General features: G+C 46.7%; 3 protein-coding genes across 4 annotated transcripts; all 3 read left to right on the forward strand.

The window, feature by feature from the left end:
* The first annotated feature begins 12,453 nt into the window (after positions 1–12,453).
* On the forward strand, positions 12,454–18,527 carry LOC136638800 (retinol dehydrogenase 7-like). Its single transcript, XM_066612829.1, has 4 exons — positions 12,454–12,766; positions 14,320–14,578; positions 17,921–18,078; positions 18,310–18,527. Exons 1-4 carry the CDS (start codon positions 12,454–12,456, stop codon positions 18,525–18,527), a joined length of 948 nt encoding a protein of 315 aa, XP_066468926.1.
* Positions 18,528–28,924: 10,397 nt separating this feature from the next.
* Positions 28,925–37,003, forward strand: LOC136639793 (17-beta-hydroxysteroid dehydrogenase type 6-like). 2 transcript variants are annotated; one of them, XM_066614307.1, is made up of 4 exons: positions 28,925–29,237; positions 30,843–31,101; positions 33,410–33,598; positions 36,823–37,003. In XM_066614307.1, the coding sequence occupies exons 1-4, from the start codon at positions 28,925–28,927 to the stop codon at positions 37,001–37,003; spliced, it is 942 nt and encodes a 313-aa protein (XP_066470404.1). The 2 variants fall into 2 exon arrangements, with proteins under 2 accessions (XP_066470404.1, XP_066470403.1); XM_066614306.1 differs by having other exon boundaries at positions 33,410–33,567; positions 36,786–37,003.
* A 16,375-nt stretch (positions 37,004–53,378) lies between these two features.
* LOC136639814 (retinol dehydrogenase 7-like) lies at positions 53,379–57,391 on the forward strand. The gene is made up of 4 exons (XM_066614364.1): positions 53,379–53,691; positions 54,613–54,871; positions 56,191–56,348; positions 57,174–57,391. The coding sequence occupies exons 1-4, from the start codon at positions 53,379–53,381 to the stop codon at positions 57,389–57,391; spliced, it is 948 nt and encodes a 315-aa protein (XP_066470461.1).
* Positions 57,392–60,948: the final 3,557 nt, after the last annotated feature.

Raw genomic sequence — 60,948 nt, forward strand, 5'->3', positions numbered from 1 at the left:
ACACACAATGGCTTGTACCCCGTAATGGATTTTTTCTCCAGAAACTTGTCCAATCCCCTTTTAAAGGCATCCAGGCCAGATGCCATCGCCACATCCTGCGGCAAGGAGTTCCACAGACCGACCACATGCTGAGTAAAGAAATATTTTCTTTTGTCTGTCCTAACCCACCCAACACTCAATTTTAGTGGATGTCCCCTGGTTCTGGTATTATGTGAGAGTGTAAAGAGCATCTCCCTATCCACTCTGTCCATCCTCTGCATAATTTTGTATGTCTGAATCATGTCCCCCCTCAGGCGCCTCTTTTCTAGGCTGAAGAGGCCCAAACGCCGTAGCCTTTCCTCATAAGGTGCCCCAGCCCAGTAATCATCTTAGTCGCTCTCTTTTGCACCTTTTCCATTTCCACTATGTCTTTTTTGAGATGCGGTGACCAGAACTGAACACAATATTCCAGGTGTGGCCTTACCATAGATTTGTACAACGGCATTATAATACTAGCCGTTTTGTTCTCAGTACCTTTTCTCATGATCCCAAGCATAGAATTGGCCTTCTTCACTGCCGCCGCACATTGGGTTGATACTTTCATCGACCTGTTACCACCACCCCAAAATCTCTCTCCTGATCTGTCACAGACAGCTCAGAACCCATCAGCCTATATCTAAAGTTTTGATTTTTTGCCCCAATGTGCATGACTTTACACTTACTGACATTGAAGTGCATCTGCCATTTTGCTGCCCATTCTGCCAGTCTGGAGAGATCCTTTTGGAGCTCCTCACAATCACTTCTGGTCTTCACCACTCGGAAAAGTTTGGTGTCGTCTGCAAACTTTGCAACCTCACTGCTCACCCCTGTCTCCAGGTCATTTATGAAGAGGTTGAAGAGCACTGGTCCCAGGACAGATCCCTGGGGCACTCCACTTTCCACCTCTCTCCATTGTGAAAATTGCCCATTGACATCCACTCTCTGCTTCCTGGCCTCCAACCAGTTCTCAATCCATGAGAGGACCTGTCCTCTAATTCCCTGACTGTGGGGTTTTTTCAGTAGCCTTTGGTGAGGGACCGTGTCAAACGCCTTCTGAAAGTCTAGATATATAATGTCCACGGGTTGTCCCACATCCACATGCCTGTTGACCTTCTCAAAAAATTCTATAAGTTTCGTGAGGCAAGACTTACCCTTACAGAAGCCATGCTGACTCTTCCTCAGCATGCTGACAGAAGGGGCTCACATCCCCCAGTGGCCCTTTTAACAAATGATCCTCCCCCAAACTCCTGTGGCACATCAGAAGACCATCTGCGGCACATCAGTGTGCCATGGCACAGTGGTTGAAAATGGCTGCTGCAGTGGAAGGAACAGTCGCCCCCCCCCCCCCCACTTTTCCCCAATGAGCCCGGAAGTCTGATTCCTCTGCTGCCCCAAGCAGCCAAATCCAGTGCCTAAGGATTGGGCAGGCTCTGGCTAGAGAAGGGAGGAGCTGAGAACTGCCTGAGCCGGGACTCCAGAGTTCAGCAGCGATCCCTCCACGCGCACACCGCAGGAGGCAGAGGAGTGGCCCGGAGGAGGGAAGGAAGCCTTGGCTCTGCCTGCAGCCCGCTGAAGCCCCAGAGCAGGTGAGTGCCCGCCAGCCAGGACAGCCTGTTCTGATCAGTGCAGTCACAACGTCCCCTACCTCTGCACGTCTCTCCGAGCGACTGGGTGCGTGCAGGCAGGGTGGGGACTGGGAGGATTTGAATCGTGAGCTCAACGTGCAGGAGGGAGGGAGGCACCTTCTACTCCCGCGCTGTTTCAGAGCCCAATCCTAGGCATGTCTACTCAGAAGTAAGTCCCATTACAGTCAATAGGGCTTACTCCCAGGAAAGTGCGGCTAGGGCTGTCACTGAGTTAAAAGCTATTTCTGCCCAGCGTTGCACGTATGCAACAGGGATCCCATGTGTGCATTAAATTCTTTTCCCAGGATTTTCCTGGGCTTGCATATATTTTTATCCCCTCCAAAGAAAACACACGCGGCCAGCTATTGCAAAGCAGCAAAGGGTCAGCAGCTGCTCGCACCAGCCACTCTTATGATGGGAAAGCAAAACGGAGCCTGCCTGGTTTTGAGGATGGCCAGCTTCTGAGATCGCCCCTGCAGCTGCGCCTTTCTCGGCAACTAGAGCTGCAGGAACGAGCAGAAGACGCTTTTCCGGGTGCGAATGGCGGGAGGGAGGCAGGCAGCATTTAAAGGCACAGCTGCAGGTGGAAGACAGAGTTGGCATCTTTTCTCATGCCTTTCAGGTAGAGCAGGGGTGGGCAAACCTTCCACTGTAGGGATCCTGGACTTTTAATAGAGGGAATTTCAGCAGGTGCCGCTTCTCATCTCACAGGTGACAAGCTGCCCCTGCTGAAATTCCCTCCTCCACACAATAGTTAAAGGTCCAGGCTCCCTAAAGTGGAAAGTTTGCCCACCCCTGAGATATGGAGAGTTACCACGGGGAATCACTCAGTCCTGTTTAGCAACAGAAAGAGATGTAGGAGGTCACACACTTCCATCTGTTCTAGTCAGGGTGCAAGACCTGAAAATCAGCTCGCAGCCACTTTGACACCAGTCCGTGAGGAAGACTAGGGATCTGCTGGACAGCAGTCTGTGTCCTTGTGAGTCAGATGTGGGAAAGAATTATTTAAGAACATAAGAACAGCCCCACTGGATCAGGCCATAGGCCCATCTAGTCCAGCTTCCTGTATCTCACAGTGGCCCACAAATGCCCCAGGGAGCACACCAGATAACAAGAGACCTCATCCTGGTGCCCTCCCTTGCATCTGGCATTCTGACATTGCCCATTTTTAAAATCAGGAGGTTGCACATACACATCATGGCTTGTAACCCATAATGGTTTTTTCCTCCAGAAACTTGTCCAATCCCCTTTTAAAGGCATCCAGGCCAGATGCCATCACCTCATCCTGCGGCAAGGAGTTCCACAGACCAACCACATGCTGAGTAAAGAAATATTTTCTTTTGTCTGTCCTAACCCTCCCAACATTCAATTTTAGTGGATGTCCCCTGATTCTGGTGTTATGTGAGAGTGTACAGAGCATCTCTCTATCCACTTTATCCTTCCCACGCATAATTTTGTATGTCTGAATCATGTCCCCCCTCAGGCATCTCTTTTCTAGGCTGAAGAGGCCCGAATGCCATAACTTTTGGCGACTTAGAGATTACTGGGCTGGGGTACCTTCCTTATGAGGAACATAAGGAAGGTGCCCCAGCCCAGTAATCATCTTAGTCGCTCTCTTTTGCACATTTTCCATTTCCACCATGTCCTTTTTGAGATGTGGCAACCAGAACTGGACGCAATACTCCAGGTGTGGCCTTACCATAGATTTGTACAACGGCTTTATTTGTTTTTTTCTTGCCGAATTATTTGTTTCTTACTGTATTTATATGCCACCTCTTATAAGTACATAAGAAGAGCCCTGCTGGATCAGGTCCAGGACCCATCTGTGTTTCTCACAGCCACCCAACAGATGCCTCAGGGAGCTCACAAGATACTTGCATCACGCTGCCACTCCCCTGCATCAGTTATTCTGTTCATCCTCACACGCACACCGCCCCCCCCCCCATGAAGACAACAACCTGGGACTTGGGTTTAACTTGAGTCACTTTAATAAACACAAGTGACCAATTTTCAAAATATGAAACCTACTGAACACACCATCCCTTCCTCACCAGTCTGGGGTTCTCATAGACTCCAGGTGGTTTACATAGGCTGGGAGACCACAAACCCCATTTTTTAAATGGGATTAAAAAAAAAAAAAGTATAATTCCTCTGTTTCCCCTTTCTGCCAATGCAAAGCATGGCTTTCATGGTGGTGTAACACAGTTCTTCCCTGGGGTATTTAGAAATAACAGGGCATGCTGCCACAGTAACTGAACAGAAATAACGAAGGAATGTGTGTGCACGTTTATGCGTGACTCCCTTTGCTCAAGAACATGGTAAGTTGCCAATGCAAATATATCACAGCTCCCAGCAGAGGCTGGAAATTCCACCTGGAAAAATTACTCTTTGAGAATTGTGTGTATTCCAATCCACTAATTCTAAGAAAAGGAGTACCCTTCTTTACCTTCCCCAGATGCCAGGTAAGGTAGAAGCAAGTGGTGTGCATGGTCATCTTTCTGCTTCATCAGGATACAAAGAGATAAGCATCCAGGTGGGGCATCTGGGGAAGCCCAATTACAGTCTGGGAAAACAGGAGATGCAGAAGACCGTGTACTGAGTGTCATTCATTTGAGTAACTTGCTCTGCTGCTACTGCTGCTTGTCAGCTAACAGAGGGCTTTAGATGTCCCCTCCTGGGCCCCTGGGGGGTGGTTGAGGGTCCTCAGCCAGCACCCAACCTGATGGCACCCATGAGAGCCCAGGTGGTATAGTGGTTGTGGTGTTAGACTTTGACCTGGAAGATTGAGGTTTCAAATCTCTGCTCAGCCATGAAGCTTCCTGGGTAACCTTGAGCCATTCACTATCTCTCAGTCTCACCTACCTCACAGAGTTGTTGCAAGGAGGGAACAACCAAGAGGGAAGGAACCAGGTACACCACCCTGAGCTCCTTGGAGGAAGGGTGGTATAAAAATAAAATTTTTTTTTAAAAACTTGGTTATCAGCTCTAGCCAGCAAAATGCCCTGGATTGTATCAGTAGAGTTCTTCATGTGGTATGAAACGCTCCGCTGCTGAATTTTGGATTGTCAAACACCTCTTGAAGGCACAGAACATTTCCCCAAAAAGATGGCAACCTTTGCAGGGGGAAACAAATCAGATAAGATCTCACATGTGCTAATACTGAACTGATACTATTTGTGAACTCCTTTCAGATCAAGACATATTGTCTGCATTATAGGGGGGATTTCTCAGCCAAAGTCACATGGAAGAGATAAGAAATAGGAATACAAGGCAGACATTAGAGAGATGGACTAGAAATATGCAGCTGAGGTAGCTAACCTACCAGAAAAAATTGGACTGGCTGTCTTCTGTGTCTTTAAGCAAAAGTTGGTTGAACATTCCCAGGCATGCTTTTAAGACACATGTAACACATGCACATGGGGGAGATCTAGTGCCCATACAAGGATTGAGTGTGGTTACCAATGCCATTCAGTGGCATGAAAAGATGGCATGAAAAGCAGAGTTACAGTGTAACAATAGATCACTTTTACTGTGAAGATGAGAATACAGAGGCTCCCCAAGTTATGAACGTCATGAGTTACAGATGGTTGCATCGGCATTTTCGCACAAGTGCAGCATGTCCTTCAGTGGTGGTTTTGTGCAGGCGCAGTAGCGCTGGGGCATCAAGAACCGGATTTTTTGACTTAAGTATGTTTCTACTTATGTACAGATCTTGGAATCTAACCTTCATGTAAGAGGGGAACTAGTGGCCCAGTCCTACTTGGGCCAGGCAGTGGTAGCATGTCTCTTCTGCTGGCACTGACTGCTGTAGATCAGTCAGCTCCAGTCATGAAAGGTGTTCTGGCATCCTGCTCAGTAGCACACTGGTGGGAAGTTCAGCACCTTCCTGCTGGTACCAGCTGATCCAGAGCCAACCACTGCTGAAGGTAAGGTGGTGGGGGAGGTAGAAGGGGTAGGAGAGAGCAGAACAGGGCAGGAAGGGGGCGGTTCGGTGGCAACTAGCTACCTTCCCAGACCTAAGCCTGGGGTGCAGGTCCACATAGACCCATAGCAGCTATTTATTCCCTTAGCCAGAGGAGACCTGTCTGCCCCCCCCCACCCCAGATGAACAACACAAATTAATAGGTGAAGCATTTCACAGTATGGAGAGAAATGCTGGCCCCTCTCCAGGTGGATGTTATTGCAATTAAGAGTACTAGTGGGTGGACTGAAATGTTCAAATCATAGCATAGGTAGGGAAGGCTTTAACCTTTACTCCTGGGCGGTTTTCCTTTGAAAAAAATGTCCTTACACACACACCCCCCATGGCTATTTGTCCCTGAAGGTGCAAAGGGAGCAAGTAGCCAGTATGGGAAGGGATTAGTTATCAAGGAAAAATGGCAGAAATGCAAAGGATTAAAGAGCCATCTCCCCATAAATAAATCTGCCTGTTCAGTTAATTAAACATCAGAGGCCCTTTGCATATTCCCCCCTTTTTTGAAAATCATTTGTGGGGCTACACAAGTAGGGCCTTTTTAGTCACAGCTCCTACTTTATGGAATTCCTTCAGCCCTCATTGTCAGTTTTTCATTGCCTGTTTTAAACTTTTTTGTACAGGATGGTACAGTGGGCCGTCCTTACACATGGGTTCAGCATGCCCCAATTTCAATATCTGCAGATGACCAAAATGATTACTGGGCTGGGGCACCTCCCTTATGAGGAAAGGCTACAATGTTTGAGGCTCTTCAGACTAGAAAAAAGACACTTGATGGAGGATTGATTGAGACATTCATTTCCCCTGGGGGCTGGGGCTAAGAATAGGCCCTCAGTTTGGCTGTACTTGTCGTAAGAGGCGACTAAACAGCCACCGGGTAGATGGGACTCGTCAGCCTAGGAAGGCAGCTCATCTAAGAGAAGGAAACTCTGACCTCAAACCTCCACTGCCTTGTGGCTACATCCAGTTCTGGAAAAGGCTTCAGGAGTCAACCTCGAGGCAAAATCAGGAGCCGGAGTCCCTTAGGCAGTTCATGGCTGAACACAGTCACGTTCTGGCAACTCCTGCGACGCCGCTGGAACCAACCGTATTGGCTTCTGCCTTTCCATTGGACCATTCCAGCGACGTGGAGAGGGGGGATTTGCTGCATGGGTAACAGCCTATCCTCCATACCTTCTTTACCCAGGCTTCGCGCACTGGAGAGGACACTCCAACTTCGCCATACGGCGTCGGCACAACACGGGAAGCAGCAGTTTACCGGTTATAAGTCTTTGCTCGATTGGCGTAGAGCATGACGCCAGGGGCTGCTTCCGACGGTGGGAGAGATCATTGCATCTCATTGGGCAGCTACCGCCCGCCTTAAGCTGGGCAGTCCCCAGCCAGTAAGGTGTTGCCTCGCCACGGTCCGTTAACCTCATGGGGTGCGTGGGGTTTAGGGTGAAAACCGACAAGCGGATCGACAACTCTGCACCATGCAACAGAAAACAGAAAACTACTGCCCTAAAGCTGGGCACCTGGAACGTTAGGACAATGACACCTGGCTTCTCTGATGACCTGCAAGAAATAGACGACGCACGCAAAACAGCTGTCATCGACATGGAGCTGAGCAGACTGCAGATGGACATCGTCGCCCTTCAAGAGACGAGGCTGCCAGATTCCGGATCTGTCAAGGAGAGAAATTTCTCATTTTTCTGGCAGGGAAAACCACCAAACGAAACCAGGGAACATGGCGTTGGCTTTGCGGTCAGAAATACCCTGCTGAAATCCATCATCCCACCTACTGTGGGAAGTGAAAGAATTTTGTCCCTGCAGCTCCAGTCATCAGCAGGACCTATCACTCTCATCAGTGCTTATGCACCGACTCTGTCGTCTCCAGCGGAAGCCAAAGACAAATTCTATGATGACCTGGCCACCACTGTCAAGAAAATCCCTGTAAAAGAGCCATTGTTCATCCTCGGCGATTTCAATGCTAGAGTTGGTGCTGATAACAGTTCATGGCCCACTTGCTTAGGTCAGTTTGGCACTGGGAGGATGAACGAAAATGGCCAACGCCTGCTAGAGTTTTGCTGTCATCACGGTCTCTGTGTCAGCAACACGTTCTTCAACACAAAGCCCCAACATAGAGTCTCTTGGAGACATCCAAGATCAAAGCACTGGCACCAGCTCGACCTGATCCTCACCAGACGCTCCAGCCTTCCCAGCATCAAGATCACACGCAGTTATCATGGTGCTGCCTGCGACACTGACCACTCCCTGGTGTGCAGCAGAGTGAAACTGCAAACAAAGCGACTGTATCACACGAAAAAGGAAGGAAGACCTCGCATTGATACCAGCAAGACCCGGGATCAGAGAAAAGTGGAGGAATTTGCACAAGCGCTTGAGGAATCTCTTCCAGGCCCGGCCGACGCAAACGCATCCAACAGATGGGAACATTTCAAGAATACCGTTTACAACACCACCTTGTCCATATTCGGCAAGAAGACCAACAAGGCGGCAGACTGGTTTGAAGCCCACTCTGAGGAGTTGACACCAGTCATTGAGGAAAAGAGGAGAGCTCAAGCAGCATACAAGGTCTGTCCCAGTGAGCGCAACCTGCAGGTCCTCCGAATTGCTCGCAGCAAAGTCCAACAGACTGCCAGGAGATGTGCTAACGACTACTGGCTCCAGCTCTGTTCCGAGATACAGATAGCAGCTGACACGGGCAACATCAAGGGGATGTATGATGGTATCAAGCAGGCCCTAGGTCCAACACAGAAGAAAATTGCCCCTCTGAAGTCTGCCACAGGCGAGGTCATCCAGGATCGGGCGCAGCAGATGGAACGCTGGGTGCAGCACTACTCTGAGCTATATTCCAGAGAAAATGTAGTCACTGAAGAAGCACTGAACAACATTGAGTGCCTGCCTGTGCTGGAAGAGCTTGACAGTGAACCAACCCTAGAAGAACTTCACGTGGCCCTGGACTCCCTTGCCTTTGGCAAGGCACCTGGAAAAGACAGCATCCCTGCTGAAGTCCTAAAATGCTGCAAAGAGATCATCGTCACTGAGCTGCATGAAATCCTCTGTCTCTGCTGGAGAGAAGGTGGAGTACCTCAAGACATGAGGGATGCAAACATCATCACGCTGTACAAGAACAAAGGTGACAGGGGTGACTGCAACAACTACCGCGGCATCTCTCTCCTTAGCGTTGTAGGAAAGCTGTTTGCCCGAGTTGTACTAAAGAGGCTCCAGGTACTTGCAGAGAGCGTCTATCCAGAATCGCAGTGTGGATTCCGAGCCAACAGGTCCACCACTGATATGGTATTCTCCCTTAGACAACTGCAGGAGAAATGCAGGGAACAACGACAGCCACTCTTTATAGCCTTCATAGATCTCACAAAGGCTTTCGACCTGGTCAGCAGAGACGGCCTCTTCAAGATTCTCCCCAAGATTGGATGTCCACCCAGGCTCCTCAGCATCATCAGATCCTTCCACAAGGACATGAAGGGCACTGTTGTCTTCGATGGCTCCACATCAGACCCTTTTGACATCCGAAGCGGAGTGAAGCAGGGCTGTGTTCTTGCACCAACCCTGTTTGGGATTTTCTTCGCTGTCCTGCTGAAGCAGGCCTTTGGAACTGCAACAGAAGGCATCTATCTCCGGACCAGATCAGACGGAAAGCTCTTCAACTTCTCCAGACTGAGAGCAAAATCCAAAGTCCAGCTGAAATGTCTGCGTGACTTCCTCTTTGCCGACGATGCAGCTGTCACTACCCACTCTGCCAAAGATCTCCAGCAGCTCATGGATCGTTTTAGCAAGGCCTGCCAAGATTTTGGACTGACAATCAGCCTGAAGAAAACACAGGTCATGGTTCAGGATGTGGACTCACCTCCCTGCATTACAATCTCTGAGCATGAACTGGAGGTTGTCCATGACTTTGTGTACCTTGGCTCAACGATCTCCGACACTCATTCTCTCGATGCCGAGCTAAACAGGCGCATCGGTAAAGCAGCTACCACGTTTTCCAGACTCACAAAGAGAGTCTGGTCCAACAAGAAGCTGACGGAACATACCAAGATCCAGGTCTACAGAGCTTGTGTCCTGAGTACACTTCTGTACTGCAGCGAGTCATGGACTCTTCGCCCACAACAGGAGAGGAAACTGAGTGCTTTCCACATGCGCTGCCTCCGACGCATCCTCGGCATCACCTGGCAGGACAAAGTTCCAAACAACACAGTCCTGGAACGTGCTGGAATCCCTAGCATGTATTCACTGCTGAAGCAGAGACGCCTGCGTTGGCTTGGTCATGTCGTGAGAATGGATGATGGCCGGATCCCAAAGGATCTCCTCTATGGAGAACTCGTGCAAGGAAAGCGCCCTACAGGTAGACCACAGCTGCGATACAAGGACATCTGCAAGAGGGATCTGAAGGCCTTAGGGATGGACCTCAACAAGTGGGAAACCCTGGCCTCTGAGCGGCCCGCTTGGAGGCAGGCTGTGCAGCATGGCCTTTCCCAGTTTGAAGAGACACTTTGCCAACAGTCTGAGGATAAGAGGCAAAGAAGGAAGGCCCATAGCCAGGGAGACAGACCAGGGACAGACTGCACTTGCTCCCGGTGTGGAAGGGATTGTCACTCCCGGATTGGCCTTTTCAGCCACACTAGACGCTGTGCCAGAACCACCTTTCAGAGCGCGATACCATAGTCTTTCGAGACTGAAGGTTGCCAATACATGATTGAGACATACAGAATTAGGCAGGGGATGGATAGAGAGATGCTCTTTTCCCTCTCACATAACACAAAAACGAGGGAACATCCCCTAAAATTGAGTGTTGGGAGAGTTAAGACAGACAAAAGAAAATATTTATTTACTCAGTGTGTAGTTAGTCTGTGAAACTCCTTTCCACAGGTTGTGGTGATGGCATCTGGCCTAGATGCCTTTAAGAGGGGATTGGACAAATTTCTGGAGGAAAAGTTCATCGCAGGTTACAAGCCATGATGGGTAGTGCAACCTCCTGATTTTAGAGGTGGACTACCTCAGAATGCCAGATATGGGGGGGGGGGCACCAGGATGCAGGTTGTATCTTGCTGTCTTGTGTGCTCCCTGAAGCATTTGGTGGGCCACTGTGAGATACAGGAAGCTGGACTAGATGGCCTATGGCTTGACCCAACGAGGCTCTTCTTATGTTCTCATCTGTCTAATTTTATTTGGTTCTCACTCAAGTCAACATCTGCTTCTCTATATAGGGAAGACTAAGAGAACCCTTTTCTAGTCATTAGCTTCTGCTCCAATCAATGTTCTAGAACAGGGGTGTCCAAAGTTTTTGGCAGGAGGGCCACATCATCTCTCTGACACTGTGTCGGGGGCCGGAGGAAAAAAAGAATTAATTTACATATAAAATTTGAATAAATTTACATAAGTTTACATAAATGAATATATTAAAGATGGACTTACGTATATGAATGAATGAAGGTCTTGTAATAGCTCAAGGCCTATAAAAGGCCTTGCACAAAGCAAGGCTGGCCTTTCCTTTGCTGCCGCTACTGCATCACAGATGTGAAACAGCAAGCAGTGGAGGAAGTCCTCATCCCACAGCTCACGTGAGAGGTCAAACAGTTGCCCTCACGCTGAGAGCAGTTGCGTCGGGCCAGTGAGTGCCCCAACAAAACTCTGGAGGGCCAGAGGCTCATTGGAGACTGGGGGCTCCCTGAGGGCCGCATTGAGAGGCCTCAAGGGCTGCAAGTGGCCCCAGGGCCAGGGTTTGGGCACCCCTGTTCTAGAATACAGGTCCAACCTTGTTATACACGGTTTTTTTATACATGAATTTGACTCAACACAAATGGCCCCTGCAAATGAGAAGGAATGTGCTGATCCCTGGAGAAGGGGAAAATGCATCTCTTTAAAATCACAGCTTAAAAAACTGCTTTTCTTACTGTTGTAGAGAGACAGTCACGCAAGTGATCATTCCGTTCTTCAACTGAGCCAGGCAAAGGCAGGGGGTCCTTTGCATTTCTAATTGCTGACTGACTCTCTACAACAGTAAGAAAAGCTGTTTTTAAACCACAATTGTAAAGGGATGCACTTTTTAATTTTTAAAAAATTGCTTTTATTTAACACATTTTAAGGTATAAGCAGGGAGTTCCAGAATCAAATCCCTGTGAATGTCGAGACACTTTCTTATTAGGAGCAATGGAGTGGCAAGAAACCTGGAAGTGGGCCTTTAAATCTATATTTCCACTGTTTTTTTATCCACAGATTTTTTTTTATCCTCTAGGGCAGTGGTATTCAAACTGGGACATGATGATGCCCCAGCCTGAGGGCCCTGGCCTCTGTCCCCTTAAGGGCAGAAGGGGGGAAGGCAAAAGTGAAAGTGGAGCAATTGTGCTCCACTTCCGCAAAACTGGAAGTAGAGTGTGATTGTTCCACTTTCATTTTCTGCATGCTGGGGAGCCCTGCAGACGGGAAGACTGCTGCAGGGACTGGCGAGTACATCCCAATCCCTGCAGCCCCGTTAGCGACGCAATTCTGGGGATCGCGTTGCTGCCTCCCTCCCCTCCCCCTGCAAGGACTTACTGCAGCTTTCAAACTCCCAGAGAGTTTCAAAACCGCAGCACTAGGGGTTCAGGAACAGAACCCTAGAGAATAGCGAGACATAACCTGTATTTGTTATCAATTAAAATGTTTGCCTTTCCTCCAGGGACCAAAGGGCAGTATACAAGGTCTCTTGGAGAAGCAGTGTAAGCCATCCAGTGAGTTTCATAGATGCATGGAGATTTAACATTTTCCCCTGTTCCACTGGACTTATAACTGCCCTAGCTGTTTCACTGTGCTGGTTCATTTTCTTCCCTGCAGCATTTAGCCATGTGGCTCTACCTGGCCACCCTGCTGGGGCTTTACTTCCTTCGCCGATGGTACCGGGAGAGGCAGATTGTGGAGAACCTGACCGAGAAATACGTCTTCATCACTGGCTGCGACTCTGGCTTTGGGAACCTGCTGGCCAGGCAACTAGATGCCCAGGGTCTGAGGGTCCTAGCAGCTTGCCTGACCCAGAAAGGGGCAGAGCAGCTGGAGAAGGCCACGTCGGAGCAGCTGAGAACCACCATCCTGGATATCACCAGCACAGAGAGTGTTGAGGCAGCGACCGAGTGGGTGAAAGGATGTGTGGGGAGCAAAGGTGACTGATTCTCTCTGCTTCTTTCATACTGCATCTAGGACCAGCCCCAAGACTGTTATACTTAAAATATTTCCTGGAGCATTTGGTGTTTTCAGCTGGCCACAATAAAACACTGTGGCCTGTTACTCTGCCTTTAATCTGAGAAATCAGGTTTTTTACAGCCTATTGCCTATTAATGCCTGCCAATAAAGCCACTTTGAAAGGCACACTCAGGGCCAAAGTATATATTTCATGATAGCCAATCTTCAAGCACTTTGTACCCGCAGCATTACTAACCTTGTGCTGGGGACAGTGGAGCACTCTTGCCAAGAAGCTTAGATGGGGAATTGGAAGGACAAGAAAGACAAAGGGTGATTAGTCCTGCTTCCGCCTTAAGAGAGACCCATCTAAGGTAAAACAACTGGGTTGGTAAAAGATCAGAGGGAATCAGCATTCAGCAGAAAACGGTTCTCTTAATAGAAGAGACAGAGAGCCTCCTTCAAAAGAACACAGTTTTATTCCAAGAGGGAGACATTAAACAATTTATAAAGAATACAGTTCGCATGATCCTGGCAGGTTGCGTTCACCAGAGGGATTAGTAATGGGCAGCCCAATCCTGAATTGCCCGGCACGCGGGGCTGCTGTGACACAAAATGGCTGCCACGGCATCCTGAGCATGCTGGGCAGCCGGCAGCGGCTCCTTGGGAGAAGGGGACATTTGTCCCCTTCCCCTGGGTAAGAGAAGCAGCCCTGCAATAGGGCTTCTTGCCTCTGCATCAGCTGTTTAGCCAGCACAGAGTCAAGACACCTCATGTGAGGCCTGAAATAGGGCTCTGGATCGTCCCACCTCTGCCACCCTGCTCCCTTCCCTGCCACACCTTCTCCCCACCGTCCCCCCACCCCAGAACACCTCCCCCCCACACCCCGAATCACCTCTCTGCTGCCCAGCACTAAGGGTGAGCACTGGGTGGTAAATTGCTGACTTCCTAAATCCTCTCCCCAGAATTGACATTGGAAGAGAGGCTATCATTAACAACCCAGCATAACCAAAAGGAAGCAATAGAAAGTAGGATCTGCAAACATGAAATGTAATTGCGGTTGACAGAGCTGAGACGTGACTGATTATCATAGATAGGTCTTGGTCATGAAAAAGGGCATTGGTGCCTAATACAGCACTACACTAAGTGCTATGTGGCACCCCTGCTTTTATTCTGCTTTCAATTAGTTAAAGAAAAGCAATACCTCAGTAGTGCTAAAGGTGTCTTGTGTGGAAACGACCCATACATCAGCCAGTCAGTGTTCAGCCTGGCACCTAGTCCCCCTTGATTTCCTCATCTTCAGTACTCCCCCCCCCCATGTCTGCAGAAGAAGGTGATTAGGGCTGAAAAATTATGTCAAAGTATGATAGATTAAGTCCTAAGTAAGCTCTGTAGGTGAAATGGTATGACTTCATTGTTTCACTGGTGTGAAAATTAAGGTGGACATGTGGATAAGAAGAATATGTGGACCACCACAAATTGAAAGCAGCCAGTTCTTATGAAAGTCCTAAACATGTGCATTCTCTCCATCCACAGGGCTCTGGGGCTTGGTGAACAATGCGGGCATAGGTGTTCCAATGGCTCCCAATGAATGGCTGGCCAAAGATGACTTTGCAAAGGTGATCAATGTCAACCTGCTTGGGCTGATTGATGTCACGCTACACATGCTGCCCCTGGTGAAAAAAGCCAGAGGGAGGGTGGTCAACGTGACCAGTGCATTGGGAAGACTGGCATGCATGGGAGGAGGTTACTGCCCATCCAAGTTTGGCGCAGAAGCCTTTTCTGATAGTATAAGGTAAAATATCGGCTCTTTAGCTTTGTCTTTTGCTAGCTAAATGGCATGGCTGGGTTCTTTTCTTGGTTATGTTATTTCTTCAGTTAAATTTGAAATAACCAAATACAGAGAAATAGATATCCAAGCCTGCACTGAAGAAAAAAAAAAATGCTGGGAAAGATTGCTGATGCTGGAGATGGCACCAAAAACTTCCAATGCTAAAGCAAGTGTTTGCACAGCTTGAGATCAAGTGTCTGACCCAGGCTTCACTCACAGCTGTGCTCACATCTGCATCAGGAGATTGGGGAACAAATGGTATAACTAAGCTCTTCAGAATACAGGGCTTCCTATTTTGTCTGGGAAGCTTCATCCTTCTTAGACAAACAGTTTTTATAAAAATATATTTAAAAGCATGTTTGTATTAAATAGTTTAGGTAATGACATAATCCTTTATACCAGTGTTTCTCAGATGGTGGGTTGGGACTCACTAGTGGGTCGCAAGCCAGTTTCATTCTTTGGCTCGCAACCATTCATTCCCCATTCATTTCAATGTTTATTTTATTTTTACTATATTAGACTTGTTGCTACCATGTTGTATGACTGCATTTGGGGAAATGTTACAGATCTTTACATTTAACAGGCTACTGTGCATATGCTTTTAACAATGATAGGCTTATTCCCGGGTAAATATGGGCAGGATTGCAGACTTTGGGGTGTTTGGGGAATTTTTTTTCCAAACAGATCAGCAACTGCTTATGGGAGAGGGTTAGGAGGGTTTAGTTCTAAATAACTAAAGTTCAGCAGTTCGGTATTTATTTTAAACAAATTAAAAGTTTACAATAAGTATAAGTTAAAAAATTAATTGATTGATTTGATTTGATATGGGGGTTTTTTAAAAAAAGTTTCCTACTTGATGATGTTACTTTTGGCCACAACATCACTTCTGGTGCATTCCAACAGATCGTCATTCTTAAAAGTGGGTCCCAATGCTAAAACGTTTGAGAATCACTGCTTTATACAATACAATATGCTGTGACTGTACGCATTAACATTACACTTTTTCAAAAAAACTGCCTCAGAAACTTTTCAAAAATACCTACAGAATAATGTGAAAGAGTAAAACCAAAGAAACAAACCAAAACATCAAGCCCAAGGCACGAAGACTAGGAACTTAATTCTGAAATAGGTTGATGTTCCTTCTGCATCCTTAATTAATAAGTGATGCATGGTAACTTCTAATTAAATCAAACACTTTTCACATTTTCATGAGGCAATTCCAATATACCAGACAGGAATTCCCTTATCCCTGACAGTCACTCTGTCCTTTTCCAAGCATTTTTAGTAGGTAATGTAATCTTATACATAAACCATACTTCTTTTCTCCACTCAGTTTTGTTCCCAGCTTTTCTGCTGCCTGGACCATGGCATCAAATGCCACCACCACCACCCCCCCACCTGACCTGGAAATAATTGCAAGATGTGATGACATTGTCGCAATTACATCTGGTATGCTCTGAGTGGTTGCACAGCTCTTGGAGCAGCCATGCACTTTTTTCCAAAAGCAAAACAAGTGGGTGGCCACACAATCCAACCCATCCTCTCCGGTCATCAGACGGGGCCTTTCTAACTGTGCCGCCACTAGCGGAGGTGAGGGGGATGGCGGCAAGAAAGAGGGCCTTCTCTGTGGTGGCTCCCCATCTGTGGAACTCCCTCCCCCTGGAATTGAGAACAGCTCCCTCTTTAGAGTCCTTTCGGCCGGGGCTTAAGACCTTTTTATTTAGGGAGGCCTTTTACACTGACACCAGGGGGCATGGCGCTTTTTGAATGTATTTTAATTTGGGATTCAGGTTTTTATTGTGTTTTATTGTTTTGAATATCATAGATAGATAGACAGATAGATAGATAGATAGATATAATGTATATATATAATGTGTATATATATATATATATGATATATATAAAATGTTTTTGATATGTTTTTAATTGTGAGCCACCTTGAATGTCCTTCATTGGATAGAAAGGCGGAATATAAATTTCTAAAATAAAAACAAATAAGTAAATAATAGAGCAGCAGCAACGGCTCCAAGTTCTTCTGCTTTTTCCCCTCTCTTTTTCACTGTGGTTGCAGGGGAGGGGGGCGGATCCAAAGCGGCTTGCGTTAGGAGAAGACACAGGCGGGCAGCAGGCGCCTGATCAAATGAATTTCAGAACATTGCAACACCTCTTTCTTGGCAGGGATGGTGGTGCCTCATCAGGCAAGCACAGGAGGTCAAAGGCAAGCGGCCACATCCCTTTCAGATGTTGGAGGAAAGTTTCTGCTCCCAATGGAAGGCAATGCAACAATGGCTCATGTCCCTTCCTGGAGCCTCAACATTCCATTGGCTGCCTGGCTAACTTCTGCTGAGCAAGGGCAATCACTGCATGGGCAGTGGATGGTGGAGGCATTCCCCCCCCCAGTGTGCCGCCCGGGGGCACTGCTCCCCCACTCCCAGGTACACTAGTGTCTCTGCTCTTCCACTGTTGGCGTAGATGGCTGTTTCCAGCTTTGAGCCAAGAGCAGTCTAGCAGCAATTAAAATATTACTTATTGTAATTTGTTTTACATTGCATGTGGAAGAGTATTAACTCAGCAGCAACAGATTGAACCTAATTTTCAGTGCACATTTGTTGACTCTTTGATACAAGCAGTATTTTGTTTCTAATACTTGGCTATTTCTGGATATTACCACCATATGCTTCTAAGGCTGCAATCCTAAATGCGCCCTGGGCAGGCACAAGTCCCTTGCACCGGCCCAGAAGGGTCGTAAACATGCCATAAAACACTTTTGCGCCTCCTTGTGTATTGGCTGGGCTGGCGCAGGGATGCGCGCTGGCCCATGGAGGCTGCATTCAGCCTCCACTCCAGTGCAGAGAGGTAAGATTGCATTGGCCGAGCTTAGCTGACACAGGGGTCTGGGGAGGAGGTGGGAGGGAGGTGTTCTGGGGCAGCTCCAAGCTGTTCCGTTCTCCTCGGACCTGCGTCACCTCCTGAGGTGGCACAGGTCTGAGGAGACCCATTGGGGCTGTGGTGGCTTATCCAGGGGTAAGGTGAAGAGTTTCCCTTTTTTGATATTTGAGTGTTAATAAATGAAGACATCCAATATAAACTGAATTTTTAAAACCACTTGAAACTTCTTTTTTTCTGCAAAGTATCACCCAAGTTATGTATGCTCACTGGTTTGTAGCATTAGGAATGAGATCAGGAGGGTCTTTCCATTCATAGGGGAAGACAATCTCTGCATTAGAACTTTCTGACACATGATGTAAATCATTATTATTGATCAGTAGAAGGTGATGTTCCTTGATCTCTTTGGTTCCAATTCAGGCGAGATCTTCGTCCCTTTGGGGTCCAAGTCAGCATTATTGAGCCTGGTGGTTTCTCGACTCCGATTCTAAAAAAGGTAGAAGAGGATTTCCAGAATCTGTGGAGCAGAGTGCCTTCTGATACCAAAGAATCCTATGGGCAGCAATACTTAAAGAACAGTGAGTTTCTGAGAGAGAGAGAATGATGGATGGGCAAAGTCCAAAAATGACCAGCCCTTCCATAGAAGTTTGGGTTCTAAAGCATTGTGATAGTTCCAAATACCTCCCCTTTGATTAGGACTTATGGGGGAGGTGTACAGAGTTTGTTGTGTCCCTTCCACTACCCCAAAATGTCACTTGTCTCCCATACTGTTGCGTATGTAACTTTTTCTTCATATTTTTTGCACACAGATTCCACGATAGTCGAAGGTCTTCTTCAAAGCGGAAGCAGCAACCTCTGCCTGGTCACTGACTGCATGGAACATGCCCTGAAGTCCCGATACCCTCGCACTCGCTACTCTCCAGGCTGGGATGCAAAGATGTTCTACATTCCTCTGTCTTATATGCCAGCTTCAGTGGCAGACTATGTGTTGACCCGCTCATACCCCTTACCAGCTCATGCAGAGTAGATTATTTTGTAAAACCAGCAACTTGGCTGCAATCCAAGACACACTTATCTGACAGTGAGTCCCACTGAACTCAGTGAAACTTACTTTTGAGTAGACGTGGATAGGATTGCTCTGTCAGTCATCCATACAAGCCCCAAAACAGTGGATACCTTATCATTGGTCCTGTTCTCTACTCTTATTGTTTGTTTTGTTCCAGGTTTTGGCTTATATGGTTGTTGTGTTGCTGTTATTGTAACAATGTTTAATTTTTCTCTTCAACATTTTTAAAGATGTTATATAAATTTTGTTTTTGCTACTTTTGGACACATTTTAAATCCTCTGGATGGAAAGGCAGAATTAAAATTCTTCTAAATAAAATAATAATCTTAGTTTCTGCTCTACTCATTCTATATTACAATTTAACATATCATACAATTTTAAAAAACACATTCTGGCCCATATAAACAACTTTCATACATGCACAAATTGTGCAAAATAGGTCCTGAGGCATCCTGTGTGGAACCCCTTTAAGGATCACTCAGAAGGTGATACGGGAGGCCAAGAGAGACTATGAGGAATGCGTGGCCAGCAACATTCAGGGGAATAATAAAAGCTTCTTCAAATATGTTAGAAGCAGGAAACCTGCCAGAGAAGCGGTTGGCCCTCTGGATGGTGAGGGAGGGAAAGGGGAGATAAAAGGAGACTTAGAGATGGCAGAGAAATTAAATCAGTTCTTTGCATCTGTCTTCACGGCAGAAGACCTCGGGCAGATACCGCTGACTGAACGGCCCCTCCTGACTAAGGAATTAAGGGCGCAATCCTAACCAGCATTTATGCCGGCATAGGAGCCCTGGGAGAGTCGCAAAAGTCCCGTAAAGCACGTTTGCGCCTCTGGGAGGAAGCTGCGTCGGCGCATCTGGATGCACGATGCATGGAGACCGGCAGAGGCCTCCGCAGTGGCTTCCTTCCTGCTGCTTGTGCCAGTGCACAAGCAGCAAAGTAGGCATGGGGGGGCGGGGAGGAGGTAGGAGGGGAACCCGGCAGTTTTGCCAGATTCCAACCCCCATCCCTGGGGACAACAGAGCGGCTTCAAGCTGCTCCGCTCTCTTCAGACTTGCGTCACCTCCACAGGTGGCACAGATCCAAGGAGACCCATTGGGGCGCACAGCCCTTACCCAGGGGTAAGGGGAAGAGCTTCCCCTTTCCTCTGGCTGAGCCACTGCAGCCAACAAACCTGCGTTGGATGCAGCTCAAGTCTCCTGGTTGCAGCCCTTAGCTGGATAGAGGTTAAAAGAGAAGACGTTTCAGACCTCATTGACAAAGATCAATAAGTCACCGGGCCCTGATGGCATCCACCCAAGAGTCATTAAGGAACTGAAGAATGAAGTTGACTCAAATATGGCACTTGTCCCTTAAAACAGCCACGGTGCTAGAGGATTGGAGGATAGCAAATGTCACACCAATCTTTAAAAGGGGAAGGAGAGGGGACCCAGGTAATTATAGGCCAGTCAGCCTAATGTCTGTTCCAGGTAAGATGGTGGAATGCCTCATCAAAGATAAAATCTTAAAACACACAGGCAGTTATGCCAGTATAGGTGGCCCTGGAGGGTCGCAAACGTGCTGTAAAGCATGTTTGCACCTCCTTAGGTGGGAGCTGCATCGGCGCATTCAGATGCGCCAACGTGCGGACGGAGCAGGAAGCCTTTGCTGTGGCTCCCAGACCCCCGCTTGTGTTGGCATGAGTGCACCGACATAAGCAGCAAAGGTAGGTGGGGGGCATGGGGAAGGGACGGGAGGGGGCGTTACTGGGCGGGGGGAGGGCGGGAGAGGGTGGGCCCAGGCCGGGTGTGTGGGGAGCCGGGGGTAGGGCTGGGACCCGGCAGTTATGCCAGATCCCAACCCCCGTCCCTGGGGCAAGTAGAGTGGCTTCAAGCCGCTCCGCTCTCCTCGCACTTGCGCCACCTCTGGAAGTGGCGCAGGTCCGAGGAGACCCATAGGGGTGCACAGCCCTTACCCACAAGTAAGGGGAAGAGCTTCCCCTTGCCCGTGGTTGAGCCGCTGCTCACTGCAATCCCACATTGGATGCAGCGCAAGCCCTCTGGCTTGCCTGCTCCAGTGCAGGTTAGGATTGCGCCCATAGACAAACAAGCCTTGCTGAGGGAGAATCAGCATGGATTCTGTAAGGCAGTAGTATTCAGACTGGGGGGTCGTGATGCCCCTGTCTGAGGGCCCTGGCCTCTGCCTCTTTAAGGGGCGGGGGCAGGGGGGAAGGCAGCGAAGTGATTCCCAGGATTGCATTGCTAAAGGGACTGCAGGGACTGGCATGTACTCATCAGTCCCTACAGCAGCCTTCCCAGGATATAGGGAGCCCTGCGCTAATACAGGGTATGCAAAGCTAGGATTATGGTGCAAAAGTGTTTAAAAGTTTTACATTATTAATTAAAACCTCATGTACAAATGCTTGGCAGTTTATCAGATGAAATCCACATTAGTGGAAATCCACAATGTTTTCTTTGGCCTCAGTCAAAAGTTCAAGCCAGCAAGCTGTAAAGTTTATGAGGGTGTAAAATAATTTCTGACTTATACCAATGAGTCAGATAAGGAAGCACCAGTATCAAAGTCTGCATGTCGAAAGTTCTTTCAAGTCCCTAAAAATAATAAGTTCTAGCAATTATAAAATACAAAAAAATAATTGTTTTCCAGCTATGTAGGAGTCTGATAAAACAACCCACAGATGAAGACTGCCTTGAGGCTCCAGTCTGTAGGGAGGAAACCAAGTATAAATTAGGTAGAGCCGTAGCAGATAATGGTACCAAGTGAAACCATATACAAGATAACAGGGTTTGATTTATACACCGAAGCTCAGGCGTAATGCCAGATGCTAATTAAAGTTTATTCTTGAAGAAAGAAAGAAAGTTCAAAATTAAATAATTAGTACTTGTTTTAAGAAGTTAAGGTTTGTTTTAAATCATATAACCAGTATAAGTAGGATAGGAAATTATATGTAGTAATTAACCAAAAGTGTTAAATTTTAAAGAAGTAAGGCAAAGTTAACAAAGGTGCAGGACACAATGAAACACGTTACCCAGCTTTGATGACATTAGTCCCTGGGTCAAATTGTACAATTTTTCATAATAAAAACCTTCAAACTTTTCACTCTGTGTGTTGCTGTAAGAGAGGGGCCTCTTTGCCTCGCAACAGCGCGAGCGTCTGCATAGCTCCCCAGCCGCTTTGAAGTGAAAGCAGAGTGATCGCTCTCCACTTCCAGTTTTGCAGGAAGGCTGCTGCAGGGACTGGTGAGTACAACCCAATCCCTGCAGCCCCCCTGAGTGGTGCGATCCTGGGGATTGTGTCACTGCCTCCCTCCCTCCTCTGCAAAAACTTAGTGGCTCTCAAATTCTCCCAGAGTTTGAGAATCACTGCTGTAAGGGTAAGTCTTGCCTCACGAACCTTATAGAATTCTTTGAAAAGGTCAACAGGCATGTGGATGCAGGAGAACCCGTGGCCATTATATATCTGGACTTTCAGAAGGCATTTGACACGGTCCCTCACCAAAGGCTGCTGAGAAAACTCCACAGTCAGGGAATTAGAGGGCAGGTCCTCTCATGGATTGAGAACTGGTTGGAGGCCAGGAAGCAGAGAGTGGGTGTCAATGGGCAATTTTCACAATGGAGAGAGGTGGAAAGTGGAGTCCCCCAGGGATCTGTCCTGGGACCAGTGCTCTTCAACCTCTTCATAAATGACCTGGAGACAGGGGTGAGCAGCGAGGTGGCCAAGTTTGCAGATGACACCAAACTTTTCCAAGTGGTGAAGACCAGAAGAGACTGTGAAGAGCTCCAGAAGGATCTCTCCAAACTGGGAGACTGGGCAGCAAAATGGCATATGTGTTTCAATGTAAGTAAGTGTAAAGTCATACACATTGGGGCAAAGAATCAAAACTTCACATATAGGCTGATGGGTTCTGAGCTGTCTGAGACAGACCAGGAGAGATCTTAGGGTGGTGGTGGACAGGTCGATGAAAGTGTCGACCCAATGTGTGGCAGCAGTGAAGAGGGCTAATTCCATGCTTGGGATCATTAGGAAAGGCATTGAGAATAAGACAGCTAATATTGTAATGCCATTATACAAATCAATGGTAAGTCCACACCTGGAGTATTGTGTCCAGTTCTGGTCACCGCATCTCTAAAAGGATATAGTGGAGATGAAAAAGGCGCAAAAGAGAGCAACCAAAATGATTACTGCGCTGGGGCACCTTCCCTATGAGGAAAGGCTATAATGTTTGGGCTTCTTCAGTCTAGAAAAGAGGCGCCTGAGGGGGGACATGATTGAGACATACAAAATCATGCAGGGGATGGACAGAGTAGATACACAGAGATGCTCTTTTCCCTCTCATTTGGTTCCAACATAAAGACTGCTGTGTCTTGCACGTGATTAGTTGTGCCAGTCATAGTAGCAGCCCCCTGCAATTCACATGCACAGGTTGCAAATACCTGTTGCAGCTGCTCCTCTGGATGAACAGAATCAGTAGCGTGACTGCTATAACCTTTGCTACGTAAAAGCAACAACAGCTGTGCACAACCAACCTATCTTTTTCGGAAGAACCTCCTCTTTAATGTATTTCCTGTTCATTGCTACTCTCACTGCCCAGATCCAGGTCTGGATGTGCTCAGAATGAAATAAGTAGGTATATGTACATGTAGATTTCCTCTGGAATTTGATCACTGAATTATGGTGGAATCATGTACTTTTGAAACATGAGTTTGAGTGGTGTAGAATAAGGTATACACTTGTAGATGCTAGCACAACCACAGGTAAGCTAGCCCAATGACAGTCCTTCCATTGTGGCCCTAGTTCTACCAGTGGACACATCACAGATGTCGGTGCAATGCTGCTCCAAAGCACCTCTGATGCTGGTGCAGCTACTGCCAGTGCAAACCCCCAGAGGGACATGTCCCCAGAGGAGACATGTGGGGAACATAGGTAAGATGAGGAGGAGTCTAGGCACACCATATCGTTAAACCCCTTCCAGACAATGCATGTCCAAGCATCTGCAAAACGTGATGACATCAGAGCTGATGCAGGAACTTTAAAAGCCATAGGAAAGAATGGGAATGGAAAAACACTAGAAAAAAACTCAACTCCTGCCCCTCTCCCTTTTCTACAGCAAAGTACAGGATACAAAGGGCACTTCACAGCCAATCAGAGCACATCAACCTCAGCACTAAAACCCCTGCCAGGGAGACCAGAATTCAGATGACAGAGCATATGGTATAGATCTATATCTCTCTGACCTCATGCTGTGCATGCTTGGCAATCACATATATGGGAACTATGGAGAAAGGACACTTGGCATCCAAAGGGAGCACTTTGCACAAGCAGCAGACCGCCCCTCACAGCATGTATGGCAAAAGACTTGGCAAACACTAATTTTAGAACTGTTCTTGCAGGCGTTCTGCCCCAGGAGGTCTCACAAACAGCCAAGTGGATCCTCCACCATCCAGCCAGGGGCAGCAAGGGCAGGCACCCCACACAGGTAAGCAGTGGAGGAGAGGGCATCCCATGCTGCAGTGCACTCACCTTGCATCTCTAACTCATTTCTCTACCCTCCCCAATGCCAGCCAACCTTTCTATATTGTTAGATGTGGCTTTGCTGTTGTCACAAGCAGAGGTTAAAAACTGCTTCCTTTTCTCTTTGTCTTAGGTCAGAATTTAAACAACAGGTTTCCCTCCAAAACCATTTAAGTTGGGGGTGAGGAATGCAAGAAGGCCAGTTTGGTTTGACATTCCTTCCCCAATGGCCAACTGAACTGGGGAGGGGGGGAGCTAAGCAGCCCCCAAACAGTATAGAAGGGCCAGCTCCTAGCCATTCTGGTGGGACTTGGAGTTGAAACTCAGGGCTAAATCACGGAACTGCGTAAGTATTGAACTGTGTTGCTGAAGTATTTGACAGGAAGGTTGCTACTGAAGTGTGCTCCAGAAAAAAAAAACACACACACGCTTTTTTGGGTCTGAAGAGCTGCATTGTCTGTACTTCAATCCTGCCCTAAGTTCTGGCAGAGTGCCAGCTTAGCAGAGGTGAACCAGATTCAGGAGTTGAGAATCCGGAAGGGAATATCCCTGATGGCTCTAGGCTTGTGTGTTTCACCCTTCCCTTCAATTTGGATCTTACAGGAAGGACACTTCCATTTAAGCCCCTCTGGATGTGGCCAAAGGCCCATCTAGTCCAGCTTCCTGTATCTCACAGTGGCCCACCAAATGCCCCAAGGAGCACAAAAGACACAAAAGACGCAGGCACAACCTGTGTCCTGGTGCCCTCCCCTGCATTTGGCAATCAGAGGCAGCTTGCCTCTAAAACCAAGAGCTTGCACATTTCAGTACAACTCAGATCTTACAGAAAAGGCATCTCACTTCAAAGCACAGCCTCCCCAGCACTCTTCTTCCCACATTTCCCACTCACCCCTCAGAGAGGATGTAACAGGGGTGGTGGTGGTGGACCACCTCCATGACATCCAGCATCCTGAAGGGGCTGCTCAGTCATTCAGTCAGCTGCCATGTATGTCCCACTATCTTGCTTTCTATTGACTCAGCATCTTCTTTTGGACTTGGCTTTGAGCCATTTCATTGGATTGTGAAGCCCACCTGATTTCCTAGAGTGGGAGATTCAGGAACTTCAGTGACCCTCCCAGTGGTCAGTTCTAGAAGGGAAACTAGTTAATGCCCACAGGTGATTTCAGTCATATCAGCCAGGAGAAGACTGAGGGAGAACTTGATAGCACTCTTCAAGGTCTGAGAAGCTGTCACATAGAAGAGGGCAAAACTTGTCCTCTGCTGCATCCAACAGGCCAGACTGGATCTAACAGATCTCAAGTAACAGGAGCATGGATTTTGGTTGAACCTTGAGAAAATCCTTATGATATGAGCAGTTTGAGAATGAAACAAGGAGTAGCAGCTCCTGCTTTGGGGGGGCCTGGGGCCACAGCCTGGAAGGACACCCAAGGATGCATTCCTCCATGTTGGGGAAAGTTTTTTGTTGCCCCAGCTATGGAATGGTGGTCTTATTGGGTGATGGTGGGAAGCAGAAACAGGCAAAAAGTATCTCTGCAGACCAGTAAAGATAAAGCAGAGAGCAAAAAGGGGTGTGCATGTACTCCCCACGAGGCCAGGGGTGTCAAGGCCCAGGTGCCGAATGGGGCCTGTGGAAGTTTTATCCGGCCCTCAAGCACTCAGCTGCTGAGCAGTGCTGAGGTGTCACAGCTGAAAGGGCAGCCTACATAATGATTGGGTTCTCCCATATCTTGAAAATATTTGCATATTTTCTCTTCTGTCATTTGCAGCTAATGAGTTTCTAAGTGAGAAAAAAATACTTATTTCTGTTTATGACCTGTTTAATGACACGACTTCCTGCCTAATGACATCATTTCCAGCCCTCAGGAGGCATCATGAATGCTATTCGGTCCACTGTACAGGATCAGTCTTGTTATTCACAAGGGTTCCATTCCCTGAACTCACGTGGATGGCAAAAATCGCATTAAAGCAAATCCATTTAAAAAAACAAGGTCCTTTTGCTAGGCAATTTAAAAACAGCCTTGCTGACCTTTGTGACAGAGTCATTAAGCAGACAAACCATCAATCAGTCTCTCTCCAGGAGCTTAGAAAGGCTTCACTCCAAACCAGCAACCCCTCCCTTCACCCAGACCGCAGCCAGTGCTGGGAAGGAATGCAAAGTGTTACCTTTCTTTCACGTGCTCAGGGAAGGGAGGGGTCACTTGTCTTGGAGTGAAGTTGTTCTAAGTGCCTGGAGAGAGAACGATTGATGGATTGTCAGCTGGCTTCCCTCTCTGGCATTGAGGTGATTGTTAAATGACTTTTGCCTTTAATTTAAAGGGCCCTTCTCATCACGTTGAGATAAAACTGCAGGTAAAAAAAAAATCAGTGGATAATTAGGTTGCACTTGTATTAAATGAGTTTGACACCCCTGCATGAGGTGCTACAGCCCTCAGTCAGCCTGCCTTCTACCTGGTGCCCCTTTCTCTGACAAGATGAGACACAAAGATCAGTAGTGCCACAATGATCCATGCCCATGCTTTTCTATAAACCTTTTTCATGCCACAACCCCAAAAAATAAATAATGAGATTGGGGACCCACTGCCAATTCAGCCATAAGAACATAAGAACAGCCCCACTGGATCAGGCCATAGGCCCATCTAGTCCAGCTTCCTGAATCTCACAGTAGCCCACCAAATGCCCCAGGGAGCACACCAGATAACAAGAGACCTCATTCTGGTGCCCTCCCTTGCATCTGGCACTCTGACATAGCCCATTTCTAAAATCAGGAGCCCTCTCCCAGGACTCGATCCACTCACCATGTCTCATTTCCCCTACCTCTAGAAAAGAGACGCCTGAGGGGGGACATGATTGAGACATACAAAATTATGCATGGGAAGGATAAGGTGGATAGAGAGATGCTCTTTACACTCTCACATAACACCAGAACCAGGGGACATCCACTAAAACTGAGTGTTGGGAGAGTTAGGACAGACAAAAGAAAATATTTCTTTACTCAGCATGTGGTTGGTCTATGGAACTCCTTGCCACAGGATGTGGTGATAGTGTCTGGCCTGGATGCCTTTAAAAGGGGATTGGACAAGTTTCTGGAGGGAAAATCCATTACGGGTTACAAGCCATGATGTGTATGTGCAACCTCCTGATTTTAGAAATGGGCCCTCTGTTGCACAGGCTTTGGAAGGTTGCTGTGACACGCACCTACCCCCCCCCCCAAATGAGGCATTGCAACCCTTTTGGGGTCGTGACCCAAGAGTTGAAGAACACTAAAAACCTATTTCCTTAAATAAAACTCTGACTTTTGAATACAAGCTTCACATGAAGCTTCTTATCTGGTCTTCCCTGCGCAATGCACCTTTTGCTGTTTCATAGGAGAGGAATTGCAGCCTTCCCACCCTCAGGAACTTCTGATTCTGCATGTAGGCACCTCACTGCCCTGATTGCTCAATGATTCTGGTCCTGGGCGGAAAGGAGGAGCTCTTGTACACCTGACAGTGGAGCAACAACCCTCCCGTTTGCAGGCTGCAGCAGGCAGGGAAGAGCAACCCAGAAAAGGGAAGGAAGCCTGTCTTCTCTCCACAAACAACAGTGCCTGGGAGAAGGTCGCAGAACCAATTGCAGGTGAGTCGCTGGCACTCTGCTCCTGCTATACTCCCTCTAGGCACATCCAGGGTATAGGCCTGTGGGGGAAATCCCAGATCTCTCATATCTGCTTTGCTTTCGCCTTCTTGAGTCATTCTCAGTTCTGTCTTTCATAGTCGGTAGCCATGTTTGCTGTAAAGAGTGAGGCAAGGGAAATTACCTACAGAAGTTACATCAGGGTTTTTGTTTGACAATTTCCTTTTAGACTCCTTGCCACCTTCCCCCACTATCCACAGATCCTGGCCTACTGGGCATGGGTGGAAGGCCGTGCAAGCAATGGAATCTCGCTGCATCTGGGGTTGGCCAGGCATGGGTGTGGACATGTGATGTGCACATTGGTCTGCACATCAGCCTGCAACATATGACCCACCAGGCCCCACCTGTGAAGTGGCCCTGCCACAACTGCCTAGAGCAGACCTCTCCACACCTCAACCCAAGGGCCAGATTTGGCATTTGGAGATAACCCTCCCCCATGTGAGCAGCACTAACAGTTCTGCTGCACTGCTGATACTCCTGGCACTCGATCTCATCACAAGAACGCTCTGGGCAATCACATCCGCCTGGAAATCCTGTTGCAAGGCTGGCTAGGGTTATTGGCAAAAGACACAACTGCCTAAGTGCCCTTGTGATGAGATTGGGTGCCAGGAGTAGCAGCAGTGTGGCGGAAATAACCCTGGCTGGTATGGGGATGGCTTTTCAGATACATAACGGTCTCCAGTTTTGGGACCGCTGGCCTAGAGGATAGTAGGAGCACTTCAAGCACAGCCTGTGTAACCATCTGTCTCTTGGGGATGCTCTATCTCAGGATTTCCTGCACTGAGCACTAGGCTGGCTTAGGAGGTCTATAAGATCTCCTTGACCCTCTCCTACTCACTGATTCTATGGTCACACTTAAAATGCTTGTAATGCTGAATGAATACATTTACCTTCACCGGCTAAGACTTACCATGCTTGTATAATCTTCCCTCAACATGTATGTCAATCAGTTCATATGATTTACTATCTTTATGCACTTCCAGAGTGGCATTCTGTCTAGCCTGTGCCAGCAAAGTTCAACAAATATGCTACAAGACCCTACATGCAGAGGATTGGGGGAGCCTGTCCTAGGTCATTGGCTTATCCTGATCAGCTTTATAGCAACTTGGGAGCCAAACGGACTTATAACTGCCCCAGTTCTGACACTCTTGCTTGTTCTTATTGTGCAGCATTTAGCCATGTGGCTCTACCTGGCTGCCCTGCTGGGGCTTTACTTCCTTCGCCAATGGTACCTGGCGAGGCAGACGGTGGAGAACCTGACTGAGAAATACGTCTTCATCACTGGCTGCGACTCTGGCTTTGGGAACCTGCTGGCCAGGCAATTGGATGCCCGGGGCCTGAGGGTTCTGGCGGCTTGCCTCACCCAGAAGGGGGCAAAGCAGCTGGGGAAGGCCACGTCAGAGCGGCTGAGAACCACCATCCTGGATGTCACCAGCACAGAGAACATTGAGGCAGCAACTGAGTGGGTGAATGGATGTGTGGGGGGCAAAGGTGACTGGCTCTTCCCCCTTCTGTCATTGTGTGTCTGTGCTATATGTGGACAGAGTCAGAACTACAGCTTTATGTGTGCTGGAAGCACTTGAGGTTGCCGGCTGACCAGTCAAATGCACTCAGAACTACTCTTGCAGTCTTAACAGCTGCCTGATTTGAGAAATCACCAGGATTTCATGTAAGGATAAATATTATTATCTGCTGATGCAGCTATTGTTGGATGCACAGCTGTAGTCATGGAGGGAAGAGTTCGCACACGAGAGAGTAGCCATACTGCAGCAGCTCCCACACCTCCGCTTGTCATGTATGTATGCCACACATAGCATAGACCAATGTTTCTCAAACTGTGGGTCGGAACCCACTAGGTGGGTCTCAAGCCAATTTCAGGTGGGTCCCCATTCATTTAAATATTTTATTTTTAATATGTTGGACTTGATGCTACCATGGTATGTGACTGCATCTGGGGAAATGTTACAGATCTGTTCTTTTAAAATGCTATTGTGTACATGATAGTAAATGGGACTTACTCCTGGGTAAATGTGGGTAGGATTGCAGACTAGGATTGCAAAAAATTTTCCTGCTTGATGATGTCACTTCCGGTCATGACATCACTTCTGGTGGGTCCTGACAGATTTTTATTCTAAACAGTGGGTCCTGGTGTGAAAAGTGTGAGTACCACTGGCATAGACTGCTGGGTTTTCATCCTTCTGGGCTGAAATTTGTGCATCACAAAATCAAGGCAATTGATCCCATTAATCTGAAATTTGGCACAGTGAAACTGGACTCTATCCAGTTCATCTGCCCAAGTCCACAAAAGGCATATGAACTGCTGAATTGTAGTTCTTTGGTTCATTTGCCTGGTGCACACAGAGTCCTGGTTTTCCCTATATGCTTTCTTTTGAATGAATGAAACTGAATTTGTTAGTAGTGAGAGACTGGAGGTGGGATTGCATTACTAGAAAGAGGACTTAGAGAAGGACACAAGCCTGGAGGCAGAAGGGTATTGAAGAAGGGTCTCTGTGATCAGGACATCACACACAAATCAGATGGAGAAAAGAGGAACTTGCATGCATGACCAAACATGCCTAGGATCAGGTTCTCAACAGGAGGGCTGTGTTTCAAGGAGATTAATTACATCCAGTTTACTGGCAAAGTAAGAAAAGTAATCAGTTCTTATAGACAGACAATGACTGAATACTTCCACTTTCACCAGTGGTTCACCATTTGCAAGTGATGCATGTTCCGAAGAATTAAAAACTTATAATTTAAAAAGATATTGCTTATTAACAGATTCTACTGATTTCTGTCTCAGTGCCATGTTCACTGTGCAGAGGAAAGGACTGAGACAGAAAGGGGGAGAGCTGTAAGCAAGCTTCAGATGTGAGACTGAAGAATGTGTACAGTTTCCTACTCAGATTGTGGAAGTTAAGGCGAGTGCTTGAACTTAGAATGTCTGCTTTTTGGTGACTTCGTAAGCCCTTAAGCCTTCTCCCAGAGACCAGTGGCATGTGGCTTCATACAACCTACTGAAAATGGAACTTCAGATAACTGAAAAGTTGGAATATTATGGACAACCATTGATATGTATCCGCTCTCCTCCCACAGGGCTCTGGGGCTTGGTCAACAATGCAGGCATAGCTACTCCAGTGGTTCCCAATGAATGGCTGACCAAAGATGACTTTGCAAAGGTGATCAATGTCAACCTACTTGGGCTAATTGACGTCACGCTACACATGCTGCCTCTGGTGAAAAAGGCCAGAGGAAGGGTGGTCAATGTGTCTAGCGTATTTGGAAGAGCAGCAGTTTTTGGAGGAGGGTACGGCCCATCGAAGTTTGGCGTGGAGGCCTTCTCTGACAGCCTGAGGTAAAATACCAGCTCTGTAGCTCTCCCATGTACTTGGTGAAGTGGCATGGCTGCTGCTTCAGCTGAAATTGGCGAAGCCAGACTGAATACGAACAAATGCTGTGAAGGATGACTGTTGTCAGCCATAGATTTAGAGGTTTAGAAAGCTGTTCTGTCTCATCCATATTTCACTGTATTTTAAAATATTTCTACTACTGCTTTCCCCTTGTTGCCAACAGCTTTAAAGAAACAATGATTTCATTATCTCCTCTGCTTTTCTTTTTGTGAGGTTGGATCCCAAAGCTTTTAGCACCAGGACTCTTTTTAGAATTGCATTATTTTGGGACCAACATACCTTATGAGGCTAAAAAATTCCACAGAAGCCTGAAGCTTCTGTTTTCTTTTTGCTATGGTGGTGGGGGCCTTTTGGAGCCTTTGTTCCACATTCATCAGATCGGGCTCATTCTGGTAGCCTACATTCCCCTTCGCCTGGCCTTGAATAGGAACTGAGGCACATTTGCCTACTTGTGAGTAAACGTGCATATGTGGCACAGTTGTCCTTTCCATAGGACTTGATATATTTTTCCTGTCAGCTTAGAGTGGGGACTTCCATCCTGAGTGTTTTTGGAGCCTGATTCATCAGATTGGGACCATTCTGGTGGCATTGCATTCTTCCCAGTAGTGTCTGGAAGGCCTTCTGATGCATTGGAGGTATCACGTGGCTTATCCGTGCCTTGGAAGTTCATGACTGGAAGGCACTTCCAGTCACATCCAGGAGGTCCTCTGAGGCTCTCCAATCATGGACTAACCATCCACAGTTATTTAAATCCTAGAATGCCAAGCTCGTCAATAAGGAGGGCCCACTGTATCTAGCAACCTTTCAAGAATAATGCAAGCTCTTCATCAATTTCAACTCACAGTTCCCTTTCCCCCAAATTCCCATCTGTAATCTGGCCAATGACAGGTGTGCGCGTCTGTTCAGGGTTCACAGTCTTTAATAACTTAAAAGTTTGTTTTTGTTTTAAACTCAGTGTAATGTAGTTGTGAGAGGGTCAGAACAGGACCTTGGTTCAACTTCCACTGTGCCACGAAGCTTCCTGAGAGACTTGGACCAGCTAGCTCTTAATAACAGCTTTCTGCTACAAATAGAGCTGTGTGGTTATGATCGCAGGTGTGGCAGGTCTTAGTTTGAGAAGCAGTTTCTAACATAAAGAAAGTGAGATCTACATTTACAGGGGCAAAACCATCCCCAAAATACCTCTCAATAGTACAATAGAACCAGTGCTTTTTTTTGTAAAAAAAAAAAAAAAAAAAAAAAGGTGCAGGAACTCACAACTTGTTAATCATTTATTTATTTATTTATTTATTTATAAGCCATTTTTTATAGGAGAAATAAAATATTTTTTATGTGCTTCCCCCCTAAAAATGAACTTACTTCTGAGTAGACATGCATAGGATTGGGCTCTCAGGCTGCAAGTTTATGCACCCTTTCCCAGGAGCAAGCCCCATTGAGCACAATGAGACTTACTTCTGAGTAGACATGCCTAGGCTGTCTCAGGTGCAGGGGCTGCACCAGCCAGCTTCCTTTTCCCCCTCCTCTGCCAAGCCAGTAGCTGGGTGCTGCAGCCAGTCTCCCTGGCTGGCTGGCTAGCTGGCTGTCCCTCGTCGTTGTCCTCCTCCTCAGCACATGTCCTCGCGCCCTCCACCAGCTTGGAAGCTGCGCGGGAAGCAGAGCACGGGGAGAGGAAAGGCGGGCTGGGCTCAGGCAAGAGCTGTGAGTGCGGTGAGGCAGGGGCAGTGCTTTTTTGTAAAGGTGCAGGAGCTCACTTACAAGAACAAGTTTAAGATTAACAAGTGTAATCTTTTATTTATTTATTTACCTCCCCACCTAAAAAAAAAAGAAGAAAAATTATTCCTTATGGGGATTTGAACCCCCAATCTCTGGCTCCACAGACCAGCACTTTAGCAATGGAGCCATAGGAAGTCTTAGGCTCAAAGTGTTTGGAACTAATACTTGAGGCGCTGATGGCCACCAGCTGGGCTCAAGACCTTATATATTAGTTCTGAACACCTTAACTGTAGGCTTTCCTATAGCCCAATGGAGAGAGTGCTGGGCTGTGGAGCACAGGTTTGAATCCCTCCCTAGCCAGCAGTGCGGGGCGGCGCAGGGAGGGAAAAAAGGTGGGGGCAGGGAGGGGGGGAAGGCACCAGAACGCCATTCTGGTGCATTCCATTACAAAAAAAGCCCTGAGAACTATTATGTATCTATCCTTCAACACCTGCCCAGGCAGAAGTGGTGTTTCCTGATCTTTTCTTGGTTCCAATTCAGGCGAGAGCTTCATCCTTTTGGGGTTCGTGTCAGCATTATTGAGCCTGGTGCTTTCCATACAGCAATATTAAACTCTGTGATAGAAGATCTGCAGAAAGCATGGAGCCGGGTGCCCTCTGACATCAATGAATCCTATGGGCAGGAGTACTTTGAGAAGTGTGAGTTCAAAGAACAAGTTCTTTCTATAAAGTGATTGCTTTGGATGCTATTGTGCATGAGAAATTTAAAAGGGGAGAGTCCCAAAATTCTTGCTTGAGCGTCTCAGACATCAAGGATTGTTCCAGATGCCTCCTCTTTGCTTTGGGACTGAGGAATGAGGGATTGAGGAATGTTGTTCATGGAGGGGGGCAGAAGGGCAAATGCCCTGGGGTGCCACGCTTTCAATGCCCATGGGGGCAGCCCCCCTGCTGCTGCCAGTCACCCTCCAGGTCACTTCTGAGGGCCAGGGCGACTTCATGCAACATCCCCCGGTCCTCCAAAAGCCTTCTGAAGCTTCCAGAGGGCTGTTCAACTTTTATTTATTTATTTGAAACATTTATACCCCACCTTTCCAAAAGCTCAAGGTGGCTTAGAAAACTTAATACATAAAACACAGCATAGAATGATTAAATAAACAGTTAAAGTCCATACCATTTAGGATCAGCACAGCAGTAATGTAATCATTCTAAAAACCTATAGGTGGTGACAGGTAAAAAAAAATACACAACCAACTAAAAATGTGAATACACAATAAAAATAGGTTACGTAGAAGATAATCAGGAGCATTCCACCTTTACCCACCCCCAAAAGCTGATGTAAATAAAAATGTTTTAAGCCTTGCTGGAAACCTTCTATTGAAGGGGCAGATGTTCTGTTAGTGAGTTCCATAAAAGTGATGCCACACATGAGAATGCCCTCACAGCAGTGGTACTCTCAACAGGACCCTCTCAGATGACCTAAGAGAGTGGGCAGGATTATATGGAAGTAGATGGTCCCTCAGATACCATGGTCCCAGGGCATATAGGGCTTTAAAGGTAAGTACAGGTGGAGCCTATTTATCTGTGTTAGTTCCTTTCTGTGACTCGATGCAATTTAAAAAAATGCGTTGTGCTAAATTCCATAGAGTTAAGCAAATATGCTGCAGCTTGACACTTCCAGATGGAAGGAAACTAAGGCAGCTGTTATCAATCCCATCCCCTCCGCTCCGTACTCAGCCCTCCCGTTACCAGCTTCCCAGCTTCTTTCACAGTTGGGATGCTGATCTTTTAAGAGTCCAGCCCTATGCGTTTCTACTCAGAAGTAAGCCCCATTGTAGTCAATGGGGCTTTCTCCCAGGAACGTGTGGAGAGGATTGTAGGCTAAATCTCATGCTTTACTTGTTGGGAAGGCTTGCTTGTTGGGAAGGCTTGCAGGTGATAGCCTGCACCATGGGGGGGGGGGGAATTCAGCAAACACTCCCTGGGTTTTTTAAAGCAATTCCCTCTGTTGCTACCACACCTGCCCCTGTGTGTGTGTGTGAGAGAGAGAGAGAGAGAGAGAGAGGGTGAGTGAGTGAGTGAGTGAGTAAGAGCACTCCACCTTGCTGCACGTGTTCTGGCTACAGAGATTTTCGGTCCCCCCCTTCCCCTCTTCAGCCTCTTTGCTGGCTCAGGGGCTCCAGGAATGTTACTGTTCCTTCGCAAGGGGAACCTCTTCCAGGGCTCCAGGGCTATTTCCCTGCCTGGGCGAGGCAGAGCCTTTTTGCAGTGTTTTGGGCTGCCTGGAAATGGAGCGAGATGCCATCGAAGGGCAAAGGTTTGTGTGACTTTCGGTTTCCCCACCCCATTGTTGAGACAAATCTGCAGATGAAAAATCCATGGATAAACAGGCTGCACCTGTACCAGCACATTGAATTGGGTTCAGAAACGAATGGATAGCCACTGTACCCGCCAGAGCAGTGGCTCAATGGAGTTAAACCATTGAGCCTGCAACCACATGGGCCTCCGCATTCTGTACTAACTGCAATTTCTGGACCATCTTCAAGGGCAGCCCCACATGGAGCACGTTACATTAGTCTAAACAGAATGTCACTGTCAGGGTGCCCTCCTCCCTGCCGGACCCAGACTTACCTTGTGAGGGGGCCAAGGAGACACAAGGGGAAGGCAGCTTGGCCAGGCAAGAGGGAGAGCTGCCCGGTTCAGGCAAGTCTGCCAGACAACCTCCCACATCCCCAGCTCAGGGGGAGAGACCTGCTGCCAGGGCATCTCTCCCTGATGGGAGCACCTAGTGTTGGGGAGAAGGTGGGAGGCCAGAAGGACCTGACCCAGTAAGAGGTCAGGGAGGAGGGAAAGACAAGGGAGGTAACACCAGGAAGTGAGGCCCTGGGTGGGTTTATAGGCCCTCATTCAGACCTCAAGCACCTCCAGGCAGTTCTCCAGGTCAACAACAGCCCCCCAGGATCTGATGAAAAGTAGAGGTAGAGTTGAGTATCATCAGCATAGTGATGACACCCAACTCCAAATCTTCTGATGACCTCTCCCAGTGGTTTCATGCAGATGTTAAATAGCAAAGGGGGCAGGATGGAAGCCTGAAGCACCTCACAAGTGAGAGACCAGGGTGCCGAATATGAGTCCCCCAGCACTACCACCTGGGATGATCAGCAAGGATTGGAACTCAGCCAGCCAGCCCAGGAGGACATCATGGCCAATGGTATCAAAAGCTGCTGAGAGGTCCAGCAGGACCAATAGGGACACACTCCCCCTGTCTAACACCTGGCATAGGTCATCCACCAGGTCGGCCAAGGCTGTTTCAGTCCCAAAGCCTAGTTTGAAATCAGATTGATAGAGGTCCAGAAAACCTGTTTCTTCCAAGACTCCTTTGAGCTGGGACACCACTACCCTCTTGACCATGATCCCCCAAAAGGGGAGGTTGGATATTAGTCTATAGTTATCTAAAGACTAAAAGTGGGGTCCAAAGATGGCTTTTTTAAGAGGGCAAATTGCTACCACCTTCAAGGTACAAGGCTACAGCCCCTCAATGATGTATTCACACCACCTCTCCACCCACTTGGCCAGACCTCACGGAGCTGATTGAATGAGCCATGCTGGGCAGCTATCAAGAGGGCACGCAGTTGGTCTTACACTCAGAAGAATCTAGTCCACATCCTCAGGCTGTATAAGCTGAAAAGAATCCCAAATGACACAGTTGCCCAGGGTACCTCCATAGACTCTGTCAATGTGGAATCCAAGTCCTGGTGGATGCAAGCAATTTTATCCGCAAAATGTCCAGCAAACTCATCACAACAGGTCACAGAGCTGTCCTCTAGAGCTGCTGTTTTGTCTCTTAAGTGACCAATGTGTCAACATGTCTCACATCTTGTTGCAAGGTTAACTTGTCATGTGCTTTATATCACATGCAGATCTCCAAGTAAACCACGAGCTCCCTAGGATATTCAGCAGCAATCTCTACATGGTCACTGACTGCATGGAACATGCCCTGAAGTCCGTCCGCCCTCGCACTCGCTATTCTGTCGGTTGGGATGCAGTATTTTTCTACATTCCTTTGTCTTACTTGCCAAGTTGGGTGTCAGACATTTTTATTAGACGCTTTCATCCTAGGCCAGCAGAGGCAGTGTAAATTATTTCACAGAAACAGGATTACAACTGATGCAATGCCACCTAGAGGACGCTAGAGGACAGTGTACTGTCCAGACCCCTGAAACCCTTTACCTGCCCTCTATGATCCTTGCATGAGGTGTGATCCTTCTTGCCCTTTCTCATACCATTGAAGCAAGAGGATGGCACACTGCTTCTCCCAACCATGCAAAGAGAACAAAGTTATAGGAACTTCAGACCACTCTGAATGTATGTAATCATGGAAACTTAGAGTAAAGCATTTCTTTTGAAACCTTAAGCAGCTTCTGCTCCAGTGTATGTGAACTGATATGAGACTACCTGGGTAGTGGATTTTACCATAAGAAAAGGGTCCTTCTCCTTGTTATTCTGATCCCCTCCCCCATTTTGAACATCTTTCATCTGTGGTTTGGCAAGTGGCTACATCTCCGTGAGCGCCCTAGCAAAGGAGTCACTCCTGCAACTGGTATCGAGCTATCCGTCTTCCTTAAGGCTGGGAAGTTGTATCACTTGGCTGTAATTGCAGGAATTTTGATGCAACACCACATGCAGGACTCTGGAGGGCAGTGTACTGTCCAGTCACCCAGGACCATCGAGCTCAGGGGTGTCAAACTCATTTCATCCTGGGGGCCACATTGGATTTATGGCACCTGTTGAGGGCCAAACCCCAAATCTGGCGCCTTGAAGTGACCTGAACACAGGAAGTTATGTCACTTGTGAAATCACTTCCTGTTTCTTTAAAAAGCTGAGGCTTCCCCTTCGCTCTGCTACCTCCCCCCACCCCATTCTACCACAAAGCATCCCCTGCCTCTCCCCACCCCACACACCATTCTACCACAAAGCACCCCCTGCCTCCCCCACCATCCCACAGCGCCTCCTGCCCTCCCTCTGGCTGCGACTGGAGCCCGGGTGAGCTCCGGCCACGGCCAGGGGGAGTTGCAGGGCCGGGGACGCCATGCACGGCGCCTACATCTTTCTGAGGGTTGGGGATGCTGTGTGCAGCGTTCCCAGCCCTCAGAACTTTCCTCCGGCCATGACTGGAGCAGAGCTCCGGTCGCGGTTGGAGTGAGCGGGGGTGGGGCAGCCCCAAAGCTCCCCCAGATCATGGGGGCCACCCCAAATGGCTCTGCAGGCCGCATCCAGCCTGCGGGCCGTATCTTTGACACCCCTGATCTAGCTGTTATCTCTGTGGTTCTTGCAGGAGTTGTGGTCCTCCACTAGGACCAGCACAGCAGTAATGTAATCTTCTCCTCTTCTGTAATTACTTGTCTGTGCTGTGTGTGGGCAGAGTTCCAACTTCACAGGTGCTGAAGAGCACTTGGGGTTGCCAACTGACCAGGCAATGCACTCAGGACTGCTTTTGCAGTCTTAAATGCTGCCTGATTTGAGAAATCATCAGCTGAAGAGTTTCATGTGATGATAAAGGCAATTGATCCCATTAATCTGAAATTTGGCACAGTGAAACTGGACTCTATTTAGTTCATCTTCCCAGTCCACAAAAGGCATATGAACTGCTGAATTGTAGTTCTTTGGCTCATTTGCCTGGTGCACACAGAATCCTGGTTTTCCCTATATGCTTTCTTTTGAATGAATGAAACTGAATTTGTTAGTAGTGAGAGACTGGAGGCGGGATTGCATTACTAGAAGGAGGACTTAGAGAAGGACACAAGCCTGGAGGCAGAAGGGTATTGAAGAAGGGTCTCTGTGATCAGGACATCACACACAAAATCAGATGGAGAAAAGAGGAACTTGCATGCATGACCAAACATGCCTAGGATCAGGTTCTGAACAGAAGGGCTGTGTTTCAAGTAGATTTCTATTTCGCAGCAGCAACCATTCTTTCAGCCACAGAAAACAACATGATAGATAGTAAGTTTTCAAATTCGGCAACCCTAATCCTCCTCTTTTTTAGCATCCTGCAAAATCTTAAACTTAACTCTCAGTTTTTTCCCTTGCCATATAAATCCCACCACATCTTTCTGCCATTCTTTAAAAGGTTTGTCCGAGAGTAAAACTGGTATAGTCTGAAAGAGAAATAACATTTTCAGTAATACATTCATCTTGATTACAGAAATTCTTCCCAAAAAGGATAATTTCAATGTTTCCCATCTTGCAAAATCTCTTTTGATCTTGTTCCAATCTTTAACATAGTTATTTTGAAACATACAATTCATACTTGTCAGTATAATGCCCAAGTATTTAACATTTTTTCCAGCTTAAACCCAGGCAGTTGCAGACCTACCATTAGGTTTTATGAGGCAAAAGCCCCTGGTACGAGCCACTAAGACTCCGCAGTAGCCTCTCTGAGGCTCCTAACGGGGGCTGAAACTATGCTTCCTGTTTCCTGGAAACAGTTTATAGTGTTGGGGAACCTCAGAGAGGCTTCCCTGATATGGCCCTGGGTCGTGCAAGGCTCCATGAGCATCAGGTGAATGGAGTGGGGGGTGGATTTTTGCATGGGGTGGCGGTGATAGCTTGCAGGGGGATGCCACCAGGCGTGGGACTAGAGAGGTCCGCTGCAGAACCCAGATGTATTATTCAACCCTAGTTGGTCTTGTAGATTCATATTCTTGGATAAAATTTTAGTTTTCTGCTTATTTATCTTAAAACCTGCCAATGATCCAACTGGCACAATCCTAACCCCTTATGTCAGTGCTTTCCAGCACTGACATAAGTGCAATACAGCTTACTTTGGGCAAACATTCTCTTACTTTGAGGAGACCTCCATGAGTGACACCCAACTGCAGGATACAGCACACGTCCCATTGGCACCGCTATGCCAGTGCTGGAAAGCACTGATATAAGGGGTTAGGATTGCACCCAAGCTCTTTCAACTTGATCATCAACAATTCAATGTCTTTTAACGGTCTTTCTAAAATTAAAACCATGTCATCTGCAAACACTCTTAATTTAAAACATTCACTCTTAATCCTGGTGCCTTGTATTCTTTCATCTTGTCTAATCTCTACACAACACTTCCAAAGCAAGTATAAACAACAGTGGTGATAATGGACATCCCTGTCACGTTCCCTTTTGGATCTCAAATACCTTTGACATTTTTCCATTCACCACTACCTGCACAGTTTGTGCCGTGTAAATTGATTTTATCCACTGAATGAAGTTCTCTCCAAAGTTCATCTCTTCTAAGACCTTGATCAACAAAAGTCCAACTGAAATGATCAAATGCTTTCTCAATGTCTAAAAATATCAATGCAAGTTGTTTCTCTGTCCTTTTGTCATAATACTCCAACAAGTCCAGTACTATTCTAATATTGTCACTCAGTTACCTTTTTGGTAAGAAACCACATTGATCTTCTTGTATAAGATTTTGTAAAATCTTCTTCATTCTGCTTGCTAGAATTGCTGTAAATATTTTATAATCATTATTCAGCAATGAAATAGGTCTATAATTTTTTATGTCCATTAAGTCTTGTCCTTTTTTGGGTATCAAAGTTATATTTGCCGCTTTCCATGATTTTTCCAGTCTGTAAAATATCATTCATCATAATTAGCAGTGGTAGGCTTATTTCTTCTTCTAAACCAGGGGTGCCCAAACCCCAGCCCTGGGGCCACTTGCGGCCCTCGAGGACTCTCAATGCGCCCCTCAGGGAGACCCCTGTCTCCAATGAGCCTCTGACCCTCTGGAAACGTGCTAGAGCCTACAATGGCCCAACGCAACTGCTCTCAGCATGAGGGCGACTGTTTGTCCTCTTGTGTGAGCTGTGGGATGAGGGCTTCCTCCACTGCTTGCTGTTTCACATGTATGATGCAGCAGCAAAGGAAAGGCCAGCGCCTTGCTTTGTGCAAGGACTTTTATAGGCCTTGAGCTATTGCAAGACCTTCATTCGTTCATATAAGTTCCACCTCTAGTATATTAATTTATGTAAACTTATATAAATTTATTCAAATTTTAAATGTAAATTAATTCTTTTTTCCCCCGGCCCCCAACACAGTGTCAGAGAGATGATGTGGCCCTCCTGCCAAAAACTTTGGACACCCCTGTTCTAAACATTTATAGAATCTGCCTGTTAGGCCATCTAGTCCTGGTGCCTTATCTGTATTAATTTTCTTTATTATCTCTGCAACTTCCCACGGAATTATTCTCTCATTTAAAATTCTTCTTTATTCTTCGGACACCTTTGGTAATTTCTCTTTATCCAAGTATCTTTTGACTTTTATATAAATTAGCATAATAGCTTGTAATTATTTTTGTATGTCCTCCTAGTCAGGATAAATTTTTTCTGCCTCCTACAGTTTCGAAATTACTCTCCTTTCTGTCTCCTTCCTCAGTTTATGGGCCAACCATTTTCCTGATTTATTGGCATATTCAAAATATCTTTGTCTGGCAAACTTTAATTTAACTTCCATTTGATTCACTGTCATTAAAGATAATTGATGCTATAAGTCTTTTATTTGTTGTACTACTTTTTTTATCACCTGGAGCTTTTATCAACTCATATTCTTTTCTTTGTCTTCTAATTTTGTCTTCAGTCGTCTGGAACTTGTTTTGTCTCTCTTTTTTCCATTCAGTATTTTTCTGAATAAAATATCCTCTCATAAAAGCTTTGCTCCCATGCCAAACTATTCTTGACTCTGTCCCTTTGTTCATATTCAACTGAAAAGATTCCTTTAATTTCTGTTTAGCTTCTTTTATTATACCCTCCTTTTGCAACAATAACTCATTCAATCTCCATCAGTATGTTGTAGCTTTCTTCTTAATCGCCATAGTTACTAGGTAAATGATCTGAAAAAGTTTTTGCTGAAATTTCTGTTTTAGAGGTTTTGACTGCTAGGTCCTTTGTCACCCAAAACACATCAATTCTTGAAAATGATCTGTGTCTTTCTGAATAATAAGTGGACTCCTTTGCATTCCTATTCATCTGTTGCCAAATGTCCACCACTCCTAAAGTCTCTAGTCAAGTCAAAAAGTCAAAAAATATTTTTGGCAATTTCCCTTGAGTATTTTTTATCTCTTTTTCAGATTTTTTATCCCTCTGTGGGGCACCACTGCATTCCAGTCTCCCATCAAACAGTAACTTACATATGAATAATTTACAAGTACATCCAGTAATTGCCTAAGAATGCCCATCTCTCTTGATTTGGAGCATAGACACCCAAAAGTAAAGTTCTTACTCCTGATATTGTAACTTCAAAACACAAAGCCAACCACCCACCTTTTTCATCTGAAAACTAATTTTGGTTTTAAATTATCTTTAACATACATAACCGCTCCATTTATCTTCTTTGAATTTGTTGATAAAATTCTTGTCCTAAAGTTTTTTGAGTTAAATATTTTGTGTCACCTGTTTTATGTGAGTCTTTTGTAAGCAGATTACATTTTTTTAACTTCTTCAAATAATGAAATAGTTGTTTCCTCTTATTTGTCATGTTTGCTCCATTAATATTCCAGGATAAAAACTTATACTCCACAACTAATGTTTTGGACTGATGGTTGCAATGTCCATTTGAACTTTTTGCAGATCCTCTTGTTCCTCCACTTCTCCTCCTTCATCAAATCTCTTCATGAATTCTTTTGCTTTCTGAACCGTATCCAATCTACAGGTTTTTTTTGCTGAAATTTGAAAATAATACCTTTTAATTGGCCCCATCTGAAATATTCTTCTGCTTTAAGGTATTCACCAAACAGCCATAATCTTACCTTTTCCTTAGGATTCTAAGTGGGATCTCCTTCAGCACGATGATCTGTACTCCTTCTACTGTAAGCCTTGTTGTTGTAATACCATATCTCTGGTTCTTTTCCTTACGAAATGCACTAGTACATCCCTAGCAAGGTTTCTCAGTCTTGCAAGTCTATTATTTACTCTATAAACTCTATCAAGATCAAGATCATTGGAATCTATCTGAAGAAAATTTGCTAGACTTTCTTTCATTCTGATTCTTATCTCTTCACCCTTCTGCTCTGGTATTACTCTAAATCTTTTTCCTTTTGTGCCTGTTCCTGCAGTGCAAGCATGTCTTGATTCTTGTCCTCTCTGACTTCCAAACCCTCGAATTTTATCTCATGAACTTTCATTTTATCATTATCTCTTTTATATCTGTCTTTGTTTCTTTCTGCATTCCATCCAAACGTGACATGCCTATTTGCACCTGCAGTTTCATCCCTTGAAATTCTTGATATAATGCTTCAAATTTTCCTTCTATCTTCTTCTCCAATCTATTCTCCATCTTCTCCAATAATTCTTGAATACTTTCCAAATTCCATTCTCTCCCCAGATATTAAGGGGGACATTTTTCTTTTTGTAACTGATCCAGCATATTAAGTCTCCTTCTTGTAGCCATTGTCTCTTTTTAATTTTTTTCTGGATTCTTAAATTCTTTTTCCTTAAATTTCCACTAGGTGTCAGTATACTCCTTTAAATATCTTGACTGGAAAAACAGCTGCAGTATTTGACAAGAAACCAAGAAACTTGGCCATTTTATTATTTCATATAAACCCAGACAGATTTTACTGAAATGCAGTGGCGTAACTAATGATCGTGTAGCCCGGTGCCAAGTTCAAAGTGTTGCTCCAGAAGTGATGTCACAACCAGAAGTGACATCATGCCTGGGCTTTTCAAAAAATGAAAATTGGGAGGAACTCACTTCCTTCCTCCAGCAGCTCACTTGCTCTGCTGTCTCCCCCCAGTCAGTGGCATAGCTAAGGCATATATCTGCTACCTGGGGTCAAATAAGATTTTGTAGCCTACTTTCATGTCAAAAATCAAATTTAAATAAATAAATAAATAAAAAGTTATTGGTTCCATGCTGTATCATCATAACATCTCATTGGCACTCAGAACAATCAGTCTCATAGGTCAGTTTGGAGTTAAGCAAATCCATTTTTTGTTCCATAAGTTAGCTGTGTTTTCATTTTCTGGTTAATTGACCATAACTTTTGATAGAATACAGATATTCCAGTGCAGTTTATTGCATAGCATTCTGCATTAAATTACCTTTCCAGTGATATATAACATGATGGTATTATTCATCCATACCAAGATTTTCACAATTTTGGTCACTAGTGTCAAGCTCAGCTTGTTGCCCCCCTAAAGCTTGATGCCCAGTGCAACTGCTACCTCTTGCACCCCCTTAGCTACGCCACTGCTGGAATGTTAAACAATCCAGTAAAAATAAGGCAAACAAAGCAAGCTCCTCTGTCTTACAACCTGCACACAAAAACTTTTAAAAAATCTTTTGAAAGTCTCTTTCCATCCCATTTGCAATCATTAAAGTCCTCTCAACTGGATATTTACACTTTATTATTTCGTGTATGCTGTCTCCATTCTTAGTCTCATTCTAGGATTTTATTCCTTTTAGTTATTGATTCTTTAATCTTTAATTAATTCTTATTCTGGCTGTTGGTATCCCTCTTATCTCTTAAATCTCTTAAATCACGACTCACGCGTTTTAATATATTCCCCTCCTCGTATCATCTTGGTAGATTTTCCCGCACTCCTCGGAACTGCAGATTATGCTCCTTTTGTCTTCTCGAACCGGACACACTTGAGCATATCCTAATCCACTGTTCAGCACATTGTTCACTCAGAAAGCTGTATTTGGATCCCTTTTTACGGCACCCTACTGGCCCATTTATTGATCCCTTTTTTGTTTTGCTAAGTGACAATCAGGCAAACATTACCATTGCAGTTGCCAGTTTTCTATCCCAAATTATTAAAATATCCCTCCCTTCCTGAACTCCTTTTTCTTTTTCCCTCTTTTCTTCAATTATGTCCTATCTCCCCTCCCCATCATGTTTATTCTTTTAGGGACTGTTGTAATTTTGTTTATTTGTTTATATGCAAATAAAGGTATTATTGATTGATTGATATAGACCACAGTTGCCAGTAATGACAGAAAAATGTGCAATGCCATTACAATATTTGGAAAAACATTGCCCAACCTCAAGTTCAATATCTGACCATAATTTTTTTTTTTTTTTTTGACACAACGTTGAGCTTGAAATTCACATCAAAAATTCTTTTTAGGTGAAGTTCTCCCACTGAATGTCAATTGAAATGTGACTTCGGTATCACAGCTGAAAATTACTAGCTTTTTGTAACAACTCATTCTCATCTAACTACTTAAAGTGCACACAAAAATCAAAAAGTCCACAAATGTGCCTGACTGCAGAAAATGGATGGGAAAGGCCATCAAGAACAAACTCAATTATGCTGTAGAACACATTCACCCTGAAATAATTTTCAGCATCCTTTTGCATTGAGTTTTGGGTATCCAGGCCTCCTGTGAGTAGCAATATGGATCATCAATTTTGACTGACACATGTCATGCTTTCTCAAGTACATAATTCCATTTCTGTCTCTGTTTCAGGATATCTGAAAGTTGATTGATGTTGTCCCTTTCCAAATCTAATGTGACATCACAAGATTCTATTTCTAAGTTTACCTCATGGATCATTGTGAGAAAACCAAATGGCCAACATCAGTACATATTCAAAGGTATCCAGATATTTTTTGATATCCCTAAACAGGATATCCAGATGTCATCACCGCAAAAGAGGACCAGGCACCCCAAAATATAGGACATCCAAGAAAATATAGGGCATGACAAAATAAAAGCTAAAAACACTCGTATATTGATTTCATGTGATTAACTTAAACACTATAATATTTAACATTAAATTTAAAACTATATTACATATAATTTAGTACTGATAATTTATTTACAAGAAGGTTATGCGCTGTCTGCAGGGGTCTGCTCATAGAAAAAAGGAGGACAATTAAGCTCGTTTCCAGGACACAAGGCTAAAAAACAGGACATGACCTGGAAAAAGAGGATGCCTGTCATCCTGTCTCTAAGATCAGTCTTGCACTCTGCTGTCAAATTAGTAACTTCACTCAGCACTTAATAACATGGGAATCTTCACACACCCACATTCCATGGCCTCATGATAGGTCTAATAACAACAGTAATAGAGGCCCAGCAGAAGTGTATGCCACAAAGGAAGAAAAGCTCAACTAAGTCCAGGAGGGTACCCGCCTGGCTAATGAGCCAAGTTAGAGAGGCCGTAAAGGGCAAGGAAGCTTCTTTCTGTAAATGGAAGTCTTGCCCTAATGAAGAGAATAAAAAAGAACATAAACTGTGGCAAAAGAAATGTAAGAAGGTGATACGGGAGGCCAAGAGAGACTACGAGGAACACAGGGCCAGCAACATTCAGGGGAATAATAAAAGCTTCTTCCAATATGTTAGAAGCAGGAAACCCACCAGAGAAGCGGTTGGCCCTCTGGATGGTGAGGGAGGGAAAGGGGAGATAAAAGGAGACTTCGAGATGGCAGAGAAATTAAATGTGTTCTTTGCATCTGTCTTCATGGCAGAAGACCTCGGGCAGATACCGCTGCCTGAACAGCCCCTCCTACCAAGGAATTGAGTCGGATAGAGGTTAAAAGAGAAGATATTTCAGACCTCATTTCTAAATTAAACATCAATAAGTCACCGGGCCCTGATGGCACCCACCCAAGAGTTATTAAGGAACTGAAGAATGAAGTTGCTGATCTCTTGACTAAGATATGCAACTTGTCCCTCAAAACGGCCACGGTGCCAGAGGATTGGAGGATAACAAATGTCACACCAATTTTTTGAAAAGGAAGGAGGGGGGACCCGGGAAACTATAGGCTGGTGAGCCTAACATCTATACCAGGTAAGATGCCTCATCAAGGTTAGAATCTCAAAACACATCGATGAACAAGCCTTGCTGAGGGAGAATCAGCATGGCTTCTGTAAGGGTAAGTCTTGTCTCACGAACCTTAAAAAATTCTTTGAAAAGGTCAACAGGCATGTAGATGCAGGAGAACCCGTGAACATTATATATCTGGACTTTTAGAAGGCGTTGGATGCAGTCCCTCACCAAAGGCTACTGAAAAAACTCCACAGTCAGGGAATTAGAGGGCAGGTCCTCTCATGGATTAGGAACTGGTTGAAGACCAGGAAACAGAGAGTGGATGTCAATGGGCAATTTTCACGATGGAGAGAGGTGAAAAGCAGTGTGCCCCAAGGATCTGTCCTAGAACCGGTGCTCTTCAACCTCTTCATAAATGACCTGGAGACAGGGTTGAGCAGTGAGGTGGCTTAGTTTGCAGACGACACCAAACTTTTCCGAGTGGTGAAGACCAGAAGTGATTGTGAGGAGCTCCAGAAGGATCTCTCGAGACTGGCAGAATGGGCAGCAAAATGGCAGATGAGTTTCAATGTAAGTAAGTGTAAAGTCATGCACATTGGGGCAAAGAATCAAAACTTTACATATAGGCTGATGGGTTCTGAGCTGTCTGTGACAGATCAAGACAGAGATCTTGGGGTGGTGGTGGACAGGTCGATGAAAGTGTTGACCCAGTGTGCGGTGGCAGTAAAGAAGGCCAATTCGATGCTTGGGATCATTAGAAAAGGTATTGAGAACAAAACGGCTAATATTATAAAAATTAATGGTAAGGCCACACCAGGAGTATTGTGTCCAGTTCTGTTCGCCACATCTCAAAAAAGACATAGTGGAAATGGAAAAGGTGCAAAAGAGAGCGACTAACTGGGCTAGGGCACCTTCCTTATGAGGAAAGGCTATGGTGTTTAGGCCTCTTCAACCTAGAAAAGAGGCGCCTGAGAGGGGACATGATTCAGACATACAAAATTATGCAGGGGGTGGACAGAGTAGATAGAGAGATGCTCACATAACACCAGAACCAGGGGACATCCACTAAAATTGAGTGTTAGGAGGGTTAGGACAGACAAAATTTCTTTACTCAGCACGTGGTTGCTCTGTGGAACTCTTTGCCACAGGATGTGATGATGGCAACTGGCCTGGACGCCTTTAAAAGGGAATTGGACAAATTTCTGGAAGACAAATCCATTATGGGTTACAAGACATGATGTGTATGTGCAACCTCCTGATTTTAGAAATGGGCTATGTCAGATGCAGGGGAGGGCACCAGGATGCAGGCTGTGTCTGTTGTCTTGTGTGCTCCCTCAGGCATTTGGTGGGCCACTGTGAGATACAGGAAGCTGGACTAGATGGGCCTATGGCCTGATCCAGCGGGGCTCTTCTTCTGTTCTTATGTGGGCAGGGCAGTCTCCAGGACATACTTTGGCAATCTCAAGGGATCTTGACTGTCCGTCCCCCCACTCCTTTCAAGGATTATGGAGCAGAGGCTCTTCATCAATTCCAATTCACAATTCCCTTTCCCCCTAATCCATGTCTTTTAATCAGGCCAATGAGGGGACGTGTGCGTGCGTGTGTGTGTGTGTGTGTGTGTGAGGGTGGGTGGTGGGTAGCCCCGGGGGCAGGCAGGGTCAAGTGGGAGGCAGGGCTGGGATGCAGCACTTATGCTGGATCCCAACCCTCATTCCTGGGGAGTTTGGAGCAGTGTGAATCCAAGGAGGTGACCCATTGGGTCAAAGGCTTCCCCTTGCCTCTGGCTGAGCCGCCTTGGGCCCCTATCCTGCACTGGATACAGCGCAAGCCTCTTGGCTTGCCTGTTCCAGCGCAGGGTGGGATTGCGCCCCAAGCCTCTGCTCCTGTGTATGTTTTCTTGACAGCAACTAGCTTGAGTTGGGATATATATTTTTACCACAGGAAGGGGATACTTTGCTTTCCACTCTTTCCTGTCTAACAGTAATGATGTCATCAGATTATGAGATTGGAGGAGTGGACGCTAACTGGTCACTCCAGTGGTGTCACTAGGTTGGGGTCACCAGTGCACCAATGATGCCACCCCGTGACCCTGCCCCTTTCAATCTTGCTCATGCTTTATTTTATTTAACTTTATTTTTATAACTTTTTGAAAAAAACAATATACAAACAGAAAGCTGTGCAAAAACATTATTATTAATAATAATATTGCCCGACAACCAGGGCCTAGGAGAGGGGGGTAAAGGGGGTATTTTGTACCTGGGCCCAGTGTCAGAAAGGGGCCCAGGAGCCAAAGGAGGGGCCCAGAAAGTTCCTGTCTCACCCAGACTCACTGCCCATGTGGGATGCTGGGGCATTATTGTGGGCACACGGCTGCTACTGCTGCCAGGAGTCATACACACCAGGCCCAGGAATGTATATCTGCCTTAACAGCAGTGCTTTTTTGTAAAAAACAAAAACAAAAACTCACAACTTGTGCAGGAACTCACAACTTGTTAATCTTTTATTTATTTATTTATTTTTAAACTGAACTTTGAGGAGTTTTGCAGCTTCAACTGGCCCCCCTTTTGGCAACTGGCAACCAACCTTTATATTTTGCAGCCATGGAGCACTTCCCCTCCTAAAAAAAAAAAAATTCTTCCTCGTAGGGATTTGAACCTCTAGCCTCTGGCTCCACAGACCAGCACTTTAACAATTGAGCCATAGGAACTCTTAGACTCAAAGTGTTTGGAACTAAAACCTGAGGCGCTGATGGCCACCAGCTGGGCTCAAGACCTTATATATTAGTTCTGAGCACTTTGACTACAGGCTTTCCTATAGCCCAATGGAGAGAGTGCTGGGCTGTGGAGCACGAGGTCAGAGGTTCAAATCCCTCCCTCAGTGAAAGGGGGGGGGAAAGGTGCCAGAACACCATTCTGGTGCGTTCTATTACAAAAAAACAACCCTGCTTAACAGTGTCACATCTGGGAGGAAACTGGCCTGCTACAGTAGCTCTTTGGCTTGTGGATCTGCTAACCATGAAGGTGTGTAGAGGAACTCAGCAACACAGCCACTGCAGCCGTCAGTTTGGGGGCACACAGGACACTCTCCATTCTAGTATGAGCCTAAATACAATGCTGCTAATCTCCTGTAATGATTTTCTATATCTGAAAGATTTTAGAGAGATGTCGGGGTGTGTTTTGGTTTCCCTATTACTGTATCTAGCTGCCAAAGTAGGCAGACAGGTAGACCTGAGCTTTGCATTGGGAAGACTGGTAGACCTGGGCTCCAAAGATTATTCCGGCTTTTGCCACTTTACCCCTGCCTGTTTTGCCCCCATTCTGCCCACCCCGATTGCCACCCCTCACTCTGTTTCACCCCCCCTTTTCAGGAAGGGGCCCAAAAGAAATTGCATACCCCCTAATAAAATTCCTCTCAGAGGCCCTGCGCACAACACACCAGACACAACCATCATCAACAAAAGTCAAAAGGAGCAATAGTTTTGATCTCTTTAAATGTTTTCTGCAAGTGTTCTGGCTGCAGGAACACTTGAAAAATTAGCACTTCCTGTTGACCTCCTTCAGGTTTTTTCCCAGTGCGCAGGCTCTCAGGAGGTTTAAGCATGATTTTCTTCACCTGGTAAGCCTTTAAACTGGGTAAATGTACGTGGGAGGGAAGTCCTCACACCCCGATACCTGAAACCACAGATATGGCCTCCACCCTCCTATTTTGCAGAAACAGGACTACAACTGTGCAAACGAGTCTACTAGTCTTGGATGAGATGCATTTTGTCTTCTAATATCCTAGTTGGACGGAGCAATAGTAAACAAGTAAAAGCTGCCTTTAAGAAATGGCAAGCTGCCTGTCACTCTGATCATCACACTGAGCCCGCCGCCCTTGCCTAGCTCAGATACCTTCCTGGTGTGTACCTCCATGTTTTCTGCCAAGCTGCAGCTTGACTCACTTTTTGAAAGGTCTCAAGTGACACTGATCTAAAAAAGCTGAGGACAAGTCATCACCTTTGTGCCCATGATGACTCATTTCCAACACAATTCAAGGGGATGGAGACAACGGGACTGAACCTGAGACTCGAGGAAGTGACTCTGGCACATCCCTGCACCATGGTCAGCCTGCCTTCTCCTGAACCTCTTTCTCTGACAAGATGGGACTCAAAGATCTGTAGTGTCACAATGATCCATGCCCATCCTTTCCTATAAACCAGTAGACTTCATCCTTTTTCATCCCATGACCCCAGAAAAGAAAGCATGAAACTGGGGGCTCACTGCCAATCCTGACCCTCCTAATCCACCCTCCCCCAACCCCATCCCTGCCTACCCTGTCCCTTATCCCGTAACTCTTGTGTCCTCGCAACAACCCTGTGAGATAGCAACCTGAGCAGGGCTGGCCTTAGGAGCTGCAGGGCAAGACAGTGAGAAGAGGCTGTGCAGTGCAGGATTATACCAAGAACTCAGTTTTGATCAGGCAGTGCATTGGATCCCAGCCCTCTGTTGCACAGGCTTTGGAAGGTTGCCGTGACCCCCCAAATGAGGCATTGCAACCCTTTTGATGTCATGACCCAAGAACTGAAGAACACGAAAAACCTATTTCCTTAAATAAAACTCTGATTTTGAATACAAGCTTCACGTGAAGCTCCTTATTTGGTCTTCCCTGCGCAATGCACCTTTTACTGTTTCATCTCTGCCAACGTATAGGAGAGGAATTGCAGCCTTCCCACCCTCAGGAACTTCTGATTCTGCATGTAGGCACCTCACTGCCCTGATTGCTCAATGACTCTGGTCCTGGGCGGAAAGGAGGAGCTCTTGTATATCTGACAGTGGAGCAACAACCCTCCCTTTTTCAGGCTGCAGCAGGCAGGGAAGAGCAACCCAGAAAAGGGAAGGAAGCCTGTCTTCTCTCCACAAACAACAGTGCCTGGGAGAAGGTCGCAGAACCAATTGCAGGTGAGTCACTGCACTTGGCTCCCTCTCCACTCCCTCTAGGCACATCCAAGGTATAAGCCAGTGGGGGAAATCTCAGATCTCTCATATCTATGCTTCTCAGCATCCTCAAGGATGCATCCTGGAAAAAAGTCAGTAGCCCTGTTTGCCATACAATGCAAGGCAAGGGGAAGTCACCTAAAGAAGTTGCATCAGGGCTTGTGTTTGACAATTTCCTTTTAGACTCCTTGCCAACTTCTCCCCCCATCACCACCACGTACCTTCTCCAACTTTTCACCTTGTCTAGTTAATCGGTGCTTACCTTGATTTGATTCCTGTTAAAAGAATAAATCTTTTAATCTTGAATTTATTCCATGCCTTTTCCCCTCCATTGGGTTCAATAAACATTGGGTTTCCAATAGACATCTTTTACTCTTTAGTAAAAGGTCAAAGGAACTTGGAATGTACAACCTGGAGAAGAGAAGCTGTAGGTGGAACTTGATAGCCTTCTTCAAAGGTGGGAAAGGCTGTCACATAGAAGAGGACAAAAGGTCTTCTCTGCTACCTCTACAGGTAGGACTGGATCTAATAGGTCTCAAGGGACAGGAGTGTAGATTTTGGTTGAACCTTGAGAAAACCTGAGGGTAAGAGCAGTTTGGCAATGGAACAAGGAGTGGCAGCTCCAGCTTTGGGCAGCCTGCGCCACAGTCCTGGAAATGGCACACTGTGAATGGCACAGTGTGTGAATGGCACACTCCCCCATGCTTGGGAAAGCACTTGCATGCACCAGCTCTTGGGTGGTGGTCTTACTGGGTGACAGTGGGAAGCATCAGCAGACAATAAGTATTCCCACAGATCCTGGCCTACTAGGCATGGGTGGAAGGCAGTACAAGCAATGGAAACTCGCTGCCTCTGGGGTTAGCCAGGCATGGGTGTGGACCCTTGCATGCACATTGGCCTGCACATTAGCTGGCAACATATGACCCACCAGGCCCCACCTGTGAAGTGGCCCTGCCACAACTGCCTAGCACACCATGCTAGGCAGCACACCATGCTGCCAGCGGGGGCTCACATCCCCCATTGTCGCTACTAATAAATGACCTTCCCCCAAATTCTTGTGGCACACCTGTGGCCCACTCGCGGCACACCAATGTGCCATGGCACAGTGGTTGAAAATGGCTACTCTAGATGGTCATGTCTATTGCCAATAGCCCCAGCAGGCTTTGCAATAGGATGTGCGTCCTTGTGATGAGATCAGGTGCCAGGAATAGCAGCACAGCAGTGGAACTGTAAGCGCTGGCTGGGACAGGGTGGGCATTTCACATGCACAACAGTCTCCAGTTTTGAGACCACTGGCCCGAGGATAGTGAGCTCACTTGGTCAAAGCTCATCAGGCAGAACCTGTGTAGTTGTCTATCTCTTGGGAATGCTCTGTCTCGGGATTTTCTTCACTGAGCACTTGGCAGGCCTAAGAGGTCTACAAGACCCCTCAACGTCTCACGGATTCTATGGTCACACTTAAAATGGTTGGATTACTGTTTGGTACATTTGCCTTCACTGGCCAAGGGCTGGCCATGTTTGTATAATCCTCCCTTGCCATGTATGTCAATTAGTTCATGTGACTTGCTATCTCTATGTGTTTCCAGAGTGGTAATCGGTCTAGCCTGTGCTAGCAAAGTCCAAAGACTCTATATGCAGAACATTAGGAGAGCCTGTCCTAGATCATTGGCTTATTCTCTGATCAGCTGTATAGCATCTTGGGGGCCAAATCAACTCAAAACTGCCAAACTCTTGACACACTTCCTTATTTCTTATCCTGCTGTTTTTTAGCCATGTGGCTCTACCTGGCTGCCCTGCTGGGGCTTTACTTCCTTCGCCGATGGTACCGGGAAAGGCAGATGGTGGAGAACCTGACCGAGAAATACGTCTTCATCACTGGCTGCGACTCTGGATTTGGGAACCTGCTGGCCAGACAATTGGATGCCCAGGGCCTGAGGGTGCTGGCAGGTTGCCTCACCCAGAAGGGGGCAGAGCAGCTGGAGAAGGCCACGTCGGAGCAGCTGAGAACCACCATCCTGGATGTCACCAACACAGAGAGTGTTGAGGCAGCAACCGAATGGGTGAAAGGATGTGTGGGGAGCAAAGGTGGCAGACTGTTCTCCTGTCATTTCATGTCTGTGCTGTGCGTGGGCAGAGTCAGAATTCCAGTTTCACAGGTGCTGAGGAGCACTTGGGGTTGCCAGCTCTTGCAGTCTTAACAGCTGCCTGATTTGAGAATCATCAGCTGAAGGGTTTCATGTGGTGAGAAATACTATCATCTGATGATCATTTGTTGGCAGATGTACAGTCGTAATCATGGGTGAAAAAGTTGGCACACAAGCGAGTGGCCATACTGCAGCAGCTCCCACACCTCTGCTTGTCATGTATGTATGCCACACATAGCATAGACTGCTGGGTTTTCATTCTTCTTTGCTGAAATTTGTGCATCACAAAATCAAGGCAATTGATCCCATTAATCTGAAATTTGGCACAGTGAAACTGGACTCTATTCAGTTCATCTTCCCAGTCCACAAATGTCAGATGAATTGCTGAATTGTAGTTCTTTGGCTCATTTGCCAGGTGCACACCAAGTTCTGGTTCTGTATGTTTTCAGTTGAATGAATGAAACTGAATTTGTTAGTAGTGAGAGACTGGAGGTGGGATTGCATTACTAGAAAGAGGACTTAGAGACAGACACAAGCCTGGAAGCAGAAGGGTATTAAAGAAAGGGTTTCTGTGATCAGGAAATCACACACAAATCAGATGGAGAAAAGAGAAACTTGCATGCATGACCAAACATGCCTAGGACAAGGTTCTCAACAGGAGGGCTGTGTTTCAAGTAGATTAATTAAATCCTTCCAGTTTACTGGCAGTTCTTATGGTCTGACAATGACTGAATACTTACTCTTCTGCTTTCACCAGTGGTTCACCATTTGCAAGTGATGCATGTTCAGCAGAATTAAAAACTTAGAATTAAAAAAGATATTGCGTATTGCGTATTGACATGTATCTGCTCTCTTCTCACAGGGCTCTGGGGCTTGGTCAACAATGCAGGCATAGGTACTCCAGCAGCTCCCAATGAATGGTTGACCAAAGATGACTTTGCAAAGGTGATCAATGTCAACCTGCTTGGGCTGATTGATGTCACGCTACACATGCTGCCTCTCGTGAAAAAGGCCAGAGGAAGGGTGGTCAATGTGTCTAGTGTATTGGGAAGAGTGGCAGGCAGTGGAGGAGGGTATAGCCCATCAAAGTTTGGCGTGGAGGCCTTCTCTGACAGCTTAAGGTAAAATACCAGCTCTTCAGCTTTGCTTGGTTAAGAGGCAAGGCTGTTGCTTCAGCTGAAGTTGGTGAAGCCAGACCGAATACACACAAGTGCTGGGAAGGATGACTGCTGTCAGGGACAGAAGTTAGAGGTTTAGGAAGCTGTTCTGTCTCATCCATTTACTTATTTCATCATATTTTAAAACACATTAAAATATTTCTACTAGACCTTTCCACTTATGGACGAGGCTTTTAAAGAAATAATGATTTCGTTATCCCCTCTGCCATTTGTTTTAGTACACACGCACGCGCACGCGCACACGCACGCGCACACACACACACACACACACACACACACACTAATAGTGAGTATGAGTCTGGTAGTTGAGTACAGTTGGTATCCATGGGGGTCTGTTCCAGCATACTGAAGTCCATGGATAATGAAATCTGGGGGGGGAGGGGCGGCAAACTGGATGTACCTTTTTGAAGTGCCTCAGAAGGCCTTACAGATTCAACTGAAAGGCACTTACTGTTTGCACACCAAAAAAAAATGGAACTGTTTTCTAGTTGCGTCCAAGAGATCCACTGAGGCCCTCCAGCCTGGGCTTGCCATCTGCAGGTATTCAAATCCATGGATGCCAAGCCTGTGGAGAAAGAGGGCCCACTGAATCTAGCAATTTGTATGCAAAATGGGACCACCCCCAAACAAGTGGTTTCTCCTTGCTGGAGGGACTTCCTAGCAAAGCAGAAGAAGACAGAAAAGTTTAGTCACCCCCCCTTCCTGCAAAAACCAGCGTGGTGGGGATGAGTATGAGCAGTGGCTCTCAGGAACCACTGATTGCTCAGTGCTCATTTGGGGGGGGGGCAGCACAACATGACCAATGGGCAGGGATGGAGGCTTGGTCTGTCTGTCTGTCTGTCTGTCAGGGATGGAGGTTGCAATATTTTGTTGCAGATTGTTATCCAAACTCTCCGTAAGCGACATCCCAGCACCCATCAGACACATTATGCAGAGCCGTAACTAGGACGGAGCCTAAGGGCCACCCGCCCCGGGTGCTATGCCAAGAGGAGACCCTTGGCAGCCCCTAGGTTCTGCCCTGGTTACGGATTGTGCACCCAGCCTCCGGAGGAGACAGAACAGTGTACACAATGTCCCACCATCAAGGAAGAGCCTAGAAGTAGCTGCCTAAGGCTGTCACTTCCAGGTTGTCCCTGGAGGAAAGGGAGGAACAAGCCCCAACAATAACTTTCAATAGTACAGTAGAACTATTAAGTATCCATCTTTCAATACCGGGCCAGGCAGAAGTGGTGTTTGTTGACCTTTTCTTGGTTCCAATTCAGGCGAGAGCTTCATCCTTTTGGGGTCCATGTCAGCATTATTGAGCCTGGTGGTTTTAATACAGATATTGTCAACTCTGTGTTAGAGGATCTGCAGAAAACATGGAGCCAGACACCCTCTGACATTAAGGAAACCTATGGGCAGGAGTACTTTGAGAAGTGTGAGTTCAAAGAACATGTTCTTTCTAGTAAAGTAATTGCCTTGGGTGCTAGAGTGCATGAGGGATTGAAAAGAAGAGAGTCCCAAAGGTCCACTTGCTTGAGTTTCAGTTCTCAGACATCAAGGATTATTCCAGGTGCCTCCTCTTTGCTCTGGTACATCAAGCAAAGGGATTGAGGAGTTGCAATTATGTCTCATGCAGTGCAATCCTATCTTGCACTGGAACAGGCAGGCCAGGAAGCCTGTGTTGTATCTAGCACAAGATTGGGGCCAGTAGTGGCTCAGCCGGAGGCAAGAGGAAACTCTTCCCCTTACCCCCTGGTAAGGCACCACTGCTCCAATGGGTCTCCTTGGAGATGTGCCATCTCAGGAAGTGCCATAAGTGAGGAGAATGGAGTGGCCTCAAGTCGCTTGCACTGCTCAGGGAAACAGGGTTGGAATCTGGCATAACAGATGGGTTCCAGCCCCGCCTCCCACTTCCCACCTGCCCTCCCCTTGCCCTGAAAAGCCTCTCTTCCACCTCCTCCCCGCCCTCCCCAGACCCGTGCGTTGGCCAAGCTCGGCAGACACAACCCTCCTTCCTCAAATCGGTGCAGAGGCTGGATGCAGGCTCCGCGGGCTGGTGCACATCCCTGAGCCGGCCCAGTCAACTCTCAAGAAGGCACAAACATGCTTTATGGCACATTTGCAACCCTCTTGGGCCGGTGTGAGGGGCTTGTGCAAGCCTAGTGCACAGTCAAGATTGTGCCCTTAAGTGACCAACGTATAAACATGTCTCACAACTTGTTGCAAGTCTAACTTGTAATGTGCTTTATATCACACACAGATCTCCAAATGATTGGCAGGACCCATAAGATATGCAGCAGCAATCTCTACATGGTCACTGACTGCATGGAACATGCCCTGAAGTCCGTCCACCCTCGCACTCGCTATGCTGCCGGTTGGGATGCAGCATTTTTCTACATTCCTGCCTCTTACTTGCCAAGTTGGGTGTCAGACCTTTTTACTAGATGCTTTCTTCCTAGGCCAGCAGAGGCAGTGTAAATTATTTCACAGAAACAGGATCACAACTGATGCAATGCCACCTAGAGGACGCTGGAGAGCAGTGTATTGTTCAGACCCTGAAACCCTTCACCTGCCCTCTATGATCCTTGCAAGAGGTGTGATCCTTCTTGCCCTTTCTCACACCATTGAAGCAAGAGGATGGCACACTGCTTCCTCTCTCCCCTCCCCCACATCCATACAAAGAGAAGAGTTCTCCAATTCTCTATTCCAAAAGCAGTAGGAACCTCGGATGACTCAGAATGCATGTAAACTTGGAAACTGCGAGGAAAGATTTGAAATCTTAACCAGCCTCTGCTCTGGTGTATGTTAATTGATATCAGACTGTCCCCAAAATGCCCAGTTCGCAATACCAAGATACCCACAACACCTGGCTTCGAAGATCAGGCTTCTCTGGTTTAGGCCCTTCTCTGCCGTCTGCTCAGGAATGCTGCTACTCAGCACCAACCATCCTCCTCAGAATGATCTGGCCAAACCAAGATAAGCCGAATATGCAAAATATGGGCCTCCAAGGAAGGACAGAGGGTAAGGAACAAAAGGGTGTGAGGCAGGACGGTCAGGATAAGGTGGTATAATTGATTACCCAAACCTCAATAATGGATATCTTGTGTGTAGACACCCTGTCATGCAAACATTGCTTCCTAACAGAGCACTCCAAACTGATAAGAATGCTGATCTTGCTCTCTGCCCGATTACTTGGTAATTTTCCAAGGATGTTTACCCCTCTTTCTTGGTGTTCTTTTGCGCCCCTCCTCTATTCAGAAAACCCTATAAAAACTGTATCATTGTAGCCCATTCTTTGTCCATCGTGCATGTGTGGTGGACCCATTTTGCAAAACATAGTAAAAGCTTTTTCCAAAGCCCTCTGAATTCTCCTGTCTGTAGTTTGCCTCTCCGCCATCCAAGGAATACTGCGCCCATTCGGGAACAAGACTAGCTGGATGGTGGATTCTGTCATAGGAAAAAAGTCCTTCCACTGATTGTTCTGTTCCCCTCTCCCTAATTTTGAACACTTTTTATCTGTGGCTTGGCAAGTGGGTACGAATCTCTGTGTTCCCAGTGAATGAGTCACTCCTGTGACTGGTATAGAGTTACAGTATCTGTCTTCCTGTGGGTTTGGAAGTTTTTCATTGGGATGTACCGTATATACTTGTGTATAAGTTGAAAAATCTATGCCTAAAATTGAGCCAGAAAATCTGGGTCAATTTATATACTGGTCAATACCGTAAATAAAGCAGGAGCTTCTGGGAAGCTTATAGGAAGCTTAGCAGCTGTTTGGTGAGGTAAGGGTGAAACTGGGCTGAAAAGCAGGACACAGAGGGTGGAGAAAACAAGGAGTAGTGTAACTTGCCAGTATTTACAGTATTCAGGTGCAGTCACTTTAGCCTCCAAACAGGAAGAGAAGTGAAGGTGCTAAATGGAATTGTAGTCTGTAGGAGGGCTGCTGCTACAGAAGTGCAGCACTTACTCTTCACAAAGCCTACAACTTCCATAAGCCCCTTCAACTCCCTTCCTGTTTGGAGAAGAAGATCAGATGTCTCCCTCCCCCCCCCCTTTTTGCTGCTGCCTGAGAACAGTCCTTGGAAGGTCATTATGTAAGTTATATGTAGAGACTGTCCTTCAACCCCACTCCTGCTACCTTTTTGTCCTGTCCAAAATGCTCCGTCTTGCCTTCCAAGGGCCACTTTCTGGCTAATTAACACCTCCCCTTCTCCAGAAATGGCAGTTGCTGCGTGCAAAGGAACTGCAGAACACGCTTAGCAGTCTGAGAGCAATTAACAAAATTTATTGCTACACAAACACTCTTGTCCAGAGCCTTTCCCTTCCCCCAATACTTCTCTTCACTTAGGAGGTAAGCGAGTCCAAAGCACTGTCCAAAAGACTCTTCCCAGTGGCAATCCAGCCCCTGGAATAGGGAGGAGGGAAGGTTCCAGTGGTTAGGCTAATAAAGACAGCCATCCCTGGAGACCCACTCCCTCACATTCCCTAACAACATCCTGGACAAGGAACAATGTGCAGACCATGCTAGCCCTAATGAACACAGGGTTAAAGGTGACCCTGCTACATGGAGAACCTAAAAATCATGTGGTTCCAACATGGTTTGTTAATGTTTATGGTGATGGGGAGGAGGTAACCACTGAGACCCAAGTAAGGCTAGCAATCAGGAAATCAGCACCCTTTATGGCCACAGTTCTGATCATCCATGTGCAGGGATACATAATGGGGGAAGGAATTCCAAACCCCGAGGGCGGTATGCCTTTGGGCTGTGGGCGGTACTGGTGGGAAAGACCAGGTGGAAAGACCTGTTTCTTTCACAAGCTCACAGCTGAGCTTTAAAGAGTCCAGTCCTAGGCCTGTCTACTCAGAAGTAAATCCCATTCTAGTCAGTGGGGCTTACTCCCCGGAAAGTGTGAATCGGATTGTAAATCTCATGCTTTTGCTTGCTGGGCTGTTTTGTTTGTGTAGACTGGAGCAAGGAGAGCCTGCACCATCTCAGTCTGAAGGGGGGGGGGGGAATTCAGCAAACACTCCCTGGGTTTTTTAAAGCAATCTCCTCTGTTGCTACACCTGCCCCTGTGCACACACCTGCCCCTGTGTGTGTGTGTGTGAGTGAGAGAGAGAGAGAGAGAGCGCTCCACCTTGCTACACGTGTTCTGGCTACAGAGGTTTTCCACACACACCCCTTCCCCTCTTCAGCCTCTTTGCTGCCTCAGGGGCTCCAGGAGTATTGCTGTTCCTTCAAAAGGGGAACCTCTTCCAGGGCTCCAGGGCTATTTCCCTGCCTGGGTAAGGCAGAGTCTTTTTGCAGTGTTTTGGGCTGCCTTGAAATGGAGCAAGACGCCAGCACAGGGCAAAGGAGGCAAAGGTGTGTGCCACTTTGAATTCTCCCCACCGGAGTTCTCTCATTTATCTGAGATTAAAAAAATCTGTGGATAAATAGGTTGCACCTGTACTTTCACAATCAATGCTATATACATATGATTTATGTATGGGCAGGGCTTTTTTTCTAATGGAACACAGGGGGACGGAGTTCCGGCACCTTTTTGCAGGGGCCCCTCCTCTTTGGAGGCATTCCAGGAAGGGGGGAGCAAAATAGAGGCATTCGCTGGCTGGGTGCTGGGGGGTGCAGGGTGGCCGGGTGCCTGGCCCCTGCCTGACCGCACAACGACCCCTCCTGCCCCCATCTCCAAGCTCTTACCTGAGCCCAGCCCACCTCCCCTCCCCCCGCGCTCTGCTTCCCAGCGCAGCTTCCAAGCCAGTGCAGGGCGCGGGGGACATGCATCGAGGCCAAGGAGGAGGACAGACAGACAAGACAGACAGACAGACAGCCAGCCAGGGAGACAGGCTGCGGCACCCACGGAATGCCCAGGTACTGGCTTGGCGGAGGAGGAGGGGAAGGAAGCTGGCTGGTGCAGCCCCCGTGCCAATCTGCAGCACGAACCTAGGCTTGTCTACTCAGAAGTATGTCTCATTGTGCTCAATGGGGCTTGCTCCTGGGAAAGGGTGCATAGCCTTGCAGCCTGAGAGCCCAAGCATGT

The sequence above is a fragment of the Tiliqua scincoides genome, chromosome 2 (assembly GCF_035046505.1).
Source record: "Tiliqua scincoides isolate rTilSci1 chromosome 2, rTilSci1.hap2, whole genome shotgun sequence".
In the NCBI taxonomy this organism is placed as follows: Eukaryota; Metazoa; Chordata; class Lepidosauria; order Squamata; family Scincidae; genus Tiliqua; species Tiliqua scincoides.

Coding starts and splice junctions, on each gene's coding strand:
- LOC136639793 (XM_066614306.1), top strand. CDS start 28,925: ATGTGGCTCTACCTGGCTGCCCTGCTGGGGCTTTACTTCCTTCGCCAA. Junction 29,238..30,842: donor TGGATGTGTGGGGGGCAAAG/GTGACTGGCTCT, acceptor CTCCTCCCACAG/GGCTCTGGGGCTTGGTCAAC. Junction 31,102..33,409: donor GCCTTCTCTGACAGCCTGAG/GTAAAATACCAG, acceptor GTTCCAATTCAG/GCGAGAGCTTCATCCTTTTG.
- LOC136639814 (XM_066614364.1), top strand. CDS start 53,379: ATGTGGCTCTACCTGGCTGCCCTGCTGGGGCTTTACTTCCTTCGCCGA. Junction 54,872..56,190: donor GCCTTCTCTGACAGCTTAAG/GTAAAATACCAG, acceptor GTTCCAATTCAG/GCGAGAGCTTCATCCTTTTG. Junction 56,349..57,173: donor GCAGGAGTACTTTGAGAAGT/GTGAGTTCAAAG, acceptor TATCACACACAG/ATCTCCAAATGATTGGCAGG.
- LOC136638800 (XM_066612829.1), top strand. CDS start 12,454: ATGTGGCTCTACCTGGCCACCCTGCTGGGGCTTTACTTCCTTCGCCGA. Junction 12,767..14,319: donor AGGATGTGTGGGGAGCAAAG/GTGACTGATTCT, acceptor CTCCATCCACAG/GGCTCTGGGGCTTGGTGAAC. Junction 18,079..18,309: donor GCAGCAATACTTAAAGAACA/GTGAGTTTCTGA, acceptor TTTTGCACACAG/ATTCCACGATAGTCGAAGGT.